The sequence below is a fragment of the Bos javanicus genome, chromosome 6, assembly GCF_032452875.1.
Source record: "Bos javanicus breed banteng chromosome 6, ARS-OSU_banteng_1.0, whole genome shotgun sequence".
Classification (NCBI taxonomy): Eukaryota; Metazoa; Chordata; class Mammalia; order Artiodactyla; family Bovidae; genus Bos; species Bos javanicus.
This window is the reverse complement of record NC_083873.1, coordinates 57927805-57999893: the sequence shown is the minus strand read 5'-3', so window position 1 is coordinate 57999893 and position 72089 is coordinate 57927805. Positions and strand designations below refer to the sequence as shown.

The following is a 72089-nucleotide window of genomic DNA, read 5'->3' as shown; positions in this document are numbered from 1 at the left end:
AAGTTAGGGCTGGGCAGGGGGTTTTAGTAACAGTGGCTCTAGACCTTATACTTGGACTCTCTTCAATGTTTGAGGGAACTGTTAATGAAGATCAGTGATTCTATTTAGACTGGGTTTATTTAAGTGTTACATCACTCTGGTCCCCCAAAGCATGTATTATTACATGCAAGCACGTAGTATCATGACCTCTCTCCACCCCAGCATGATCTCTTCCAGCTGTCCTCACAAAATGCCACAAATTAGGTGGCTTAAAACAACACAAATGTACTATTCCACAGTTCTGGAAGCTAAAGTCCAAAAGCAAAATGTCAGCAGGGTCCTGATCCCCCTGAAACCTACAACAGAATTCTTCCTTGCATCTTCCTAGCTTCTGGTGTTTGTTGGATATCCTTGGCATTTCTTGGCTTGCAAACACATCACTCCATTCACTGCCTCTATTATCACTTGTATTCTCTCTGTGTGTGTATATGTGTCCTCTGTGTCATCTCCTCATTATAAGGACACCAGCCATGTCAATTTAGTCAGTACTAGCCCCATAGGACCTCACCTTAGCTAATTACATCTGCAAAAACCCTGTTTCCAAATAAGAGCACATTCTGAGGTTCTGGGTGAACATGAGTTTTTTTGGGGGGTGGGGGGAGCATTATTCAACTCAGAACAGATAAAACATAAAGAAACACACACATACACAAAGCTACTAACCAATTAAATTTAGTTTTCATACTCTAATGTGTTGTTTTAGAAACAAAGTCAGCGGTGTTCTGCTTGGGGAAGGAATTGTTCTGAAACCTTCAAGTTTTTATTTATCTGAAATCTTCCACAGGAAGGTGGAAAGGGTAAGAGACATTGGGATTATGCACCAGAAGATGACTTCCAACCCCCTTAGCTGAGTCTTTCTTACAAGAACCTCATTCACCGAATGCCAGAAGATGCCTAGGACCATATTTTCATCAAATCAGGGAGCCTGTAAGATTCAGGACAGGTAAAATCCAGTCTCAGACTTGTCCCAGGCTCAGGTGTCCAAAAGAAAAAAGTAAGTTCTTAACTTTGTATAACTGACTGAATTGTCCTTAAGTGTCCCCTGACCCAGTGCCACTGACTGGTGAGAAGTGCTGGTGGAACTGAGTTGTAGTCCAACCTGGTAGACTCAGGCTATCCCAGGAAGCAGTCTTTTTGAGTGAGTCAGTTTTTCCAGTTTACATCACTCTCCCTGTTGCCTCTCCAAGACGGTATCTGGGCATGTGGGAAGCTCACAAATTTTGGGTCAGCTGGGGAGAGGGAGCCTTGCACTTCTCCATAGCCAGGAGCTAGCAAGTGTCTGCAGTGATGACTGATCTGCAATTAGCTCAGGCTGTTCAGAAGTCCACTGCTGAAGTGTGCATTTGGGGCCCTTGAGGTCTGGTCTCTCTGTTTGGACAAGGCTCAAGGTCCTCCCTGCTGACTCAGCCCCACCACAGTCCTCGTGGCACTCTAACGCACTGCTTCTCAAGACCTAGCTTGGCAGAGGGCCCTACCACATGCCCCAGCATGGCCACTGTTCCCCCCTAGGGCCAGGGCACAGGCACCAGGAGGCTCTCAAGAAGACAGAGGCGTATGGCCCCAATTGTCCCCTTCTGGGCCACTCCACCCATCTTTAATAATTCTCAGCTATATCCTCTGCACAGGACCAGGACTGCAGTGTGTGAATGACGTAAAAGAAATTATGTATTGCCACACTACCCTGGCTTGCCTCTGAACCATGGATGGGGGTTGGGGGTCAGAGACTAGAGGTGGAGTAAATGCTTGAACATAAACAGGAAGACAGCAAGAGCTTTAAGAGAAAGTCACAGTACTCCCAACCCAATCCCAATATTGCTGTGGGAAAATGCAGTCCATAATACTGGGGTGAGGGCAAAGTGTGGCACTGAAAAGACAAATCAGAAATGAAGCACTATGCCCTAGACCAGTGCTCTCCAATAGGATTTTCTGCAGAGATGGACATACTCTGTGTCTCTAATTGTCCCCTATGCAGTGGTTCCCCAACCTTTTTGGCATCAGGGACCAGTTTCATGGAAGACAATTTTTCTACAGACTGGGGTTGGGAGACGGTTTCAGGATGATTCAAGTGCATTACACTTATTATCCACTCTATTTCTGTTATTATTACATTAGCTCTGCCTCAGATCATCAGGCATTAGATCCTAGAGGTTGAGGACCCCTATACTATAGTAACCACTAGTCACATGTGGTTATTGAGCACTTTAAATGTGATTGGTGTCACTAAAGATATGAATTTTGAGCTTAGTTTATTTTTAATTAACTTAAAGCTAAATTTAGATAGCTTAAATCTTAACCTATATGTATCCCGAATCCCTTGGGTACTTTGGTGAAGCCCATGAACTCCTTCTTAAATTAATGTATAAAATACATAGGATTATGATGGAAACCAACTAATTTTACATTTATGTGTTATTAATCTTAAATTTCAGAGAAGGTGATGGCACCCCACTCCAGTACTCTTGCCTGGAAAATCCCATGGACGGAGGAGCCTGGTAGGCTGCTCCATGGGGTAGGAGTCCATGGGGGTCGCTAAGAGTTGGACACGACTGAGCGACTTCACTTTCACTTTTCCCTTTCATGCATTGGAGAAGGAAATGGCAACCCACTCCAGTGTTCTTGCCTGGAGAATCCCAGGGATGGGGGGATCTGGGGGGCTGCCGTCTATGGGGTTGCACAGAGTTGGACACGACTGAAGCAACTTAGCAGCAGCAGCAGCAGCAATCTTAAATTTAAAGTTATTTTTAAAAAGGTTGGTAATATAGTACTCTATTTTCTTCTTTATTCATGCATTAAATATCAATCTAGCAGTGAGCCTAATCATCGCAATTGTGAACTAGTGATGAACATAAACAGTATTTTGAGGTCATGTAATGTGATATGAAAATGTCTATGACTTACATAGGTGATAAAGTCACAGATACCGCTAATACTGTTGTGGTTTGGGTTCAGTTAGGAGTTAGGGGGAAAAAAAAACAAGTACAATTTTTTCTCATCAAAGTTTACAAACCTCCTGAATTCTCTTCACAGATCTGTTGAAGATACAGGAACGTATGCTAAAAATCCGTGCTCTAGACTTATGTAAACAAGACAGGTTGATGAGTTAGGTTGACACATTTGAAGAAATACTTATGGAATGCATTCTTTATGCCAGGTACCATTCTAGATGCTTGAGTTGCAGTTGTAAATAAGACAGACAAGTTGGAATTCTTGTGTGTTTTCAATAAGCTTATATTTCAGTAGAGAGGAAATATGATGAATCAATAATTCAATCATTTCAGATGGCAGGAAATGCTGTGAAGAGTACCTAACAGGTTGATCTGATAGAAAGTGACTCAGGGTGGCTATTTCAGATTGGGTGGTCAGCAAGGTCTCTAGAGAAACTGACATTTGAGTTGAGGCTTTAATGGAAGGATCCAGCCACATGAAATCTGGAGACAGCAGCTTTTGAGCCTGGGAACAGTGAATAGAAAGGCCCTAGAGCTAAAGGGAGTTGGTATGACGGGAGTAGCATAATCAACGAGAGAGAGCACCCTGGAATTGAGGTCAGAAACTTGGAGAGGGCCTGAGTCGGTGCTAGAATCTGTGAGTTGTCATCACATGTGGTAGGGAATTCAGATTTTATTCTAAGTCAACTCACAGTGAAAAATGGTTGCATGACCCTCTTGGTAAAGAATGGATGAAATGGGTAAGTGGAAGCAGGAAGTTCATGCAGGAGGCTGTTTAAGTCTTTCAAGTGCAAGGAGAAGGTAGCTGATGACTATGAAGTCACAATACAGAGAGAGAGGTGAACGTTTCCAAGTAGAGCTGATCAGCTACAGTTAGAGAGCACCAAGGAAAGAAAACATTTCCTGAGTGACTCAGGTAATGTGACTTACTGAGATGGAAGAATAGTGGGGGAAATTGATTTGGCACAGAATCAAGACATATTTTAGTTGTATTAATACCCTTTAGGTGTTGAAGTAAAGATGGTCGTATATATGAATTTGAAGCTCAGTGAAGAAGTTAAGACCATAAATGTTGGACTCACCATCATAGAGATGGTATTTTAGCCATGGATTGAGTGAGATCAAACAAGAACAGTGCTTATACAGAAAAGAATGGGTCTGATTTGAACCCTACGGAAAGCAAGTATTTAGAATTTTTAAAAATTATTTATTGTGCACCCTTTTTAGGTCTGTACTTTCAGGTTTTTGCATGTACCCTAAGGCACTTCCAACATTAGAGTGTATCTCTAACCCCAAACAGCCGCTCTGATAAATTATGTGGTAAAATGTGACCTCATAAGGCTTCTGAGAAAATGCAATTATCCTATTTACAAGGACCCATTCCCATACATCCCATAATAACATCACAATGACGCTTCCATGGGCTCTTGTCATTCTATTTTGGTGAGTCCAGCATCTTTGAATCTCCTCCCTGCATTGGAACAAGTCCCCACTTTGTGAGTTCTTCCTTCCTCTCTGGATTTCCCATAGTGCAGGCAGGTGACCTGGTTTCCACTCCAGACTTCCAGCAGGAAGCTAGAGGCATAAAGTTGCAGATTCTGACCCCCATCCATTCTGGAGAAGGTAGTTGCAGCCACATTCACTCTAGAGCCAGGAGTGACAGCTCTTAGTATTGTCAGTGATGCAGAATGTACAGGGGGAAGTAGAAGCATTTCCACTGGAGTTGTCTATGCAGTCATAGGGAATTTTTTTTTTAGCGCATTCTCCACGCTTGGTTTGCTGGCCTTCTTGGAAATTCTGTGATCCTTTTCTGCTAAACCAGTGTTGATATTTGGGTTTCCTAGGAAACAGACAGACAGAGATTTGTGTGCAGGAGGTTTTTGGGTGGAGCAGCCTCCAGGATCAACATCTGTGAAGGGTGAGGGATGCAGGATTGGGCAGTGGAAGAACTTGAATCGTCATCATCTGATCCTATGGGGAGCTCTAGACCTTGGGGGCTCTTCAGAGTTGCCCTGAATTGAGCTGAGGAGGCTAGAATTTTTTATCCCCATGACCTCCACTATCCAGTCACTGGACATAGGCTGTCCCAGGACGGGGCATATCCTTGGGTAAGGTGACTGTCAGGTTGAGAGCCATATCTAGCCAGAGATGCAGCAGAAACTGTCAGCCACCAGCACTTTCAATCTCCACAATGATCTTTACAGTTTGGAAAGCCATTATTCCCCCAAAATCTACTAATAATCTGCTGATTTTCTTCAAAGTTCGAATAAGAAATTGAGGCATAGAAATATTAAATGAACGATCGAAAGTGGTGGACATGAAACTCAAGCCTTAGTCTTCATAATTCCAAATCCTGTTACTTGGCCTGCACCATGTGGAATGATGCAGAGGAACAGACAAACCCTCAGGAACAGGCAAACTATCTAAGAACCAGAGTAAGGCCTGGTAGATTTAACATTTTGAGGCATATCACTTTGGAAGATTTTCTCAAGAACTCTCAGTCTAACCAGGATTTGGGACAATGGAGTCCAACTGGAACCTCCATTTGTAAAAGAGTCTTTCCCTATACTCCTGTGCAAAAAAAAAAAAAAGCAAACAGGACCACTAAACAGCAATCAAAGCCCCATGCTGGGTGTTATCTTTGATATGAAGCACCTATCCCTACTTTCACTTATGTTCCCTCCTAGGTTCCAAAATCACTGTGGATGGTGAATGCAGCCAAAAAATTAAAACATGCTTGTTCCTTGGAAGAAAAGTAGTGACAAAACCTAGACAGCATATTAAAAAGCAGAGACATTACTTTGCCTGCTGCTGCTGCTGCTAAGTCACTTCAGTCGTGTCTGACTCTGTGTGACCCCATAGACAGCAGCCCACCAGGCTCCGTCGTCTCCAGGCAAGAACACTGGAGTGGGTTGCCATTTCCTTCTCCAATGCATAAAAGTGAAAAAATAAAGTGAAGTCGCTCAGTCGTGTCCAACTCCTAGCGACCCCATGGACTGCAGCCCACCAGGCCCTTCCGTACTTTGCCTACAAACATCCATATGACCAAAGATATGGCTTTTCCAGTAGTCATGTATGGGGATGTGAGAGCTGGACAATAAACCGGCTGAGTGCTGAAGAACTGATGTCTTTGAACCATGGTGCTGGAGAAGACTCTTGAGAGTCCCTTGGACTGCAAGGAGATCAAACCAGACATTCCTAAAGGAAATCAACCCTGAAAGGACTGATGCTGAAGCTGAAGCTCCAATACTTTGGCCATCTGATGTGAAGAGCTGACTCATTGGAAAAGACCCTGATGCTAGGAAAGATTGAAGGCAGGAGGAGAAGGGGAGAGGATGAAATGGTTGGATGGCATCACCCAGTCAATGGACATGAGTTTGAGCAAGCTCTGGGAGATGGTGAAGAACAGGGAAGCCTGGCATGCTGCAGTCCATAGGGTCACAAAGTCGGACAGGACTGAGAGACTAAGCAACAATGGCTAGGTTTCTGGGTGAGAGTTAAGGTCTGCCAGGGAAATGTACTTTCATGACGTTTGGAAGGCAGAAGAGAGAAGGTGACCATTTTCCTATAAATGAGACAGTGGACAAAAGGAAGGAGCAGCATCCAGACTCCACATCTTCTGCCTGGTAATCGGTGGCAGGAACAGAGCTGGCATCAACAACAACCTTTTCCTGACCTACAGCTTATAGCTACAATTGTTGATTTTGAAGCCAAAGGGCCAGGAGATGTCCCCCGATTTCAACCTCTCCAGCCCTTCCAAGAATTTTGTTAGCACTTAATTTCCTATATTAAGCCAATGTCTCTTTCTGTTTGAAATATTTACTGTGGTTTTCTTTTTCCTGTGCAGAATCTCATCACACACCCCCAGGGTGAAGCCAGAGTCCCTGGCTTTGCTTCACACACCCACACAACTGACACAATTGGGGAAAGAAAGTTCTTACTGGAGAGAAACACAGAACAAACCAAGTCCCTAAATATGAGATGATTCTTCCAGGGAAACCAGTGACAATGGGTGGACTTGGAGCCTCGTCTTGCTGTCTGGATTATAATATTCAACCCTTCTGACCATGACACGTGGTGCCAGCATAGACCTATTCTTCGCCATGCAGCCACAGAGAGGTGAGGCATGAAATCCCACCAGGTGGTCAGGATACTTCCCAGCACACTGTGTTGATAAGATGCTTCTCTGATAAAGCAGATGTGCAGGCGCCCAAGACCACTGGCAATTAACCAAGTGTTGACGGCTCAAGTGGTAAAGAATGCAAGAGACCTGGGTTTGATTCCTGGGTTGGGAAGATGCCCTGGAGAAATGAATGGCTACCCACTCCAGTATTCTTGCCTGGAGCATTCCAGGTTGGTGGGCTACAGTCCATGGTCGTACATGGACTGAGCAAAGAGTCATACATGACTGAGCGACTTTCACTCACTCACTCACTCAGCTAAAGTTGTAGGCACCAAAAGCAATGAATGAAGAAGAACGCTTTACGGGCCTCAGGAATCCCATTCCCAAGAAATGGAGAAAAGTAATAAACTTTTAGAACTCAAAAATCACTTGGATTTGTAGCCATTAAAAGCCAAAAGACTTTTCAAATAAAGATGCCATTTTTAGAGGAGGACAGAGCCAAAGCTGCAAACAGTCTTTACAAATTCAAGCTTTAAACAAATATTCAAGGACTGACTGCACACAAATGCAGAACCTGGAAGACAGAAAGTGCTATGAAACTTGGTTGAATGATACACAATGAAAGAAAGGATTAAGGTAACGTGCAGGCACTCTTCCGTTTTTTAACAAGAATCACTGAAATATCCAGTTTCCACTTCATAAGGCTGTTGCTATGTTTCAGGCAACAGCTGGTCTCACTCTACTGCTGTGGGTACAATGAGTTCTAGTAAATCCTGTGTAATAGATGTATTCGTATGCTCCATCCTCTTAAAAATCTTAATTAGGGTGCTGTCTTTTAAGCAAAGCATTTATATAGTTACTTTATTGCGCTTGAATACAGTGTTAGCTTCAGTAGACTTAATATAATTGTATAGCATTGTTTTTTTTATCTCTTTACAATGAAGGGAATATTTTTTATCATCACTACAGAGTTATTCCCATGGATATTTAAGAACCATTGGTGCAAAGGTTTATGAATCTCTGTTGAGAAGGAAAAGTCTTAAAGATACAGTAGATGGTGATAGTTTGGCCAGTTATTAACTTCTACAAACCTCAACTTCTTTGAGGTTGGGGTCAACATCTTCCTTGCCTACCTCATGAAGTAATTGTGAACACCAAATAAAATACTATACATAAAAGGGCTTTATAAAGAGCTATGTGCATTTCAAGGGTTGTGTGTATTTCAAGAGCTATTACCATACCCACATAAGCTTCTGACCTTACACTCCACATGGAGATGATGCTGGTGCTGGAAATTTACAAGAATTAACGTAAAATTGGACTTTCAAGAGGCATGGGACTAGAGGGCAGAGAGAGCTTGGATTATTTAGAAAGATGATGGAGGATAAGCAGAGTCAAGATCCAAGGCATTTGGGGAACAAGGGACAAAAGACAAATGTGTGGTCAATTAGGCCTTAGCCAGGGTACACACTGATGTTCTGATACCACATCTGTGCCTCCTCTCCATGACGCCAAATTGTTTTTCGGGCCTCCACCCAACCAGCCTCACCCCAAACCTCATTCTTTCTTGCATCGGAGATCAAACAAACTATTCTTCATTTAAGCAAATGGATGTTCTGAAAAACCCTCTCCATGTACTCCTACAGCACCAGGATTCCAGTTATTGAGGTCGGATGTCCTATACCCTCTAACAATTGGATAAAATGGAACTTGGCTGACATCAGGTTTCAGTTGCCCATGCACACACAGATATATCCTCAGCAGTGTAATTTTCAAAATTAAATGACAAGGATTTATGAAGGAGGCTCTAATGTCTTTTCAATAACACTACATTACCAGTACTCCAGTATGATCTGTATCATTTTCTTTATCATTATACATCATAGAACCAAAGGAATATTAGTCATTTTTCAAATTATGGAGTGAAATTGACTGTGTTGTCCACAATATATCTAATAAGAAAATGCAACTATTTTAAGTCCAGCTGTTTTATCTACTTCTTTTAAGTATACCAAAGTTTCATGTATTTGAAGTGTTTAGGCACAGAGGCAGTTGTAAAGTAAAAAGATCACCATGTTTGAGGTCAAAAAATATAGTTTGAATATAATACCTATTAGTTGAGGAATTCTGAGCAAGTTACTCTATCCCCCTGGGCTGTAGTTTACCAAGCTCTTTTCATAAAATGGGGATGATAGCATTTACTTCACAGGGCAAGGATCAAATGAGATATTGTGGATGTAAGAGCTTTGAAAAATAATGTTCAGTTTGGTTCAGTCGCTTAGTCATGTCCCACTCTTTGCAACCCCATGGACTGAGGCACGCCAGCCTTCCCTGTCTATCACCAACTCCTGGAGCCTGCTCAAACTCATGTCCGTCAAGTTGGGATACCATCCAACCATCTCATCCTTTGTCATCTCCTTCTCCTCCTGCCTTCAATTTTGTCCAGCATCAGGGTGTTTTCCAGTGAGTTAGTTCTTCACATCAGGTGCCCAAAGTACTGGAGCTTCAGCTTCAGCATCAGTCCTTCCAGTGAATATTCAGGAATTATTTCCTTTAGAACTGACTGGTTTCATCTCCTTGCAGTCTAAGGGATTCTCAAGAGTCTTCTCCAACACCACAGTTCAAAAGCATCAATTCTTCTGTGCTCAGTTTTCTTTATGGTCCAACTCTAACATCCATATATGACTACTGGAAAACCATAGCTTTGACTAGAGGGACCTTTGTTGACAAAGTAATGTCTCTGCTTTTTAATATGCTGTCTAGGTTGGTCATAGCTTTTCTTCCAAGGAGCAAGCATCTTTTGATTTCATGGCTGCAGTCACCATCTGCAGTGATTCTGGAGCCCAAGAAAATAAAGTCTGTCACTGTTTCCATGGTTTCCCCATCTATTTGCCATGAAGTGATGGGACTGGATGCCATGATCTTCGTTTTTTGAATGTTGAGTTTTAAGCCAGCCTTTTTGCTCTCTTTCACTTTCATCAAGAGGCCCCTCAGTTCCTCTTCTCTTTGTGCCTTAAGAATGTTGTCATCTGCATATCTGAGGTTATTGATATTTCTCCCAGCAATCTTGATTCCAGCTTGTGCTTTATCCAGCCTGGTGTTTTCCATGATGTACTCTGCATGTAAGTTAAATAAGCAAATAATGTTAGGGCCTTTCCTTATTGATTGTGTGTTATAGTCACAGACAACTGTCCTATTTACAGATACAATTGTGATATTGGAAACTCTCAAATATGTCCTTACCACAAACACTAATTTCAAAGTTTTTAGCTGAAGATCAAAATTAAGATCTATCCTTTCCTTCTTGGCTTCCCTCTTCCTGTCTCAAGTTTCAATATTTAATTGTGGTCATGCCTTTCTTGGCTAACATCTCGTTGAAGATCAAAACCCAGAGTCTCACTGACAATTTTAGGCCCACCTAACTGCTAGCCAGTTAGAGAGCCTTTTATATACCTCAGTATGTTCCTAAGAATCTAAGTCACAGGAAGAGTAGAGGGAAATGTGGAACAGTCTTGAAGCTCTGAGTGAATGGAAAAGGAACTCACAAGGGTTATAGCAAAATGTAAAAGCCAAATGGTTCTCTGTACGTCAGTCTTACTGATTTCGAGGGTCCGTTTATCTATAAAAGCTCGAAATGGAATACCAAACTATTTCTTTTAATCCACTGGAGAGTAAAGGAAATGTTAATCCATTAATTAACCTGAAAGTTAAGTCGAAAAAAATATGAAAATATATTTTCTGGCAGATGAAACCTACTAAGAGTCTGTTGAGGTTTGTGGGGAACCAATAACTAGCTCGGCTTTTTCTTGTGCATGCTCTGAACCTAGAAGTCAAACAAGAGGTTAAGGCAGGCAGACAACCAAACCATCACCTTTATTATTGATAATATTAAATTTAAGAGCATGGCTAATCACTCTAAGTGGGCTTCCTAATTCTTTCTAACAGTTAAAAGCCTGCTTCATCTCTGCATGCCACTGGGCTTCCCTCACTGCTGACTTATTCTGTGTCTGAGAGCAATAATGACTTGTTCTCTCTACAAGTGGGCTTCTTCCCAAGAGAAAGGGAAGAGGAAGGAATTCAAGAATGTATGCTCAGCCCTCAAATTCACCCCGAGGAAGAATAAAGGATGGAAAGCAGAATGTAATGCCAGTGGAAGTCCTTCCACATGGATGGAAAGATCAACGCCAGGAAAGAAGCATTCCTCTATAATACATCGACCATCTTTTTCAGCCAAAAGTAAATTTCTGTAAGAGGCATTAACTCTGAAATCCAAAATATCACACAACTGTACTTCTTAAAGATGATGATTTGGATGAAATATCCATATTTTAAGAATACTTATATATTGCAAAATGTTTGGTTGCCACATGTTTTAAGTTTCTTCTTACAGGGCTTTCTCCTCTAGGTTGTCTACTCTGCTGATTATAAAATCATCCATCAACTCAAGTCTAGTAAGACAAGGGTTGAAGAGCAGTTGGAAATAGAGGGACTGAAGTGATGGCTGGTTTCCAGATCACAGAGTCGAGGCTATGAAACACTTTGCAAGATGGCACATTTTTTTTTTCTCCCTTAGCCTGGATTACTTCGTAGTGTTCCTGATTCTCCTGGCAGGAGTCCTGCTGAATTCAGGAAAACCATATGAAACCCATCCCGGGCATTGCCAAAATAAATTGTTAATCATATCAGATGTAGCACCAAAGAGTGTTCCATCGTAGGCAATTTTCTGTTCTGTAACTGTTCCCCTTGGCTTCATTCAGGATCTGCCAAGAGGAAAGGAAGCCCATATTGAACATGCCACATCTGGTTATCTGCCAGAGGAGAGAGAACAGCGGGGGATGCTCATGGGGTCAGAGCAAGGGTACTCTTAATACAAACGGGAGATGTTCATTACAGCCCAATTTCAAATATCCCTCTGGGGATATAAGAGTTTGGAATGCTCTACTCTATCTATTACAGCTTGAGAGTATGAGAATCTCATGAAAGTTCAGTTTTCACAGAGTAGGGATGACCATCAGCATCTGTGCCTGCATGTCTCAAAAATGGCTTCTTTAAATACAAAAGTTATTAAAAATTACTGCAATTGCTTCTGCTATCTGGTTTGATTAAATGGAAACAGGCTCACCTGAGCACTTAGTTATCTGGACTATCGTCTGTTTCTTCTCCATTATGGGATAAAGAAAGAAGTAAATGATAACCAGAAATTTTTTTTTTAATAGAGCGAAAGCAGAATGGATAAGCAGCATCCAAAATCTGTCCTAGGGAAGACCACATTGACACATCTAACCTCATGATAATAGACCCTTGGAAAACAGATTAATACTTTTAAATTGAATCTGTACCCCCTCTACATTTATAATTATGCTAGAGTTGTTGCAATGAGCAAGTAGAGGGGTTATGCAACTCTTGAATATTAATCATGGCATAGAACTTCTGTGTTTATCTAGGTGAGAAAAGTAACTGCTAGAGTTCAAACAAGAAGAGAATTTTGTCCAGGCCTCAGGTTCCCAACTAAACAAACTCAGTATCCCTCTTTAGGCCTTCATTTTACTGAAGTTCAGCTACTTCAGAAAATAAAACATGAAGGTTGTTACACTGCCCTTCTAAAAACTTGTCTGTTCTAGGGACTCCCATCATGCCTATTTTAGATATAAATTTTTATTTCAGCTTTAATAAAGTAGGTTCTCTTCACCAAGCTTCGTTTTTCCATGACTCATTTAAAGAGTGATTTATACATGCTGATTTGTTCCAAGTTAGGCATCTCCCTGCTTTTCTGAATTTGGAGAGGCTTCTTACCTGAACAGGGATCCTGAGTCCAAGTCTGAAGTAGAACTGTCGTGGCAGAAAATTGCTGACATTCCTAAAGTCAATCTAAACATGTTGTCAGACCCAAGGGTTGGATTAACACCTGGAGATGGTTAACTAGTGAGGGAGGAGGAATATATTTAACAGAGTCTAAGGGAAAATGCATCCCAGCAAAGCAGACTGGATACAATTTTGCTGTATTTTCAACATGAAACTTCCAAATTTGAAGTTTCAATCTACCAGTTCAAAGACTAGCAATGATTTTCCTGTGTGTGTGTGTGTGTGTGTGTGTGTGTGTGTGTGTGTGTGGTGGGGTGGGGGGATGTGCGGGGAGAAGGTGGACATTTTTGTGAAAAAATTCAGTTCAGTTCAATTCAGTCATTCAGTCGTGTCTGACTCTTTACGACCCCATGGACTTCAGCACGCCAGGCTTCCCTGTCCATCACCAACTCCAGAAGCCTACTCGAACTCATGCCCATTGCATCAGTGTGCCATCCAACCATCTGACCCTCTGTCATCCCCTTCTCCTCCTGCTTTCAATCTTTCCCAGCATGAGGATCTTTTCCAATGAGTCAGTTCTTCACATCAGGTGGCCAAAGTATTGGACTTTCAGCATCAGTCCTTCCAATGAATATTCAGGACTGATTTCCTTTAGGATTGACAGGTTGGATCTCCTTGCAGTCCATGGGACTCTCAACTGTGGTCTTCTCCAACACCACAGTTCAAAAGCATCAATTCTTCGGTGCTCAGTTTTCTTTAAAGTCCAACTCTCACATCCATACCTACTACTGGGAAAACCATAGCTTTGACTAGATTGACCTTTGTTGGCAAAGTAATGTCTCTGCTTTTTAATATACTGTCTAGCTTGGTCATAGCTTTTCTTCCAAGGAACAAGTGTCTTTTAATTTCATGACTACAGTCATCATCTGCAGTGATTTTGGAGCCCAAGAAAATAGTCTGTCACTGTTTCCACTGTTTCCCCATCTATTTGCCATGAAGTGATGGAACCAGATGCCATGATCTTAGTTTTCTGAATGTTGAGTTTTAAGCCAACTTTTTCACTCTCCTCTTTTACTTTCATCAAGAGGCTATTTAGTTCTTCGCTTTTGGCCATAAGGGTGTTGTCATCTGCATCTGAAGTTATTGATATTTCTCCTGGCAATCTTGATTCCAGCTTGTGCTTCATCCAGCCAAGCATTTCTCATGATGTACTCTGCATATAAGTTAAATAGGCAGGGTGACAATATACAGCCTTGATGTACTCCTTTCCCAATTTGGAACCAGTCTGTTGTTTCATGTCTAGTTCTAACTGTTGCTTCTTGACCTGCATACAGATTTCTCAGGAGGCAGGTAAAGTGGTCTGGTATTCCCATCACTTTAAGAATTTTCCACAGTTTGTTGTGATCCACGTAGTCAAAGGCTTTGGTGTAGTCAATAAAGCATAAGTAGATATTTTTCTGCAACTCTCTTGCTTTTTTGATGATCCAGTGGATGTTGGCAATTTGATCTCTGGATCGTATGCCTTTTCTAAATCCAGCTTGAACATCTGGAAGTTCATGGTTCCCGTACTATTGAAGCCTGGCTTGGAGAAGTTTGAACTTTACTTTCTTAGCATGTGAGATGAGTGCAATTGCGTGGTAGTTTGAACGTTCTTTGGCATTGCCTTTCTTTGGGATTGGAATGAAAACTGAACCTATTCCAGTCCTGTGGCCACTGCTGAGTTTTCCAAATTTGCTGGCATATTGAGTACAGCACTTTCACAGCATCACCCAACTTCTAGGATTTAAAATAGCTCAACTAGAATTCCGTCACCTCCACTAGCTTTATTCTTAGTGATGCTTTCTGAGACTCATTTGACTTCGCATTCCAGGATGTCTGGCTCTAGGTGAGTGATCACACCATCGTGATTATCTGGGTCATGAAGACCTTTTTTTTTATAGTTCTTCTGTGTATTCTTGCCATCTCTTCTTAATATTTTCTGCTTCTGTTACGTCCATACCATTTCTGTCCTTTAAAGAACAAAAATAAAGGCAATTAAGAGATGACATGTTTGTTTTCTTATTGTTACTATGTGCTGAACCATTCTCAACAATGTTAGAGATAAAACTCCTTTACTCAAAAAAAAAAAAAATCTTTTATTAATCTAAGTTCTAAACATGTGCTATTGTTACTGTTGAGTTTAATAATACATAGATAAGCCTCAAATTGGAACACTGTTACTTATCCTTTAAAAAAAATTGTATGGGACTTCTCAGGTGGAGGGGTGGTAAGGCATCTGTCTGCCAGGGCAGGAGAAGCAAGAGACAGTGGTTCAGTCCCTGGGTCAGCAAGATCCCCCAGAGGAGGAAATAGCCCACTCCAATATTCTTGCCTGGAGAATCCCACGGACAGAGGAGAGCCTGGTGGGCTACAGTATATGGGGTCGCAAAGAGACATGACTGAGCCACTGAACACTAAAGACACTAAAAAAACTGAAACACTGCATTCCCCAGGAAGTTAGGTTGTAGAACTTCCAGTGATACAGCTACTCTTGACACGCTGGACACAGCTTACGGACAACATTCGTCTCAATGTAAGTTTATGGCTCAGAGTTATTGCCACTCCCTTTGGATACAGTTCTTTCTCTAGTACCTGTGATACAAAGTTCATCAGAGGAAAAATTTCACCGTGTTTTCTTCTGGCTATTATTGTCATTCATTTCATTTCATGATTATTCCTGAAAAAAATTTTCTCATTTGGGGAAGAAGTGTCTTGGAAGATGACCTGCTCTAAGCATCAAATATACCAAGTACACCACTTGGTTCTAAACCAAATACACAAGAGTGTTTCTACTCTGAAAAAGTACAAAAGTGATCAAAGGAAAATAATGATTTATTTGTGGATGGATACATATTGATAAATGAACAAATCTTGTTTGTTATACAAAGATTTGATGTAGGGTCTTTTTTTTTTTAAATGCCTACAATAAAATAGCAAAATGCAAACAAATCATTTAAAAATTAGGATGAGGATCCCTTAATAAAATTACTTCACAAGTACTAGTCTCAGTTCTTTAAAGGTAAAAATTATTTGACTTGTCATGGAACCCATACCACCTCAGGAAAGACAATTTCATGGCAGAACACATAGAAAGGTTTCAAGGAAGAGTTAACTGTGTACTCGATCTGTCTTAGGTAATGAAGTGCTTGGCATTGACTTTCCAGGCAGAGCAGATTTTAGTGCATGTGCTACTGTTACTGTTGAGTTTAATAATACATAGATAAGCCTCAAATTGGAACACTATGTTACTTATCCTTTAAAAAAAATTGTATGGGACTTCTCAGGTCGTGCAGTGGTAAGGTATCTGTCTGCCAGGGCAGGAGAAGCAAGAGACACTGGTTCAACCCCTGGGTCAGCAAGATCCCCCAGAGGAGGAAATAGCCCACTCCAGTATTTGCTCCAACAATAGCAAATGTTCCAATATTCTAATAAAGAGCAAATCACTCCCCACACTTAGTTGAGACAAGTTCCAGGCAACTGGGTTAAGGATGAGTCAGGAGTGAGGAGAGTAGCTGAGACATTTTTATTTACTTAAAAGAATCATTTCACATGGCATCCCTGTGTTCATGAGGCATGTAGCATAGTGGTCCAGAGCATGGCTCTGAAGTCAGCTTCTGCATCAAAGCCTGGCTATGGCCACATAGCTTAATTTCCTCATGTGTCAAAGAGGGATAATAATACTAAGACCAACCTTATAATAATGTTGTTGTGAAGGTGATTGAATTATGCTGTTGTTATCACTCAGTAGTCGTGTACAGATGTGAGAGCTGGGTTGAGTGCCAAAGGCTGAGTGCCAAAGACTTGATGCTTTTGAATTGTGGTGCTGGAGAAGACTCCTGAGAGTCCCTTGGACTGCAAGGAGATCAAACTGGTCAATTCTAAAGGAAATCAACCCTGAATATTCATTGGAAGGACTGAAGCTGAAGCTGATCTCCAATAATTTGGTCACCTGATGAGAGGAGCCAACTCACTGGAAAAGACTCTGAAGCTGGGAAAGAAGGAGGGCAGGAGAAGGGGGTGACAGAGAATGAGATGTTTGGATGGCATCACTAACTCAATGGACATGAGTTTGAGCAAACTCCAGGAGGTACGGAAGGACAGGAAAGCCTGGCGTGCTGCAGTCCATGAGGTCGCAAAGAGTCAGACATGACTGAACAAGGACAACAAGCACTTAAATACTCCTCATTCCCATTACTAGAAGCATTAAGATGGAGTTGAATCCTGACTCTCGACATGGAGTTACATTACACTACTTTACATGTTAACTCACCACATTACACACACATTTGAAAGTAAAATGAGAGATTCTGTTATGTTCCAGCTACTTGGTAAATTTAGAAATAAGGAAGTGGCCACTGCTCTCTTCTGTACTCTTGCCCCCTGCCTTGAGAATAAGGGAGAAAACGGATACTCGAAAATAAATGATTAATATGTTTTGATCCAAGACCCAGTTCCAAGTATTTGGTAGTTATTACATTAGTTTCTGAGGGATGCCATAAAAATTACCACACACTAAGTGGGTTAAAACAATAAAAATGCTTTAGCTTGCAGGTCAGGAGGCTAGAAGTCTGAAACCAAGGTTTCTGTTGGGTCTTATACCCTCCAGGAAAGAAGGTTCTACAGGAGAGACCCTCCTTGTTTCTTCCAGTTTGGGGTGGCTCCCAGCTATCCTTGGAGCTCTTTCTTTGGCTCGTAGCTGCCTTACTCCAATCTCTCCCTGTGTCATCACATGACCTTCTTCGCTCTGTGTGTGTGTCTGTGTCTTGACATGGCCGGTGACTGGATTTAGGGTCGATCTGGACCCATGTGACCTCATCTTGCTGCTGCTGCTGCTAAGTCGCTTCAGCCGTGTCCGACTGTGCGACCCCACGAATTGCATATGCAAAGACCCTGCTTCCAGACAAGTTCGTGTGGCGAGCTTCACGTCCAATACTGTGGACACGAATTTCGGGAGACACTATCTAACCCAGCATAGCTATTTATGGTCACACTTTCCCAACTGTAGCTTCAGGTCATCACTATCTTTTATGTCCTAGTCTTCTGACTTTGGCACCCTCTCTGCTCCTCTCACTGTTAACTGTGCCTTGAGGCATAGCTACCTCACAAGGGAATGCTTTAGAAGCCCACTTCTGCACTGTTTTTACCTCTTTTTTGGCAAAGCAAAGCAGGAGTGAATAAATCTTCGCCTTGGAGCTGTGCTTTGCCACTTGGAACACTCTCCATTGGAAAAGGCAATATTTTCTCTTAGAAAATACATTTCAAGTTGCAAACAGTCAATTTAGAAACTATTTTTAGAAACGCTGTCAGCTCCACGTTGGGGGCTGCCTGTATTGTTAATGAGACATCATGCAGGGTTTTGGACTGTCATCAGAACCACAGCGGGAATCCAGCTTCAGTGTAATCGCTTCAGATAACTCTGTCTTTGATTTTTAAGAAATGAGTATCTTCATCAAATATAAAAATTTTATTCTGGGGAGACTCATAAAAATCAGTTCATTTATTAGATAAGATTCTAACCTGCATGCTAAGAATTCAAATATGATATTATTTAGTATGGGTTCTTCTAAAATCAGAGCCTGGGAGGTCTTACATCCAGGTGGTTAATTTGGGAGATGATCCTGGGAAGTAGGAGTGCGGGAACAAGGAGAGCAAGAGATAGGCAAAAGGAAAAGACAAAATGAAGTGCATGATCAAGGTCATTCCTGTGTGTGAGAGAAGCTTGGTTGCCCAGGACTCTGGAGAACTGTAGAGAACACCTGCCCAAAATCATCCTCTCAAAAGACCAGAGGCTGGAGTACTTTCACAGGCCCTTCTCACCATCAAACGAGTTCTGCCTCTGGGCATCCTTCACACTTCTGATCTGTACCTGCCTGGGAGAAGGTGCTGGCAGTACATGACAAGGCTTCACTTCCACGTAACTGTGCACCAGGGCTGAGGATTCCCGTCAGAAGGGGGCCAGGGGAAGATTGCACAGGGACCAAAAGCATCTGCTGTATTGGAATTCCTTCTTTTCATCAAGGATGTTATCTTCACTCTGGTCATCACCTAAAAGCTAGCCACTCTATGAATTAGAAATGGCATACAGCATATTTCTTTTACAAGTAAAAGGCAATTAAAGTATTTTTAGATAGTATCGCATCAGCTCAGATGTGCTCAGCAGCAGTACAAGAAGATCCAAATCGGGATGGTGTGAAGAGAGGAACAGAGGCTGGTATGGCATTCTGTGCTGTGAGATAGCAACACTTTTAGCCTCAGGCAGATAGCTGGGATCCTTCTGCAGGCTCACTTCTGCTGTGAGAAGCCTCATCAGGGACTCCTGGCAGGCTGGCCTGAGGGGGTGGGTTCCACAGCACCATTATAACTTGCTGAATTTAGCCAAGGAGGTGCTCCACCACTGAATGGAGACTTCTCCAGTGAAACTGCTGGAATGTTCACGTTCTTGGTACCCAGAGAGAATAGCCTGAAGAGTCTGAGCTTTGAGGAGGGGCAGCAAGGTAAAGTAAGGTCTCCTAGTAGCACAGCTCCAAGTGGTGGCCCAAACATTTGTCTTTATATGTACGAGATGCTTCTGTGCATGTGTAGCTACTGTAACCACCTAATGGCATCTGAGCTAGCTGTAGCATCTCTACTTTAACAGTGTATCTATAAATTATAGCTCCACATGGTTTTGAAATATTTTATGTGAATTTGTTTTGTTAGATGAGAAATCCATTTCTTATTAATCCAAAAAATTTTAGCACTAAATTGTCAATGACAAAAAAAAAAAAAAATGAGCTGTGGAACTTACCAATACAATTTCAACTATTGTATTTTTAAATAGTCTTTTTTAATGATTTAACATTTCTTCAACTACTTTCACAAAATTTCTAGTCGACAGTCACATTCAAGTATTTGAAGATATCATTATTACAGATTATGGTCAGTAATTTCCATAAAGCATAAATCTCTGATTAAAATAAATTATGTTCACAAAAGCAAGTCTGAATTCCTCATTAAAATGTTTGAAATGCTATTATTTGGAAATTTTACATAAATTCTATATTCAATATATTCCCTCCTCAATGCATTTTATTTTCCATATAGTATAAGCTCTCATAGAACATCTATGCCAGCATATTATACAAACATTATCATTTTCTATGTGTACCATCTCATTAAAAAGAAGCAAGCATTTTGAAACAGGGCTATTTATTATCTCACATAAGAAGTTTGGAAGAAGTACAATTCTTGGTTTAATTTCATTAGATGCATAATGACATTAAGTGCCCACAGTTCTGTCTTGACCCTGCCATCCTCTGTAGCTTAGCTTCTGTTCCATTATATCCCTTCATGGTTGCATGCTGGCTGTAGCAATCTTGAGCATTATACCCTTATGCAATAATATCAGAATGTTGGAAGGAAGAGTGTCCTTTCTTCAGGCCCATCCTCAGGGCAAGAAAAGCTCTCATAGAAATTTCCTTGCAAACTTTCCATCACATCTCAATGATCAGAATTTATTCATGCCACTTCCCAGAAAATGAATTACCACATAAATCAGAATGTTCCATTGTAGGCCTCAGAAGTTGATCCTGGCTGATACCGAAGGAGAGGAAGTTTATAAAGGATATTGGTTTTGACTCACTAATAATCTTAGCACCATTAAAAGGAGGACCAGCCAAAGTGCACCTTACAATGAGGTGATACAAGTAACCAGCACATTCTGTGAAGTGTCCTTGCAAAATCATGAAATTGAACCTGAATATTATCAAGTCTCTAGGTCCAACTGGAGAAGGAGATGGCATCCCACTCCAGTGTTCTTGCCTGGAGAATCCCAGGGACAGGGGAGCCTGGTGGGCTGCTGTCTATGGGGTCGCACAGAGTCGGACACGACTGAAGCCACTTAGCAGCAGCAGCAGGTCCAACTACCAGTTTAAAGGAAACACTGGAGCTACAGGAACTAGCTAAACAGCACCACAAGGGGAAAATCAGCTGAATCTAGGATATAGGCCATTATTTGGGGCAAATGATTCACGTTTTCCAAGAAACCAATTGCATGGGGGGAAAAATGGAGGGAGGGAGACTGTTAGAATAAGAGACTTAGAAGACATGACAATCAAACTCAATAATGTGAACATTTTTGGATCCTGATTCAAGGAAGCTGACCATGAAATGACATATTTGAGACAACAAGGGAAATTCAGATAAACTGGATATTAGATGATATAAAGGACATTAGACAGTCTTCCCTGGTAGCTCAGACAGTGAAGAATCTCCCTACAGTGCAGGAGACCTGGGTTCAATCCCTGGGTTGGGAAGATCCTCTAGAGAAAGGAATGATAATCCACTCCAGTATTCTTGCCTGGAGAATTCCGTGGACAGAGGAGCCTAGTGGGCTATAGTCCATGGGGTTGCAAAGAGTCGAACATGACTGAGCAACTAACACTTGCTTTTGTCTAGCTTTTGATCTTTCTATAATACATTACAAAATGTTGAACAAATACTGGGTAGCTCATTGTATTTGGAGGAAGACCTAAGAGCTAGGCTTTAAGGTTATCCCTAACAACCAGTTCCCCAGACTATGTCTCAGAACTGGCGTGATAGGAGACAGCCTCAGTCACTCCACCCTCACTGAGCACCAGAGGAAACTGTTGCCTCTTCCAAACCAGGAACTGTCTTTAAAACTGGTACTTTTGACACTAAAAGACAGACATCTCAATTCCTCCTCAGAGTCAGCAAAAGACGGAAACATCACACATAGCCTGTTTCCTCATATTGCTCACTTTTGAATTGAAGTTTTATACAAGCACATCTGATGGGTGGAGTCTCTGCTGTGTCCTAGCTTCAAGGGAGTCTGAATTTAAGCCCTGACTGATACATGAGCAAGGCAGAATATGTAATACCAACATGTAGCATATCCCAATCTTCCTCAAATGTAGAAAGGCTATCCAAAAGATGATGGGTTCCCATGCCTAGTGCAGATGTCCACTATATCCTACACAATAATCACCATAGATTAAGATTCATCTTTCAGGCTGGAGAGAGACTCAGTCATCCCTGGTTTCAGAGGGCTTTCCAGCCCTCTGAATGGTACTAATGGTAAAGACCCTGACTGCCAAAGCAGGAGACCTAAGAGACACAGGTTTGATCCCTGGGTTGGGCAAATCCCCTGGAGGAGGAAATGGCAACCCATTTCAGCATTCTTGCCTAGAGAATCCCAGGGACAGAGGAGCCTGGTAAGCTACAGTCCATGGGGCCACAAAGAGTCACACGTGACTGCAGAGACTAAACACCAACACCTGACTAATACAGGGTTCTAATGGCAAGGAAGAAATGGGTTGGGATAGGGAGAGCCATGCAGGAGGTGGCTGCTGGGATGGTAACCCATAGTGATTGCTACAGATGTTAAAGAGTCAGTGTGATAGTTACCTTTGAAAGTGACCTGATCTGGAAATCAGATTTGTATGCTATCTGTATAGTCTTGGGGGCTTCCTCGGTGACTCACTGGTAAAGAATCTGCCTACAATGCAGGAGCTTCAGGAGACGCAGGTTTGACCCCCGGGTTGGGAAAATCCCCTGGAGGAGGGCATGGCAACCCACTCCAGTATTTTTGCCTGGAGAATTCCATGGACAGAGGAGCCTGGCAAGCTATAGTCCATGGGGTCGCAAAGAATCGGACACGACAGCGATTTAGCACAAAGGCATATGCATAGTCTTGGATTAGTTGCTTAGCCATTCTGCCTTTGAATCAAATGAGCAAGTTCGCTTAGCTCAGTGATATTCCCCTCTCCTCTCCACCTCTCACCCTCCCTTCCTCCTTCTCTCCATCTCTGAGGAATCCTAGGGAGCACTACACACTTTAAAAAATTACTTGACTAACTGATTTTTCAGTGAGTCCCCCTTCCCCCAACTCTAGTATTTTATTATTCAGTGATTCCTCTTTGGACCAATTTCTATTTCGTACTTTGCTTACATTAATAGAGCAAAGTTTTCTATGAAAAGAGTCAAATAGACTAGGGGCCACAGTAGCTCGGTTTCCTAACACTCCTCGGTGAATCATTTGTCTGTCCCTCGGTGTTCCAGGCAGTCAGACATTCAGGTGCTGAGATTGCCAGGATGTAGATTGAATACTTGCTGTGTTCATGCTTTCGTGTTATAAACTGCCTAGGGAAGAGGCTCTGTCTAATTTCTCTTCATGTCTGTCAATCTCCCACAATGCCCTACACAGAGAAGGTGCCCAGGAACTGTTGGTAGATGATTTGTTGATATACGAACACAGTTTTAATGTTCTGAGCACTTTACACCTTATAAATCACTAGTACAATGGAGAGTGACTAGGGAATGGATTCCTTAGGGCTTCAGGAGAGGGAGGGGCCCCTTTGAGGCGATGAACACACAGAAGACACTCCAGAGGTGGCAAGTAAAGCTACATCTCTTACCATCTTCTCCACCTCCTACTCTGTGCCTTGGATCACTGGTTTTAAAACTCTTCCATTTATTTTCAAGAACCTTTATCCTTCCACCTCACCCATCTTCCATGAGCAGTCTAGCATGTGTCCTAGTTAGAATCAGGGCAAAAATACATGGATGAAATTCAAGACCAGTGTTGATGTAACTTGCATTTTTTCTTACAAGAATCAGACCTACCGGAAGACATTATGATGCCGTGAGATCTCTTTGATAATCTTGCTCATCATGAAGAAGAGAAAGAAGGAAGCAAAGGTTAAAAAAACTATTTAACATTCTGCAGTGGGTGGTCCTTTCAAATACAATTAGATTGACACAGTCTTCATCTCTTCTTCTATTTGCAAAAAGACTAATGTCCTCTAAGTTCATCGTGTCTGTCCTCTGCCTTTCAAACCACATTGAGGGTTTTATCAGGAAAGGAACGGATCCTCACTCCCTCCTGTAAATTATATAATTGGAAAGCAATAAATTTAAAGATCTAAAAGAACCACCATAGTGAAACAATAACTTGCTCTAATTAATAACCATTTATGTCTCCCATTTGGTGAAGTGCTTTGGAAATGTAATCACCTTTTAGTTTAAAGCATATGCATTTTGTGAGTAGAAAATTATTTCATTTGTGAGAATGAGAATTAAATATGGCTTTTAATCAGCCTGGAGCTATTTAGGGCTAGAGGGACTTTAAAAATATTAGCAGTACTATGAATTTGCTACACTTGTTTAAAAATCTTATCTTACCATAGATGACAATTTTTCCTTCTTTCTAATCAAGAGCAAATTAAACTTAAAGGATAAAAGTATGTACAATTATATAGTATTAAAGCAATTAGTGTTAAAATTCTCAAATGTTAGCATTATTTTTGAAAGTCTTGTCTTTATTCATGACTTGATGTTTTATGATTTATCATTTTAGGCAACATGTTGCTGTATTTAGAACTAGCCATCCAGGTACTGAGCTCCAACTATAGAAAATTTCTAAAGATATTGCTACCACTGATAAATTCACATTAATGACACTAATTGTTCGGTATCTGTCCTGCCAAGAACAAATGTCATTTTCTGAAAAGTTTAGAGATTGTCTTTTTCCTAACTTCAGACTACCTTGTAGAAATCTTTGTTTAAAATTTGCTTTTAATAAATGTGTGCTGTATCGGAGTTGGGAAGACATGGTGGTCTGCACACTGGGACAATAATATGTGGAAAGTTCTTTGTAAGCTTTTATTGGATTCTCACTATTAGTGTGGTCCAACCAGAATAGTAGTCTTTTTCTCTCCAATATTTTATTACAAAAAAATTCAACATACAGAGTAAGTTATACAGTTCTACAGTAAATCCCTCCATATCCCTCTCTAAACTCTATGATTAGTATTTTGCTATATTTGCAAAAAATAGTTATCACATAACTATTCATCTAGTCGTCCCTCTATCCATCCATCAAGCTACTTTTTAAAATGAAAATCAGATTAAGTTACAAATAATAGTATACTCTCTTATAAATACTTCACTGTGCATATAATAGCTGGAGTTCTCTATTTTGTTATGGAATTTTTGAAAAATATATGTATATCAAAATATGTAAATCTTCAGTACTTCATTTGATAAGTTTTGAGAAGTGCCTGTCTGTGTATCTGAATAGTTATTAAAATATAGAACATTATCATCACTGCAGAAAATTCTCTCTTGTCCTGTTCTAGTCAATCCCCTGCTGCTACTTCCCCACTCCGATTTAATCACTATTTGGATTTTTTTTCACCATGGAATAGCTTCTCCAGTTTTAGAACTTTGTATAAACGGAATCATCTATACATACTAAATGTATAAGGTTTCTGTTACTGAGCATAATTCTTTTGAGATTCATCCATTTCATAGCCTATTTAGTAGTTTGCTTCCTTTGTATTATGCTGTAGTATTTCTTTGTGTGAATTTATCAACTTTATCTCTTCTTCTGTTGGTGGTCATTTAGATTGTTTCCAGTCTGGGATTCTTGAATTAAGCTGCCTGTATAAAATTTTTGTTTTTCTTGTAGATCTATACTTCCATTTCTTCTAGTCCCTTAATGCCTCCAGAAAGGAACGTAGCTTTGATTTTCAACACCTTAATTTTAAATTTGGGTGCTTTAAGCCACTAAATTCCAAGTGATTTGTTATATGTGTGTGTGCTCGGTTGCTCAGTTGTGTCCAACTCTTTGCGACCCCATGGACTGTAGCCCAACAGACTCCTTTGCCCATGGGATTTTCTAGGCAAGAACACTGGAGTGGCTTGCCATTTCCTACTCCAGGGGGTCTTCCGGACCCAGGAATCAAACTTGTGTCTCTTGCACCTCCAGCGCTGGCAGGTGGATTCTTTACCAGTGTGCCACCTGGGAAGCATCATAGAAAACTAATACAGACTTTGGTACTAGGAAGTGAGGGTATTGTATCACAAATACCCTAAATTATAAAAGTGGCTTTGGAATTGGGCAATGGGCAGAGGCTGGAAGAACTTTTGAGGTGCAGGATTAGAAAGCATAGATTACTTTGAACAGATGGTTAGTAAAAATATGAGTGTTAAAGACTCTGCCACTGAGGGCTCAGAGGAAGTGGAGACTATGGTAGAGAAAACATGAATTGCCTTGAGAATGCCCAAATAGTTGTAAACAAATGATTAGCAGAAACAATGGGCTTTAAAGGCACTATTGATGAGTGGTCTGGAAGAATACATTATTGGGAACGAGAGAAAAGGAGGTCCTTATTATACAAGGCAGAAGTTCTGTCGACGTTCACCTGAACAACAGAAATTGTAAATGATAAAATTGTATTATTTTCCCAGAGGAGCTGTCTAAGCAGAATGTAAATGTGAAACTTGGTTTCTTCTTGATGCTAGTAGAGAACTATGAGAAGAAAGAGATAAACTATGAGAAGAAAGTAAAAACTATTAAAAAGAAAATTAAAGGGAATCATAACTTGGAGATTTGGTAAATTATCAGCTGATTCAAATTGCAAAAAATGCTAGAAAATAAAAGATCCACTATCAAGAAGACATGTTCTAAAGATAAGAAGGGGGTGGCAAAGCAAGCTTTGCAAATGCTCCGTAAACATGTGAATCATTACCTATAATAAATCTCTTTTATATTCAATATATCTATAAATATTTCATTGGTTCTATTTCTCTGGAGAACCCAGAATTATATATAGTCATAATGTATTATTATTTTTTTATATATTACTGAATTAACTTTATAAACATTTTGTTAGAATGTCATGAAGGATATTGGTCAATAATTTTATTTCTAATGTCTTTATCTGGCTTAGGTTTCAAGGTAGGCTAGCTTCATAAAACAAATTTTTGGAAAGAGTTTATCTAAGATCAGTTATTTATTTATTATTTAGTTCTTAAAAAATTGACCAAGTTCAGTAGCAAAATAATCTGACCCTGGAGTTTTCTTTGTGTAAAGATTTTAGAGAAAAATTCAGCTTTTCTAATGGAAATAGAGCTATTCATTTTTTCTATTTTCTCTTGTGTCAGTTTGGGAAAGTTGTATCTCAAGAAAAAATTTTTTGCTCTAAATTATCAAATTTATTGTGAATTGTGTCTAAAGCATCTCTTTTATTCTATTCATGTCTACAGGCTGTCTACTGCTATTCCGCCTTTAGTTCCTGATATTCATAATTTGCATTCTTTCTCCTTTATTCTTGATCAGTTTACAATGGTTTTACCAATTGTAGAAGGTTGAGGAAATAAAAATGATGCATAATTCAGAGAGCTTAGGTTTACTTGTGTACTAAGAACTGACATGTATTATTTCCCAATTTCTACTACTGTTAAGTCATTTCAGTTGTGTCCGACTCTGTGCGACCCCATAGATGGCAGCCCACCAGGCTCCCCCATCCCTGGGATTCTCCAGGCAAGAACACTGGAGTGGGTTGCCATTTCCTTCTCCAATGCATGAAAGTGAAAAAATAAAGTGAAGTCGCTCAGTCGTGTCCAACTCCTAGCGACCCCATGGACTGCAGCCTACCAGGCTCCTCTGTCCACGGAATTTTCCAGGCAAGAGTACTGGAGTGGGGTGCCATTGCCTTCTCCTAATTTCTACTAAAGGATCATATAATAAAATATTTATTGCATGTAAAATCATACAACTATTTTCCTATTTCTCAGCCTTTCTCCATTTACTAATCTACAGAAAATAATGCAAGAGCAGATGAGTTATATGGAAAAAAAGCCATTGAGTTTGACCAAAACCTATCATTACAGCATCAAGATTAGGCAACATATCCTAGTGGTTAAGAGCTAAGCTTCTGGAAATCAGACAGACTTGTGTTTATATATTGGCTCTAGTGCCTGCTAGCTGAGGACTTTAAACAATTTACCTTATTCTTCCAAGCTCATAATGTTCCTAGGATTAAATAAAATAATACATGTAAAGCATTAAGTATAATTATTGACCCAATGTGTTCAAAGTATTTTAGGCTCTTATTTCTATCACTTTTTTGTTGTTGTCGTTCAGTTGCTAAGTTGTGTCTGACTCTTTGTGAACCCTTGGACTGCAGCACGCCAGGCTCCTCTGTCCTTCACTATCTCCCAGAGTTTGCTCAAATTCATGTCCACTGAGTCAGTGATGCTATCTAACCATCTCATACTCTACCACCCCTTTCTCCTATTGCCTTCAATCTTTCCCAGCATCAAGGTCTTTTCCAATGAGTCGGACCTTGATTCATGGACCTAACCTTCCAAGTTCCTATGCAATATCATTCTTTACAGCATTGGACTTTACTTTCACCACCAGACACATCCACAACTGAGCATCATTTCCACTTTGGCCCAGCTGCTTCATTCCTTCTGGAGCTATTAGTAATTGCCCTCTGCTCTTCCCCAGTAGCATATTGGACACCTTCCAATTTGGGGGGACTCATCTCCTGGTGTCATATCTTTCTGTCTTTTCGTACTGTTCATAAGGTTCTCATGGAAAGAATACTGGAGTGGTTTACCATTTCCTCCTCCAGTGGACCAGGTTTTGTCAGAACTCTTCACTATGACCCGTCGGTCCTGGGTGGCCCTGCATGGTGTGGCTCACTGAGTTACACAAGCCCTTCCCCACGACAAGTGTGTGATGATGAAGGGGTTTCTATCACTACCATCTCTATCACTAACCCAGTCGGATTTAATCTTAGATAACAGAGTTTAGCTTATTTTGTGTGTTTTTTTCCCCTCCTGTTATTCATTGTCTAAAGAATTTTTACTTCCTGTCCTAAAGTTTGTGAAATGCTGCTCAGCATTATTTTACTAGTACATGGTTGTAAATTATCTTGAGAGAAATTTTGACATCAAGTGGAATGTTGTCCTTGATAGATTGAAGAGATTTCTGTACCATTTCATTTGCATAGTTCTTTGGGGAAGAAGAGGGTATGACCAAGACTTTTTCCACGTGTTCTTGAAAATTATCTAAATAAGAACAAAAAGGACATTAAAATATAGCCCCAAGCAAACAGGAAACTGACTTTTTCTTTCGGGAACTTAGTCAAAAGCCAACTTTTTGTGGTTTCTGTGAAGGTTCCTCCCACAAAGTTCAGATATTCGTCTTACATTTTCAGTCTCTCTTTCCCTCATCTTCCAGGCTACCTGCAAAGACCTCAGCCCTTCATTCACCTCCCAGAAATTGCCTCCAAAGATGCCTGCACAGATTTTTTTTTTTATTCTTTATTTTTCTTACAAAACAGAATTTTTTCTTCTGTCTAAGATGAAGACAATCTCATAGAAATACCAGACAGCCACGCTGGCTTCAGGCAACTATAAATAATTTCCCTATCCACAACCAAATACAAGTATCTGGCATGCTGTTTATATAGCCCATTAATCATTATTTAGTCAAAGGAAGTGTCAAGCAATGGACAAGCCTGGACAGAAGATGCGTCTTTTGTGGAGAAACTCTTTTGCCTTGTTATACAACTACAGATATTTTATAGCCATCATGATTTAGGATAAGACTGTTACGTTATCCTCAAACTCATGGCAAGCTTTTGACTTTAAAAAAGTGACAGAGCTGGGTCAATTTATTTGGAGAAAAAAAAAAAGAGAACTTGAGGGGCACATACTGTTTGCTTTCCTCATTGCAAGTTCTTTTTTCTTTAAAAATGTATATTCAACATGTTTTCATGTAATGTGAACCTGAGTGTGTAGATTGTTTTGTGATCTATTTTTTCACTTCTTTCCATTTTCTATACATAATAATACAGATTATATCAGTCCATTCTAAAGGTGATCAGTTCTGGGTGTTCATTGGAAGGACTGATGCTGAAGCTGAAACTCCAATACTTTGGCCACCTCATGCGAAGAGTTGACTCATTGGAAAAGACTCTGATGCTGGGAGGGATTGGGGGCAGGAGGAGAAGGGGACAACAGAGGATGAGACAGAGGATGAGATGGCTGGATGGCATCACCGACTCGATGGACATGAGTTTGAGTAAACTCTGGGAGTTGGTGATGGACAGGGAGGCCTGGCATGCTGCAATTCCTGGGGTCGAAAAGAGTTGGACACGACTGAGCGACTGAACTGAACTGAACTGAACTGAACAGATTATATATTTGTCATCATTGACTAAGGAGCAGTAAATCAGGTTACAATAACTTAGTGTGCTTAGCTATTCTCCTATTGGTGAGAATTTGAATCGTTTCTAATTTGCTAGCTACTATAACAGATATTGGACAAATAACAACTTCGTTAGGCTTCTTTGGTGGCTCAGACAGTAAAATCTGCCTGCAATGCAGGAGACTTGGGTTTGATCCCTGGGTCAGGAAGATCCCCTGGAGAACAGAATGGCAACCCATTCCAGTATTCTTTCCTGGAGAATCCCATGGACAGAGGAAACTTGTGGGCTACAATTCATGGAGTCACAGAGTCTGACACGACTGAGCGACTAACACTAACACTTACTTAAGGACTTCATTATCTTAATTATCCTCTCTCTTTTGGGGTTATTTTCTTTGTATATACTACCAACAGCTCTGTATATCATATTAAAACTTTCTTTTGGGGGGATGATCTGAAGGAAAGCTTTATTTTAAATTAATTCTTTGTAATCAGATTTTACTTCAAATATTTGAGCACTGGTTTATTTTTTACAACCACATTCCTTACTTTTATTCGACCTATGAGACATTCCAGAATCATAGAGTCAAAATAAGAACTTTGGAAATAGCTTATTCAACTATTACTATTGTACCTTACGTATTATACTAATCCCAATCCTCCCCCCTTTTTATAAATGAGGAAAGTGAGACCTGGAACAGAAACTCTGAGAGTGAAATGCTAGTACTTTCGTCTTGTATTTGAATATGACATTTTGCATTTTGAAAGTTTTACCTTGAACTATTACCTATAATTACCCCATTATATTGTCTCAATGGTCCCATGAAATTAAAAAGACAAACTTGTTGCCTTTTTAAAATTTTACTTTGATTTTTGGAGGAGACATTAAAACCTTAAAGTCACAGAGTTAACTTTTTTTTTAACTTTTTATTTTGTATTGGGGTATAGCCAATTAACAAACAATGTTGTGACAGTTTCAGATGAACAGCAAAGGGACTCAGCCATACATATACATTCTCCCCCAAACTCCCCTTCCATCCAGGCTGCCACATAACATTCAGCAGAGGTTCTCTGTGCTATACAGGAGGTCCTTGTTTGTTATCCATCACACAGTTAAGCCAGAATACAAACTCATTTTAGTGACTTCTTTTCCATGATTCTGTCCTCAAGACTACAAATATTCCAAAATTAGAAACATAAATTAATTCACATGTGTGGGAATGTTAACTTGCTACTTTTTATAACTGTTATAAAACTGTAGACTTTCCAACACTGGATTTTATCATTTCAAATATCTGATCATTAAAAACATCATTCTGATTAGATAAGTGGGCAGTTTATAATTTAGAAATTAATTTTGTAAAGTATTTATTGGGTGCCTTCTATATGTCAGACACTCTCCTCAGAACTAGGGATTCAGAAATAAGCAAAATAGACACAATCCTTGCCCTTATGGTTAATATACATTGAATTAAAATGTTCAACCTTACTAACAATCAAATGTGCACATATAGAAATGCAGCAAAACCATGAACTTTTAATTATTATTGTGTCATATTAGCTCTTTAAAACAAAAAGAGAAAATGCTCAAGACTTCCAAGTGTGTACGAAACTGATATCTCATACACTAGATAAGAGGAACTCCAAGATAGAACCCTCTGCTGGGAAAGAAATTTTGCAATAGAAGCAGAGCCTATGAAATGCCTATAGGTTTTGGTTCAGAAGTCTCACTCCTTGGAATCTTAACAGAAAATACTAGATGCACAAAGATATTCTTTTCAGAGATCTTCATAATAGTTTAACATTTTTTTAAAAGGAAGGATGATGATAAGAACAAGGAAGAAAAACATGAGGTATCCACACGATAGACTTAAATATCAACTTTCAGATAAGACATTTTAAATACTTTGTATAGGGGGAAAAAAAAAAAGACTATGTAAAATGGCATAGTCAGTATGAATATGCCTCTCCTGGAAGGAGAAATATCAGAATGATAATATTATGGGTAGTTTATTTTTTTACCTCCTGTTACATTTTTTGGTACTTTTTAGAGTTCAACAGCAAGATTTTATTACTCTTATCAACAGGAGAAAACTTTAGCTCTCCATCCCTCACCCCCCTCCCCATACCCTCCCACTCGTACTCACTGTATTCCCACTGCCATCAAATAATGTCTTAGCCACAGCTGTATTTGTCTTTGTGGAGTTGCAGCACTGAAAATACTAATGGGAAGAAAAGGGTACCAGAGGATGTGTGAGAACTGTGTTTTCTTTTTCTCAATTGTCATCTTATATTTAACTCTGAATAATTCTTTTCCCCTCTTTTATCATATTTGTGCCGGACTTACATATAACAGAGGTCCCCAAAGAGAATTTAAACATTAATGTTAGGTTAAAACTTCATCCTACTGCCTTTATACACTGGATCAGAGCCCACACGTATCATAAATGTACCTGAAGTTTCATTCAAACAGTTTTGCGCAACTAAAATTAATCTCTTACTGGGTAAGCGCCCTGTGTCCCTGATCCCATATTATCCTCCAGCCCTAGTCATCCAGAAAAGGTGGAAATGAATCCTAGCAAAAGGCTCAAAAAAACCTGCCAGATGCACAGGAGGAAATGTCTTTATTCAGCTTTGTCCACAGCTTTTCCATGAACTGCTGTGGGTTTATCTGGATGGAATGTTCCGTGCTGGCAATGGCAAGGTCAACTCAAGAGTTAAACCTGACCAGGTCAGAAATGTGCTAGGGAGTGGTCTGAGGAACTGGAGGGCGTGGAGGTGGTGGAGGGGGTGGGGGCTGGCAGGCACTCAGGGGGTTTGTGATCCTGTCCATCTGTTCTCAGGGCCTTGAGAGACTTCCGATGACCTGCCCCTCCTCTCCTCCAGTCGCTTCTGCTTGTCTTGATGCCAGATGCCATGGAGCTGTTAGGATCACTGATCTAAATGCAATGAAACAGTAGAACGAGTTTTGGTTACCGATGGAATTTCCACCCAGTAGCAATTTGTTGTTGATGCCTTCTGAATCCTTAAAGAAAAATCCTTAATAAGCTTATGTTTAATATTGCACTCAATTGGAAATATTAGCTAGGAAAGCCTAGCTCTGAAGGATTTAGATTATATATGTTTATTTCTTTTATTACTAATGCATATTTATATGTGTGCATTATTTAACAAATAGATTCAGAACAAAATATTATTATACTATATCATGTTGTATTATTGAGTGCATGCATGTTCAGTCACTTCAGTTGTGTCTGACTCTTTGTGACCCTATGGACCATAGCTCACCAGGCTCCTCTGTCCATGGGATTCTCCAGGCAAGAATACTGGAGTGGGTTGCCATGCCTTCCTCCTGTTGTATTATTATGTTATACTAAATAAAACCTTTAAGATGAAACTAATTCTCAATGCCCAATAGTTTCCAAAAGAAAATATTTAATATAAATCAACTTGGAACTCTGACAATGCACCTTGTATTGAGTAAGTTCTACTGAAATATTTGTATTCGACTGAAAAACATGCTAGAAAGAGAAGCAAGGAGTCAGGACGCTGTGTGAAAACTCTGGTCTGGCTAACCAGCTGCAGAATTTGGGGAAGAGTTTACTCTCCACCTTTGAGCCTCAGTTTCTGTATGTGTAAAATGAGATCATTGTAAAACAAGGACCTCAAAGTCTTCATCCAGCATTCTGACACAGAGCTGATGGGCTGGGCTCTCAGGAGTCTATGTGTCATCCATGGTGGTTACTAAGGAAAGGAATTCCAGGGTCCACACTCTTGACTGCCTCTACTACATCTAAGCATGTGCTATTGATGATGCAAGAGTGTGTGTCCATGACTTCAGGCAAACATACATGTTCCAAAGACTAATAATAGTGAGACACAAGGAGGGACAGGAACCAGAGAGAAAAAGATGGTTCTGGGGTTGTGGGCAGGGCCAAACATCATTGAATAGAAGCACAGCATTGAGAGAAGCTAGCCTGAGCACCAGTCCCCATAGCGAGACCCGATCTCCTCTGCCATCCCTTAGAAAGGACCACTATAATCCGCCCTCACCAAGAGTAAACAATTCCTTTATCCTCCATGATTTTGAGGTTGGGGCTTCCCTGGTAGCTCAGCTGGTAAAGAATTTGCTTGCAATGCAGCAGACCCTGGTTTGATTTCTGGGTCAGGAAGATCCCCTGGAGAAGGGATAGACTACCCACTCCAGTATTCTTGGGCTTCCCTGATGGCTCAAATGGTAAAGAATCTGCTTGCAGACCTCGATTTGATCCTTGGCTTGGGAAGATCCCCTGAAGGAGGGCATGGCAACACATTCCAGTATCCTTGCCTGGAGAATCCCATGGACAGAGAAGCCTGGCAGGTTAAAGTCCATGCAATTGCAAAGAGTCGGTCAAGACTGAGCAACTAAGCATGATACAGCACAAGATAAGAATCCCCCCCAACCCTCCTCCCCAGGGTTCATAACTGGCCCTTGAAATTCCAGCAGCAAAATACATATAGGCTTATGATGGTTTATTACAGTAGAATTATTCGTTTATTTCACCAGCTCTTGCTGGGCATCTTTTTATTGCCAGAAAGCTGTGGAGACTGGAGGCATAAAGAGGGTATAGTCCCTACCCTCAAGGATAGCAAAGACTTGCACATAACCATTAACTCCTTCTCAGTTCTATGGGATTTACAACGTGCAGTAGAGTCATCAGAGACATGATCATATGGTACCTACAGTGATGTCTTCTTACATCCATATACTATCTCCTGGGCCAGTTATGAAGTTGCTGACTTTCAGTGTGAAGTGCCCCCTTCTCTGCTCTGCAGCTGGGTTCCTGCAGACTGCAGCTCTGCTCTGCCAGCGGGCTCTGTGCTAGTTTCTGCCGTCATAGCTGCGAGGCTGAAAGAGGAAGAGCCTCGCTTTGTCTTGTCTGCCTCCTGGTCCTGGGAGTGTCACTCCAGCCAGGCTTCTTCACTCCAGAAGTGACAGTGCCTTCCCAGAGCAATAACTGAATCCAGTTTGCAGTTTTCCCAACACTTAGAATCCGCTTTGTGGAGTGGGTCGCCAGGACCACAGCTGGCAGTAGGCTTCGCCGAGTCTGGGTCCCACAGTCCTGGGAGCTCAGAGACACCAGCACCAGCAAGTAGCATCCACTCTTCAGAGGTCCAAGTTTCAGTTCCATGGGGCCTGCCCTCGTGATTTCTAAGTTTTAATCATGTAACCTCTTCCCTTTGTTTCCTCAGCCCTGGGGGCGGTAGCTACTTCCTGCAGTGACAACCTCCATGGTATCTGAAGACTTCCCTTTTCATCTTTCACTTACCTGTGAACATCTCCAAATAAGGGATTTGGTTTCTGTCTCCTGATAAGACTCTAATGGATGAGACTCCTTAGATAAATTGAGAGTCAGGAGAGAGAAGAGTGAACATCATGAGTTTTGGAGTCACCCAGACCTAGATTTGAATTATGGTTCTGATCTTCCTGACCCAGGCGTGGAACCCGTGTCTCTTATATTTCATGCACTGGCAGGAGGGTTCTTTACCACTAGCGCCACCTGGGAATCCTTCTTATACTTTTAACAGCTACCTAATTCCTTCCAGCCTTGATTAGCTGCTAACAAAGATGGGGTTTCCAGCTGTCGTGAGGCTAGCTGAAGGTCTTGGCACAAATGGCCTGCTCAGTGATAGCAGCCATAACCATTACCAGATTGTTAGCTTCTAAGGCCAAAGCCAAGGTCTTGTACATCTTACCATTCCCAACAGGATGTATCATAAATCTATTTATGTGAGATATACTTAATAAGGTGATACTGAATGAAAAAAGTACTTAAGCTATTCATGGATGAAGTGAAGTACTTAACTTGCACAGATCTAACATGAAACCCTTTGTGGTGGTCAGGTTTTATCTTGAAGTTATGGTTTAGAACATCTTTTTAAATTGCTATTTTAAAATAAAGAGTAGTGAATTGACCTGGATGATAAGAAAAGAAAATCTGTGTCATTCATTCTTCTATCAGCCTGGCAAGTTGTCTCAGAGCCTGACGAATAGGATGTCAGAATGTACCATAACTTCTAGAAAGAAGCCAAATTGGGTCGGCGAGTGACACATTTGGGGCTCTTCCCAGCTACAAAGCAGACACTAGTTTTGTTTTTTGTTTCATGGAATACGTCATAAAGAGAAAGATTTTGACAACTCATATAATCAGTGATATCTCTTCTGAGTGTTGAGTTCAAGACTCTAATGTAAACCCTGAAAATGAACGAGGTCCCAAAGGAGTGTCCGGGGCCTTCGCAAGTCACTGTGGATAAAAGTCGTTCCAATGCCAGAGGGGAGAACAAAGCATCTATTCTTTTCAGTACAACAGATAGATAGACACCCAATCTGGGTAACGGCTGTGTACACAGGAGAAGGAGGAAGTCCGCAGTGCTTTCTTGTTTCACATTTAGGGTTGTGTGGGGTGGGGCCTGATAAAGGTATTTGCGTCTAAGTGTGGAAGGCTTCCCCAGTCCTGAAGGCCTGGATGGGGATGTGGAAGAACTCAGTTCATTCCAGAACATTGCCTTCCCACAAAAGCCTACAACATCTATAAAGAGAAAAACAGCTGCCCCAAGATCCTAAATCATTCGTTTCTCAAATAAGCCATGAATCTTAGCTAACCAGGGGTGCAGGTTTGAAAGAACCATAGTTTGCTATCCTCTTGAATGGCTTTCCTAGCCTTGAAGTAGCTTTTGATTTCTTTGTGAAACAGTGTGACCCTAAACACAGGAAAAGAGACTGCAGCGTGCAGGAAGAACCGGAGAGCTAGTCATTCTGTTTCCAGAAGACTTTTCCTGTTTCCATCCATTTATTTGGGGGTTGGCCAAGGCCGTGTCCTCCAGAAAGCCTTTTCTGAGCATGCACCCTTCTCTTAGAGCAGGTGGGCACTGCAATGAACACAGAATCCCACCTGGACTGTGAGCCAGACACTGTGTTTGCTCTCTGACAGTCACACACACACAACACACACACACACTGCACAAAAGAGAGAGAGAAAGAAAGAGGAAGGAAGGAAGAAAGGAGGGAAGAGAGGGAAAGAAAGGAAGAGAGAAGGAAGGACAGAGACAGAGGGAGGGAAGCAGGAAGGAAGGGAGACAGGAGAAAGGAAAAGGAGGCAGATGGGAGAGAGGCAGGAAGAGAGAAAGAGAAAATTAAGAGAGACAGAATCATTCAGAAACAAAGTGTTCTCAGGCTGTGTGAGAAACAGCCGTTTGTAGAGATCATTGCTACTACACAGACGGAGATTATCTTTTCTTGGATTAATCATTGCCCAGGCTGGAGGTGGAGCACCTGAACCATCTGCACAGAGCACCTGGGGAAATAAGTCTGGGTAACCTGTGAGGGTGAAGCGCTCTGACTGTGTCTTGGACGTTCATTAGGGTGTGGAGTCACCTTCGCTGCATTAATACGCTGCAAGCTAGGGCTTTACCCCTTGGTTTGGACACATGGCTGGTGGTGGTCCACCAGGACGCCAGGTTTACAAACAGAGACAGCAACTTTCAGCAAAATGGGGCCAGGGCAGAGATGGCAGTGAGGGGAAGATTACCAGATTAGATCAAAGCCAGAGGGGACCTCTAGCTGATGACTATGCTTCAGGCATGTTCAATGACAGCAGCTTGAAGGCCAGGCAAGGCACAGAGACCTGTGTACCCTTTAAGCTGAACCTGCACGTCGTCCGTGCCGCTGCTGCCAGTCCTCAGCTGGCTCTCAGTTATCTCAGGACACCAAATCTGTGCGTCTCTGCCCCGCCATGCCCAGCCATTTCATTACCTTGTGGTTTCTTTTCCTCTTTGGTTTCCTAGCTACACTTCTTTCGAAAACTGTTAACTTTCTTAGTTAAATTAAAGTATAAAGGGAATGCTTACATCTTAGCTAGGTAATATAAAAAGAAAAAAAAGCACTCATACGTAGACTAGGCATAAGTGAACATACAATCGTATGTCTGTACAGGCTTGGGAGCAGTGGAATGCTGTTCAGTCCCAAGTCTTTAACTAACAGCCTTAGACAGGAACTTCCCTGGTGATCCAGTGATTCCATGAAGGACGTGCAGGTTCGATCCCTGGTTGGGGAGCTAAGATCCCACTCACATGTCTTGCTGCCAAAACCCATAAAACAGAAGCAATATTGTAACAAACTCAATAAAGACTTTAAAAATGGTCCATATTAAAAAAAAAAAAAAAAACCCAAAATCAAAAAAAAAAAATAGCTTCAGACAAGTTAACCTCTCTGAGCCTTGATTTCCCTGTCTATTAAATGAGGGTGATAAACATACCCATTTCACAAGACTGTGATAATAAAGATCAAATAAGTTAACAGGATTGTGGTAGAGGCTGCTCCACGTCCATCTGTAATATCTATTCCCTCCTTTTTTCTAGTAATGAAGTTTTACCTGGATTCATGGCCATCTGAAGGAAAAATTACATCTCTGAGTGTCCCTGCAGTTAGTAATTCCATTTGACTCAGTTCTAACCAATGAGTTACACATGGGGGCATGGTGGTCAACTTTTAGGAAATGTCCTTAAGCTGGAAAAGAAATGCCTTCACATCTTCTTCTTTTCTTGCTCATTAGAATGTGGAAGTGATGGCTAGAGCTTGAGCAGCCTTCTTAGTCCAGTAGACAGTGCACTAACCATGGTGGAAGAGGCATCCTCAATATGAGGATTAGGAGAATATGTTGCCTCACCAATTTAGGGACAACGCCCTTTGTCAGCTCGGAAGCAGTTATGGAACGAGAACGACACCCCTTTTCCCTAGGCAACATAATTCTCCTAAAAGAAAAGGGGGGAATGAGAGAGTCATTTCCTAGGCAGGTTGATAAGGAGTCTAGGGGTCCCCAAGGAGAGAGGGGTCTGGAATTCTCAAGGAGGAAGAAAGGACAAACTTTTTTCCTTCTATATCCCTTAGGATTATATAACAATAATGTATCCTGCCTGAGGACAGTCTCTGGATTAAACCTTCTGGTTAATTCTGTTACCTTAAAATGTAGATTATGGGAGTAGGTCTGGTGAGGTCTTTACAACCTCCAGACATTCTTTGGGTTCATTGGAGAGTATATAACTTCATTGCCTACACTAGCAAGTGGGTACTCTTTCTGCCCCCTTCTGATGCCTATGTCAGAAGCTTTCTTTATCTCCTTTATACTTTAATAAAACTTTATTACACACACACACACACACAAAAAAAAAAAGAATAAAGAAGACTGGATTCCTGTAAAGTTTGAGGGTGCCATTATACAGCCCTTAAGTGCCTACTTTGGGATTCATTACAAAAGAGTAATGAACTAACTTTTGAAAAAAAAAAAAACATTTTGAGAGAGTCCTCAGGTACCATTACACTACAATCTAACTAGGGCTATAGAGTATGCAGAGTGATTAGAATAGGAGAGATCTTATTGTCATTTTTTCTGATTTTTAGGAAATACATATCAAAGTTCTCAAAATTACAGACATGAAGCAGATGGGTCAAGAGGGCCAAAGAGGGAGTATTGCTCTACCCCTCCATGACCTTGGCACCATTCCCAAGGCTATATGGATAGGACAAGAAATACAGTCTTTACCAGGCAGAGGCTATGGGCCCCCAGCCAGAAGGGAGCACTCAGCCTCCTGGCCTCACTTTATCCCCACTGCTAATCCTCTTCTGCAAGCAGCAGTATGACCTGGAAAGGGGGAAAGGACAGAAAGTGCCCCCATGAACCACACAAACTTCGGACATCAGTAGACCTGAGTTTGTGCCCTGGCACCTCCATCCACTTGCTGTGTGACTTTGGGCTAGTTTCGAACCTCTCTGAGCTCCAGTCTCTTCACATCAAAATGGATCATGGGATATTACTAGCTCCATGGCGTTGCTGTAAGACTTAAACAAAATGTCAAGTTTTGAACATAGTGCCTGACACATTATAAGTATTTGGTAAATGTTTAGATGTGAAACCTGAACTTCATCTCACCATTCCCAACCACAGCCACAGGCTTCATCCAGAACCATTTGACTCTCTGCAGCAAGGACTCTTTCCCCAGCTGTGCCTTTTGCTCACTACTCTCTACACATAGCTCCATTGCTTCTTTCTGTCTCTCCTTATCTTCCACAGATTTTCCAGGCACCTTTAAGTCCTCCTTGACTTTCAGCCCGGGGCAGTCTCTCTCTCTTTTTCCTGGACGGTGCCAGCATTTGATGTCCAACCACTCATTAACATTTACTGCCTCAGATTGGTATTGAATTTCAAAGTGCGTGTCTCATCTTGCCAGCCTTACCTTATGCTCTACACGGGTGTGGCTCATGCCTGTTGCACCTTCTATCCCCTCAGCCCTTAACTCAATGAACACTTGCTGAGCAAGGAAACCAAACCCAATTATCCAGAGCCCTCTAACTAATTTCTCTTTTGGAGTCCTTTTTGAACCTACATGCCTATTGGGCGGGCTTCCCAGGTGGCACTAGTGGTAAAGAACTCACCTGACGTGGATTCTCTCTGGGTTGGAAAGATCCCCTGGAGGAGGGCATGGCAACCCACTCCAGTATCCTTGCCTGGAGAATCCCATGGACAGCAGAGCCTGAAGGCTACAGTTCATGTGGTCACAAAGAGTCAGACAGGAGTGAAGCAACTCAACATGCATGCATGCCTATCGGGCATCAGTGTTCCTCAGAGTTCAAAGCACATGGACAGTGGTGCCTTCCTGTGACATCATCAGGGGTTCAGTGTCCTTTGCTCCTGAGCATCCAACTCAGGACCAATAGCACAGATTGCTTGGCTGACCCTGGTCAGTCATGGGGAATAAGAGGAAAGGTGAGAGAGGATTTCACTTAGAAGAAACTCATTACTCCAAACAAGTAAAATGATGTAGAGAAATGTTTTAGGGGTGGTAAGTCAATACTAATATTTGGAGTTTGGGAGCACATGGGATTTGTCTTTTGAAAGAAGAATACTGCGATGGAAGCCATCACTATTGTTTTGAATACGAGAATGCTTTTGTCTTTTAAAAATCTATTTATTCTTGACCGCACTGGGTCTGTGTTGCTGCCTGAGGCCTTTCTCTAGCTGTGGCAAGCCAGGGCTTCTCTCTTCTTGCCGAGCACGGGCTCTAGCATGCACGGGCTTCAGTAGTTGCTGCATGTGTGATCAGCTGCTCCCTAGCATATGGGATCTCAGCTCCGGGTGCTAAGTCGCTCCAGTTGTGTCTGACTCTATGTGACACCATGAGCCTGCCAGGCTCCTCTGTTCATGGGATTCTCCAGGCAAGAATACTGGAGTGGGTTGCTATGTCCTCCTCCAGGGGATTTTCTTGACCCAGGGACCGAACCTGCATCTCTTACACCTCCTGCAATGGCAGGCGGGTTCTCTACCACTAGCACTAGCTTGGATCAAACCTGTGTCCCTGCACTGGCAGACAGATTCTTAACCACTGGCCCATCAGGGAAGTCCCTGCATTTGTCTTTTTAAACAGGTATGCTGGACTTGTTTCGTGTGCACGCTGTCTCCAGTGCCTTAAGGGAATGAACAGAATGGCAAGAGCGCTGAGCTGGTCACTCTGGAACAGGGTTCCTCCCCGGGACCGGAGGCACTGCCTTCCTCCAAGGAAGCTGGAAAGATCCACAGGACTGTTAGGTCATCCCAGCTGCATGGTGGGACAGAAATATTACAAAAGGAATTCTCCCGCCATCACTATCGCTTTTCAGGTAATTGAGGACTCATTAGGGATGCTTGTTAACAATACAAATTCCCTCGTTTCTAACTCCAGCCTACCCACCCCCAGGGACTCAACAGGGCTATGGTACGACTCAGGAATCTGCATTTCCACCCAAAATTCAAGTGCTCTCGATGCAGGGCATGGCTCACAGACTACACTTTGAGAAACACTGCTTTAAAAGAAAGACCTTTCACTCTGAACAGGAGCCACTACTGCCTTCCCTCTTGCACCCCTTCCACCTTAGATGTGGCAATAATAAAGCAATGAGTTAATCATCTCAGTTAAAATGCAGACGGAGCAGTAATTTGAGTACAGTTTTGGACTAGAGACACTCCAGTTCTGGAGGTGTGTGGGTGGTTGGCCCTTTCAAGGCAACTTGCTCTGAAGGGTGGGTCAAAATGTTTTGGTGGGGGGGGGGGGTGAAGGGCATGTCCTGGAAGTGCTCCCTAACTGTGGACAAGAGAAGGACATTGGCCACCAGCTGCTGTGGGAAGGTGACTCATCAGCCTATGTGGCAGTAACCACTGGCTGGCGGAATGACTCCCTTGGCCGTGGGGGGCCGTGGGGGAGGTGATGGCTGTGACTGGAGAGAGCAGTGCATTCCAGAGGAGAACCAGACCTCCTGCAAGGATGCCGATCTGTGCTTTCAGTCACCTTGGCAGCAACGGAGGAGGGAGAGGGAGGGGTAGATGAGCGGTCTCAGCAAGATGGCAGAGGCACCATTTAGTCATTGGTGTGAACAGCCTTATGTTCACTACCCCGGACTCACCCTGCCTCCTTCTCTCCCCCATCTCTAAATCCAATGACTAAATCTGGTCCATTCTACACTTTAACGTCTTCCAGGTGCCCCCTCTACCACTACCTTTGTGTCACTGCTGTCATATACCACCCATCTTTCTCTTTCTGTGTATCCCCACCATTATGACCCAGGCTTGAGTCCTGTCATTGCTCACTTGGACTCCTGTCCCTGCCTCCTGCCTCCCTATCTCTAATCCATCCTTCCTACAGCCACCAATGTGTTCTCTCCAAAAGTGAAAATCCAAGCATAGCATTCCCTTACTTAAAATTCACAGCTAGAAGGGGAAAAAAAAATCCTCAGCTTACCACGGCTCAGTGGTTCTTGAACTTCACTGTGCCTCGGAATCGGAATCACCTGGGGGCTTGTTAAAACACAGCATGGGGCCCTAGCTGGAATGTTCTTCACTCTTCCACATCTTCCTCCTTTACCCACTGAATTCCTGACCCTATAATCTCTGTGAGGCCTTCTCCATCTCTTTGCCTTCATCCTCACTCCACCTCCCCCACCATCATCATCATCACCACCCACACATGTTGAGTGCTTGCTATGGTGCATTCCGTTGAATCATCACGGGAAAAAAAAAAAATCCATGATGTGGGTCCCATTATTCTTCTCATATAATAAAGGTGTTGAAACTGGGGCTCAGATAGGTTCAGAAACTTGGCCCAGTCAGACGACTAGAAAGCAGTGAAGTCAGAATTCAGTGCCTGGGCTCAGGACCCCAGCAAATATCAACTCATCCAGATGGAATTAAACCTTTCTTCCTCAATGCTCTCAGAACACTCTTCCTGTCACACATCTAAATCCACACACAACCAGGCTGAGTTATTTGAGGGTGGGTCTTCACCGTTGTTTCCCATGCCTAGCCCATAGAGCGAACTCCATGCTGAGTGAATTATGCGCACTGGAGTGCTGGTAAACGTAAATTTTTTGATGGGCCGGAAGAAATGAGAAATATTCCAGATTACTTAAATTCCTTATAATACGCAAACTCAACATATAACATGCCAACACGTACCGTTTCATATTGGGGATACACAAGTATCACTCTATATTAGGGGAAACCCTGAGACAAATGAAAATACAAAGAACATGATTGCCATTAAGTCGTCATTTTGACCTTTCCATCTTTTAGACATATTCAAAGTACATGGAGGTTTCTCTCTGGAATAGCATGATGGCAGAAGTGTTAATTTTACAGGAAAGTTTGGTTAAGTCTTTTCTACTGATGCAGAAAAATAACTTGAGAAGTCAGCATATTAAGCAAAAAAAAAAAAAAAAAATTTACAGGAGTATGTGTTTAAGAGTGAAATTTCACATGTATTTGGAACCAAGGCTGAAACAATGCTTTCTGTAAATGAGCACCATTCACTAGAAAATACAATTTATCTTCCACATACAAATCCAAAGTATAAGCAAATGGCAACTTTTTGCTTCTCTCTTTTACTAGGAAGGAAATTGTTGCCAGCTAGCCCCCAGGGCATCTCTCCCCTGCTGCATCTTTGCTTTCCTGGGTTAAGACATTAGATTTTTGGTTAAGAAAGGGGAAAAAAATGAGAGAGTAAAAGTGACCTGTCAGCACTGATTTTCCAGAGCTAGGGCCTGCCTCATGGCTCCTCCCCATCTCACTCTGGGCTTGGGGCCATGCAGTGCCAAAGGTAGTGCTCCTTTTCCATCTGACTTCAAAGCCTTTGTCAAAACGAACCATAAGTTAACAGGCTCTGTCAACATGGATGCCTCTTTGAAGGCACGTTAAGGCCAAGCGTCAAAGGCAGCTTGGAAGGCAGTGAAACAAGAGGAAAAGCCGCACCTCTCCCCTCCTGCAGTGTGCATTCTAACTCTCTTGCTACCAACTGTACAAAACCCTGTTCTCTCTAGGTTTTGGACCCAGAGTAGCTCACTGTCTGGGCCTCTGTGTCTTCTCCCTCCACTTAGAAGCAAAGCTTTCAGGCCTTCTGGGACCTGCTGAGGCCCGGAGCTGGGGCTCCTCCTTGGTGGCAATGGGGAAGCTTGGAGTTCCTTTCACCCAGTGGGCATAGAGGTGACTTCATTCTGCAACTCCCTGAGTCTGGTTTTCCCTTCCCTACAAGTCAGTAAGCACAAATCTGTGCAGAAAAGCCTGGAGTTCTAAGCATTCGCTCAGCAGAAGGGGAAAAAAAAAAACACAACATACCACTTTTCCAACCCAGCCCTGTTAAGGACATGGTCTCAGACATTTCCTGCCTGAGCCTCAGCGGCTTCCCTCCTCTTGCACACGTGCTCCCCCTACTGCCTGCTGCTGGCAACGCAACCCTGGCTCCAGGAGACCCAGGAACGCCCCAGCCTGGCCCTGGAATAGCCATGTTGTAAGGCTGCAGTGGGACTGCCAAAAAATGAAACAGAAGATCCTTAAGAATTCTTCCATGGCTTCGGTGAAGGGCCCAGGCTAAGTCTTTACATTTCAAGAGTAAACTCTGTAATGAAGACTGAATAAACAAATCTTCCCTGAATAGAATTTTGCCAAGTAAATTAAATGTAGGCTTCCCTCTAAGAGTTAAATAAGTGAAAAGAGCTTTGGACTTGGATTGAGAATAGAGGACTCAGATTCAGGTTATGCTCCTTTTTTAAAAATGAGTGACCTTGGACTTAACCATTTTCAGTCTGTTTCTTCATCCATTATTTGGGCATATGGCTCATCTCTTAGTGTTGTGAAAAGTAAATGAAAGAATGTGAATGTGTGAGAAAAGTGTTTTATAACATAAAAATTTAATATGAGCTATTATTTTTTCCCTTCCAATGCAACACACACACACACACACCTCCCTCTTTCATACATTTCAGTGGAAATGGTAGGGGGAGGCAATTTAAACCCCCAAAAGGAAGTAGGACAAGGAAGCTCAGTCACAAACAGGAAGTAACAGAAATGCCATCAGAAAAAATTGGCTCAAGCAAAAGAAAAAAAAGTCATAGGTTATGTTTTAAAGATCAAGTTAGACTTAGTTCATGATTTGGGGTGTTGCACAGCCCCCTAAGTTAGGGGGTTTTCAGAGATGATTAGGTAACTCTTTTGACCTTGATTTGACCTCACAAATGGGAATTCTCCGGGGCGTTTTTTGGATCTCTGTAGTTGGTAGGTTCCTGCCTTTTTAAATGTAGGTCTCTCCTCCTTTTCCCCTGCGGCCCTGGGAGGGGCCCAGCGCCCTGAGCTGGGGCCCCGCCCTCGCCCGCGCCCCGGAGCCGCCCTGCCTCCTCTCGGATTACTCCTCCCTTCCTGGCCTCACAAACTTGCCACATTGTAGGTTGGCTTCTGCAGGAAAAGTAAGAAAAGCAGTGCAGTGCCGGCGCACAAAGAAGTTTTACAGTGCTAGGGTTCAGGTCCAACTTTCCTTCCAAATTTTTGTTAAGAAGAGACAAAATCTTGGATATTTTCCTAGGAGGAAAACAAAAAACAACCTAAAGGGAAACAAAATAACATGTCAGGACACATTGTGCTATTTATTTTCTTGTTTTTCCTCTCATTCTTGAAACTTCCCTTCAAAAATCTTACCACCTTTCTTGCCTCTTCCTTAATCTTGTGTGTTTTTAGCGTAGGGACAGAGAGGATTTGAAGCCTAAGGATTTTAAGCCAGAACCAAGGAGGAGGGCATGGCAACCCACTCTAGAATTTTGCCTGGAGAATCCCCCTGGACAGGGCAGCCTGCTGGGCTACAGTCCATGTGGTCGCAAAGAGTCGGACATGACTGAGGGACTAAGCACAGTATATGTCAAGCATTCCTAAATCTCGTCATCTGTTTGCAAAATCAGGGTTCCTTTTCTGGCCCAAATGAAGAGACTGGTTTCTGCCTTCTTTCCCCAGGCTTTTTAAATTAAACTACTCTTAAGCAAATTGCTTGAGGAAGGTGAGATTTGGAAAGTAAGGAGATCCATGTCCGTCTAAGTGATTCAAGTTTAAGGATAGTGGCATCAGTTCAGTCGCTCAACAGCGTCCGACTCTTTGCCACCCCCATGGACTGCAGCACGCCAGGCCTCCCTGTCCATCACCAACTCCCGGATTTTACTCAAACTCATGTCCATTGAGTTGGTGATGCCATCCAACCATCTCATCCTCTGTCATCCCCTTCTCCTCCCGCTCCTGCCTTCAATCTTTTCCAGAATCAGGGTCTCTTCGAATCAGGTGGCCAAAGTATTGGAGTGTCAGCTTCAGCGTCAGTCCTTCCAATGAATATTCTGGACTGATCTTCTTCAGGATGGACTGGTTGGATCTCCTGGCAGTCCAAGGGACTCTCGGGAGTCTTCTCCAACACCACAGTTCAAAAGCATCAATTCTTTAGAGTCAGCTTTCTTTAGAGTCCAACTCTCGCATCCATACATGACCACTGGAAAAACCAAAGACGGACCTTTGTTGGCAAAGTAATGTCTCTGCTTTTTAATAGAAGGATAGTGCTGTAGAGACACATATTCTAAAGACTGTCCCCTGTCTTGTTGCAAGTTTCGTGTACTTTGTGGCGGCCTCCGACTGTGTCTTGGTCTCCAGCTGTAGGTGTACATTTGGCAACTGTACTGTCAGGATGCTGATAATGATATTTTCAAAGTGTTTTCACACTTGTGCTTCATAACAACCCCAGGAGCATGGTGAAGGGATGGAATTTGCTGCTGTTACAGACGAGGAAGTGAGGAGAAGGAGGGAAAAGTGATTTGTCCAAGGCCACTCAATTGGTTCCCTACAAAACCCAAACTAAGAGGTCAAGATCTTCCAAATATTACACTGGTATTTAATGCCCGGTTTGGAAATGATTACCAACAGGCTCTACAGGCTCTTGTTTATGCCAAAACAAACTGTCTTCATTTTTAAACTAGGGTAGCATGAACATTTAAATTAACTTTTTACAAATTATGTAGAGTGTGTATCATTAGCAAAGGGACTTAGAGGCCCTTTTCAATAGACAGTATTTTTTTTAATTAAAACTTCATTTTTAATAAATTTAGGGAGGGTATAATTCACTTACATGACTGAAAATTCACAGTCCTAAAGCCTAGTACACTTGGGAAATCTTGTTGCCACCTCCTCCCCCTTCATCTCTTTTCTCCACTTCTTCTCTCCCTCACTGGTAGGTATTTTTATTATCTTGAATCCTACCCCTGTTTCTTTAGGAAAATACAGATAAGTACAAATACATATTCCTATTCTTATGTATTTACAGTCTTAAAAAAGGAACACTTTGAATTGGTTTTCTGGTCGTGGTGGTGGACTTTGCTAAACCATCTCTCTTTCCCCTGGGAAGCTCAGGGATCTGCAGACAATTCTAGTGTGACTGAGAATCTAGAGGCTTCAGCTGGCTGTAGAGGTTTCAATTGGGTAGCTTTACCTGGTAAACCTAGGTCTTGCCCTCAACCAGAACCAGATGCAACTGCTGCAACCCTGGGCTTCGATAACATACTACTACAGGACAACTAGTTGTTTCACAAGGAGAAAGTCATCTAGATGCCTGAGTGAAACCCACATGATATGATAGGGGCAATGTTTTAAGCAGTAATTGTCTGTTACTGTTGCTGGAAGGATGGTTAGTGACGAGTGCCATCACTATGGGACTCATTCTACTATGTCCCACTGTGACAAGGTCATAGTGCCTGACAGACAGAGGGGCCATCTCCAGTACACTCTCCAAGTAGGATTCTTCCACCAAAGGAGCTTTCGCATCCTTCCTGTCATCAGTGGCACTGAAAGAAAAATCAAAGATCAAACTCAGGCTATGGCAAGGAGGAAGATCAGGGGCTCCTGAGAGCAGGAAATCCAGGCCAAGAGCTAAGCAATGGAAGGACCAGTGTAGGTCAGAGCACCTGGGCCATCACTGCTCTAGACTCAGGAAAAAAAAAAGGCACAGACCAGACCAGCAAGTGCAGAGACTGGCCAGGAGTTTACAGCAGCTCCTTCTGAGGAGGGATGGGCATGCAATGGGGCCCCTCCAGGTTCTCTGTACCATTGACGGGACAGATGCTGAGGAGAGGGCTGACAGACATGCCATAGAATCAGCTGCTGTCCCTTGTGTTCGTTTACTAGGGCTGCCACGACAAAGTGCCACAACCTGGGTGACTTAAATTTCCGAGATGTATTGTCCTGCCGTAATGGAGGCTAGAAATTCAGGACCAAGATGTCTGCGGGGCTGGTTTCTCCTAAGGGTTAAGGGAGGAATCTGTTCTGGGACCCTCTCCTTGGCTTGCGGATGATCGTCTCTTCCTGTGTGTCTTCTCATCATCTTTCCTCTGTGCGTCTAAATGTGCCCCTTTTTATAAGGACACCAGTCACACTAGGTTAGAGCCCATCCTAAGAACCATTGTCTTAACTTGGCTACCTTTGGAAAGATCCTGTCTGTAAATAAGGTCACATTCTGAGGTACTGGGAGTTAGGACCCCAACATATTTCTTAGCTTTTAGGTTTTTAAAGAATTTATTTAAATTAAAACTTATAGCTTACTGTCAGCATTAATAGTAACATACAGTTAATAGTTTTCACCCTTTTAACTGGAAATACCAAAACTCAAGAGTTTCTAGAGTTGTTGGTGTAATTATTATTATTGTCATCATTATTATTTTATATGGTGCAATTACTATTAATAAAGATTTTTGATGTTGAATGTGAGAAATTTGAAAGCCCATATTCTATATTTTCTATTCCCATGGTATTTCTCTGGGACCATAAATTTCAGAGAAAACTGTTTTCTCCGTTTATTTTATTGTGGTGGAATAGACTTATACATTTTGCCATCATAACCATTTATAAGTGTACGTTTCAATGCCATTAAATACGTTCATATTGTTGTGCACAGTCACCACCTTCCATTTCCAGAACTCTTCATTTTGGAAAACTCAAGCTTTAGACCCATTAAGTAATAACTCCCCATTCCTCCCATCCACCAGCCCCTGGCAATCACCACACTACTTTCTGTCACTGTGGTTTGGACTACTCTAAGTACCTCACATAAGTGGAATCATGCAGTATTTCTATTTATGTGACTAGCTTATTTCACTTAGTATAATGTCCTCAAGATTCATCTGTGTTGTAGCATACTGCAGAATTTTTTTCCTTTTTAAGGCTGAATAATATTCCATTGTTTGTATATATATATCACCTTTTATTTATGCATATCTTCATGTTTTAACTACTGTGAATAATGCTGTGATGAACATGGGTGGACAAATTTCTAAGACTCTGCTTTTAATCTGTTTGAATACATATCCAGAAGTAGAATTGCTAGATCATATGGTAATTCTATTTTTAAACATTTTAATTACTGTAAGTGATGCTCTGATGAACACGGGTGGACAAATCTCTCTTCAAAACTCTGTTTTAATTCATTTGGATGTATACCAAGTATTAGTAGAATTGCTAGAACACGTGGTAATTCTGTTTTTAATTTTTTGAAGAACACCCTACTGTTTTCCCAGCAGCTGTACCATTTTACATTCTCACCACCAGTGCACAGTGATTCCATTTTCTCCGCATCCTGGCCAATGCTTATTTTCTTTTTGATAGTAGCCATCTCAACAGGTGTGAGGTGGTATCTCATTGAATTTTGGTTTGCTTTTCCCTGATGATGGTGATGAGCATCTTTTCACTCTTTTTCAGATCCACAAGAGTCCTCTCTATTTTCAGAGGTGTTGGCCTCACACCCCCATTTCAATATTGAGAACAAAGCTGTACAGTCTGTGGAAGTGGTGAATTAATTGGGCGTATTATGGTAAGTAGGAGGCAGTTTGAAACCCCTCTGCTTTCTCACTGGTTGCATATACACCAAGTCTAACATGATCTCATTGTGAAGAGTGGGTCCTGTCATTTTCAACAAATCCTTTCTTTGTTTTTATAAAGTCCAAAGCAGAAAAAAAAAAGAGAGGAAATCCCTCCAACGTTTATGCTATAAACCACGCTCCTTCACCACTCTCACCCCTCAGGACATACACCTCACCACTGGTGTTGAGATCCTGATGCCCAGATTGTACAAAATTGCATGCTCCTTTTACTCAGAAGAATGTTCTTTGCCTACAGTTTTTAAGACATACTAAGCTAAAATGTGCATATCACTCTATCTAGAGTTGGGCTTTTGGTGATGTGGTGTGGTTATTAACCACTTTACTCTTGTTTCTGTTAAACCTGGCCCGACATCTCGCTGAGACGCTGTGACAAACACTTTGGGTCCATGACTCGGCAGGACCAGGTGTGGCCGGGCCCACCCCTTGTCAGGCAGGCGAAGGCAGCCAAGCTCGCTCAGTTCAAACATGCTCGAGGGATTCGGCACCTGGAAATCCCCACAAAGCTAGTTCCATTCCAGATCTTTCTCAACACCCAGAGGAGGGAACACAAGGACTGATTGTCCTCACAAGATTTTCTGCCTGCAGTTCCATAGTCTAGGGGTTTGTGTGGGCCGAGGGGTGGCTAGACACATTTACTTATTAGTGTAGGGGCTCAAGTCAGAAAGATGCCCTAGAGCTCAATGACCAAATGTTGCACCCTGGGATTCTGTGGGGTGATATTTAGAACAACGTGATCCCCAGCCTGTGGGTGCCAATGTCAAGCCCCTCCCCCAGGCTCAGCCCGATGGCCTATTTTCCATAGGACTTTGTGATTCTGGTTTCTTGTTGCTTCCTGTCGTTCTTGTTTTCCACATTTCTTGGGCTCCATCCAATGCTGAGTAATGATTCATAGCCAGAAGGCCCGAGGCGAGAAGCTGCCACTCCAAAGAGGGAGTAACTAACAGCTCCAGGCACCAACGGCGGGCCCCTCACCCGGCCCACAGGCTCCTGGCCTCTACGCGCCTACAGGAGGAGTTGGTGCAGGGTGGGGTGATTTGTTTTCTCTGGTGGGGCTGGGGAGAAGCGGGGGTGTGCCCAGCTGAACCTCCATCTCTGGTCTTCCCAGGAGAGGTCCCTTTATACTTCACACACAAAATGTGATGTGCAACAGTCTCTCACTTCCCTTCCTTTCTCCTTCCCTGTCCCACCCACGCCAGGTTCTTCTTTGGAAGGATTTTACTCCAACATTGCCTTGGGGGGAAGGAAAGAAAGATCTGAAATCAGGGAGGGGGAACACAGTGACTTTCCTCATGTGCCCTGAGTCTGTGACATCCACTGGTCTCTGAGCTGGCCCCAACTCCTGGGGGGTGGACCCCCAGGGCTGGTATGGGAGTTCAGTGGGGCTGACAGAAGGCCTCAGGGAGGTGCCAGCCTTGAGAGTGAGCTCCCAATAGGCACTGTACGAGATTATGGCAAAGGTGAAGGCAGTACCGACAGCCAAAGTTCACTGAGTGCCTTCTGTGCGCCAGGTGATGTTCAATTTAACACTCCCAACAACCCTACGAGGTCCATGTAATCGCTGTTTCCATTTTGCCAGTGAAGACACTGAGTCACAGAGAGGTCAGGATCGCACAGTGAACACAAGGCAGAGCTGGGGAGCTGTAGCCCTGGAAGTCCAGCTCTTGAGTTGACTCTCAGTCACAGCTCTATATTAACCAAGACATGGTATCCTTGTTCCTGTGTTACAAATGAGAAGACTGGGGAGTGGTGTGCTCTGTCCCACACTGCTAGGGGACACAGATGCCAGGCGCCTCCCGTCCAGTCCTGCCCACTCCTTTGTTGGGCGGGGAGGAGTTGAGGAGGGGTGGAGTCAGGATGTGACTGCTTCCTACTCGCCCTTCTCCACCCCAAGTTTCCACCTTCCTCCTGAAGCTTTGTGCTCTTGTTTCAGATGACAGGAAGCTACCAGAAAGAGAGCCAGATAGTGAGAAGCAGATGAGGAAATCAGAAACCTGCATTTGTCAATCTAGGAATCGGTCCAACATGTCTTATGGAACTGAAAGCTGGCTGCCCAGGTAAAGTGTCCAGATGCCCCAGGCAAAGGGAGGTGAACATTAGAGGAAGTTAGAGTTTCCAGAATGGTGAATGTTGGGTAGTAGAGAAAATAGAGAAGGCTAAGGTGTGACAGAAATGGGCTAGAATTAGATGCCCCAGATCTCTATGGTGGGAAGAGCCAGAGAGATTAATGAGTCCAACCTCTTATACACTATTATTAGTGAGAACTAACATTGCTTGGGCACTCCTGTGCCAGGCATTGTGCTAAGTGCTTTCCATGTGCCTATAACAATCCTATGATGCAGGTGCTATATTTGTCTTCACTAAGAAACTGAATCAAAAGTTAATTGGCCCAGTAAAAGGTAGATCAAGGCAGTCTCCCTCTCTCCAAAGCCCACATACTTTTGTACTCTTTAACATTTTATGATGAACCATTTTAAACATATACAAAATAGAGAGAATATTATAATGAAGCTCCATAATTTCACTGACCAGTTGCAATAATCATCAACACAAGACAGATCTTATTTCATCATTCATCCCTCATCTACCCTTCCAGTACTAGATTATTTTGAATCTCATACATATTATTTCTTATTGTATCATCCTATTGGTATCAGTGTATATTCTAATTGGTATCTCCAAGAAAAAAAGACTTTCTTAATGTAGCCATAATACCATTGTTGTAGCTAAAAAAATAACAAAAATTTCTTAATACCATCAAATATCCAAACATTGTTCAGATATCTCAGACTGTCCCCAGATGTTTTTTTAATAGTTGATTTATTTGAACTGGGATTAATAGTCTCTATATTAAAAATAGAAATACCATATTATCTGGCAATTCCAGTCCTGGGTATCTATCTGAAGAGAACAAAAACACTAACTCAGAAAGACACATGCACCCCGATGTTCATACCAGCATTAGTTACAATTGCTAAGATATGGAATCAACCTAAGTGTCCATCAACAGATGAATGGATAAAGAAGATGTATGTATATATGTATGTATATATGTACAATGTATACACACACACACACACAATGGAATACTACTAAATTATAAAAAAGAATTTCATAATTTGCAACAAGAATGGACTTGGGGAGTATTATGTTTACTGAAATAAGTCAGAGGGAGAAAGACAAATACTGTATGCATCACTTACATGTGGAATCTAAAAAATAAAGCTAGCGAATATAACAAAGAAGAAACAGACTCACGGATAGAGAGAACAACCAGGGGTTACCAGTGTGGAGAGGAAAGTGGGAAGGGCAAGACAGAGGCAGGGGATTAAGAGATACAAACTACAATTCATATGTATAAAATAAATCAGATACAAAGATATATTGTGCAACATAGGGAGTCTAGCCAATATTTTATATTAGCTATAAACAACTTTTAAAAATTGTGAATCACTATGAAGGAATGATGCTGAAGCTGAAACTCCAGTACTTTGGCCACCTCATGCGAAGAGTTGACTCATTGCAAAAGACTCTGATGCTGGGAGGGATTGGGGGCAAGAGGAGAAGGGGACGACAGAGGATGAGATGGCTGGATGGCATCACTGACTCGATGGACATGAGTCTGGGTGAACTCCAGGAGTTGGTGATGGACAGGGAGGCCTGGCGTGATTCATGGAGTTGCAAAGAGTCGGACACGACTGAGCGACTGATCTGATCTGATGGTATACACTTTACACTTACATAATTTGTAGGTCAATTGTACCTCAATTAAAAAAAAAAAGTCCCAACATTTGGTTGATACGTAAAGTCCCCTCCCTGCTGCCATTGTTGAAGAGACAGAGTCACTGGCCTTGTAAACTTTCTCACATTTTGGATTTTGCTGATTATATCCATTTGGTGTCATTTAACATGTTCCTCCATCCTCTGTACTTCCTGTAAACTGATAGTTAGATCTAGTGGTTTGATTAGATTCACATTTAATTGTTTGGCAAAGCCACTTCATAGGCAGTACATAGTCGCAGCCCTTATACTTACACCTACTTTTCTCCGGAAGACAAAAGGTCAAATCTAACTCAGGGTAGAGTCAGAAAAAAGCCAGAACCAGGATTGGAACTCAGTCTTCCAGCCCCCTGCCCTTCCACTCATCACTGGACTTGACTCTAGAATATTCTCTTTTACTAGGTGGACAGTTTGGCTGTCATTTAATCCTCTACCTCCTTCTCTAAGAGAAGCCAATAGAGGAGCAGTGGGAAAGTTCAAACCTTTCTCTGGCACATGGTACTAGCTTAATTTTAAACATGATGGGAGGGAGGGGTCTCCTCAAGGCTGGATGGGGCTGCGTACCTTCTGCTTTTGCTGGAGGACTGGAAGCATTTCAGCCAGAAGTCTGGCATGGAAAGGAGATAGAGCTCCTTTCAAATATTGAGAACTAATTTACTTGAGTACTGATAGGAACATTTCATCTTTTTGACTTATCCATTTTCCTTGATAGAAAAGAAGTAAGTGAACACTCAGTGCTGGAGGCCTAATGAGGCACACAGAATTCCACTTGGGGGAAAAGGAAAGGAAGAGCTAGTGAAGATGGCAACCCTTCTGTGCATTTCAGCACAGGGAGCACTTTTCTTTTTTTTTCCTATTCCTGCTACACTGAGTATACAAATGTCAGAACCAAGATTGATTCAGATAACCAGAACTCTTCCCATTGCAATGGGAAGAAACCACCCTATACCAAAGATTGGACCAGGGAGAGGGGTTGGGGAGGAAAGATGACCTGAAGGCACAATTACAGTGAGCATTCACATTCATTGGACACTTAAAACACACTGGGAAGATTATTTGCAGTATCTCACTGGGGCTTCCCTGGTGGCTCAGACAGTAAAGCGTCTGCCTGCAATGCGGGAGACTGGGGTTTGATCCCTGGGTTGGGAAGATCCCCTGAAGAAGGAAATGGCAACCCACTCCAGTACTCTTGCCTGGGAAATTTCATGGACAGAGGAGCCTTGTGGGCTATAGTCCATGGGGTCGCAAAGAGTCGGACACGACTGAGAGACTTCACTCACTCACTCACTCACTTAATCATCACAACAGCCCTGCAAGGTAAAACAGAGGTGCTTTAATCGAATCTGCAGGTGAGGAGGGATGGGAAATCTCACAGATACTATCAATGAGGCAGAATTCAAATCTCTGTCTTTCTCATATAGTGTCTGTAGCTTAACCATTAGGTTACAAGGTCAGCCAAATGAAGATGGTGATTTGAGAGGGGCTAGAAATCCAGAGGGCTTCCCTGGTGACTCAGATGGTAAAAGAATCTGCCTGCATTGCAGGAGACCCAGGTTTAATTCCTGGGTTGGGAAGATCCCCTGGGGAAGGGAATGACTACCAATGCCAGTATTCTTGCCTGGAGAATTCAATGGACGGAGGATACAGTCCATGGGGTTGCAGAGTCAGACAGGACTAAGCAACTAACACTTTCACACTTTTTTCTGGGAATCTAGACAGGAGCTTCTATAGGGTTCAGGAATGGCTTGGATAAGGAACACAGGGGCCCCTAGCCTTGGGGGACAAGTCATCTGATATTTTAACACAGGTCTCTGAAGTTCATGAATCGAATTTTATGGACAGAGGGATGGGAAGCCTCCACAAGTAGTTGCCATAGAGAAATGATAGGCACTCTCCTGCTCCCTCTCTGTCAAGTTTAAGGCTCCTAACTGGAAAGGATTATTGGGGTCACATCTGACACATGTAAAGCCTTGTGTAAATTTGAAAGTGACACCTCTTGAAGGGAGATAAATTGCAAAAGCTGCCCCTCTGGGAGGCCCCTTCTGCAAGAGTGCTATCTGTACAGGGCCCACTGCTTGGGCCAACGGTGGGTCGGATTTCAGCCCCCTTCATGGTCTCAGCCAAGCCGTAGAGTATGCAGCAGTCTCTCAAAGAGCCAAGCTGGTTTTCCACCCAACATGCTGTGTGTACACTTGTCAAGGCCAAGTGACCCTTGCTGAGCTGTTATCATCTTTTGGTGGTTGTTTCATGTGACTGTGGTCTCAAGTCAGCTCAGAAGAGGGCAGAACCCAATTACTAGATTACTCACGCTGCTGATTTTCTTTCTTTCTTTCTTTTTTAACCACATCCACAGCTGTGGCACATTCAATGCTGTGGCAGTCAAATTTCCCCCGTCTAACTCAAGAGGCCAGGTTCCCCCACCAAAGCCTCCAAGGGCCGCATGGTTCCCAGGCCTGAACCCTGCCTCCAACAAGGCCTCTTCTGGTCATCAGGTCCAGGTAGGCTAAGTGCAACCCTTCTCCAAAGCCTCCTCTGACTGTGCCAGCCCCTGCAGATATGCCTGTGAAAGCCTAACCGGCCTGCAGGGACACCTGTACTCCAGGCTAGCTTCAGGAGCAAATACTGGTGAAAGGAACACACACAGAGATGGGCTGACACGGCAGCTCCAGAGACCTACTTAGAGATCTTGGAGGGCCTCCTAGGGAGGTAGGGAGTGGAGGTAGCTCACCTTGTGGGCAAGGACACAGTGGAGGCACCAGGGAATTTTGTTTGTTTGCTGTTTTGTTTTGTTGCTGCTATTGTTTCATTTATTTTACCTTTTCTAATATATTTTTAAATTTTTCTAACTTTGTTTTTTACTTTTTGTTATTATTCTACTCTTTTCTGTTTGTGTCTTTTGTTTTTTGTTGTTGCTGCTTTTTTCTTTTGATATTTGTGTGTTGTTTTGTTTCATTTTGGTTTTTACTTCATTAAATTTTTATCTTTAAAAAATTTTTGTTTTTGCTTTTGTCATTTTTGGGTATTTGTCTTTTGTTCTCTTAGCTTTTCTTTTAGTTTTTTGTTTGTTGTTCAATTTTTGTTTTATGTTTAGGTTAGTTTTGTTTTTATTATTGGTTTTGGACTCTCATTTGTTTAGATGTCTTATTTTTTGCTTTCCCTTTTTTTTTTTGGTGTTGTTGGTTTGTTTTTTGTTTGCTTGGATTTGTTTTTATTATTTATCTATGGTTTTATTTCTATTTTCCTTTCTTTTTTTGTTTCTGTGTTTGTTTTTGTTTGGTTGGCTTGGTTTTTATTATTTGCCTTGGGCTTTGTTTGTCTGCTATCTTTTATCCGCCCCCCCCCCCCCCGCCCCGCCCCGATGCTGCACATCTTGCAGGTCTTGATTCCCAGGCCCGGAATCAAGCTTGAGCCCCTGTAATGGGAGCACCAAGCTGCTGGACTACCAGAGAAGTTCAGGCCCCAGGGAATATTAATTGGTGTGAGTTCTCCCTGAGGTCCTCATCTCAGCACCAAGATAGGGCTTGACCCAACTACCTGCAAGGTCCAATTCTAGATGCCTCTGGCCAAACAATCAACAAGACAGGAACACAGCCCTACCTATCAACAAAAATGAGGTGATAGAGAAATATGTTACACATGAAGGAGCAAGGTAAAAACCTACAAGACCAAATAAATGAAGAGGAAATACCTGCCATCTACCTGAAAAAGAATTCAGTGTAATGATAGTAAAGATAATCCAAAATCTCAGAAACAGAATGGAAGCACAGATCAAGAAAATACAAGAAATGTTTAACAAGGACCTAGAGGAACTAAAGAACAAACAAATAGTGATGAATAGCACAATAACTGAAATGAAAAATATACTAGAAGGAGTCAATAGTAGAATAACTGAGGCAGAAGAACAAGTAGGTTAGCTAGAAAATAGAATGGTGAAAATAACTGCTGAGGAACAGGATAAAGAAAAAAGAATTTTAAAAATGAGAACTGTCTCAGAAACCTCAGGACAGCATTAAACACACCAACATTCAAATTAGTGGGGTCCCAGAAGAAGAAGAGAAAGGGTCTGAAAAAATATTTGAAGAGATTATAGTCCAAAACTTCCCTAAAATTGGAAAGAAAATAGTCACCCAAGTCCAGGAAGCACAAATAGTCTATACAGGATAAATCTAAGGAGAAACATGCTGAGACACATATTAATAAAACTAACAAAAATTAAATTTGAAGGAAAAATGTTAAAAGCAACAAGGGAAAAGCAACAAATAACATACATACAAGGGAATCCTCATAATATTATAAGCTGATTTCTCAGTAGAAACTCTGCAGGCCAGAGTAGCAGGAGTAGCAGGCTATATTTAAAGTGATAAAAGGGAAAAACCTATAACCAAGATTATTCTACCTAGCAAGGATATCATTCAGATTCTATAGAGAAATCAAAAGGTTTACAGACAAGCAAAAGCTAAGAGAATTCAGCACCATGCAACCAGCTTTACAACATATAGTAAAAGAACTTCTCTAGACGGGAAACACAAGGGAAGAAAAAGACCTACAAAAAAACAAACCCCCCAAAATTAAAAAAATGGTAATAGGGACATACCTATCAAAACATTACCTTAAATTTAAAAGGATTAAATTCTCTAACCAAAATACACAGACTGGCTGAATAGACACAGAAACAAGAGCTGTATATATGCTATCTACAAGAGGTCCACTTCAGACCTATGGACATGTACAGACAGAAAGTGAGAGGATGGAAAAAGATATTCCATGCAAATGGAAATCAAAAGAAAGCTGGAGAAACAGTACTCATATCAGACAAAATAGACTTTAAAGATTGTTACAAGAGACAGGGAAGGACACCACATAATGATCAGGGGGTCAATCCAAGGAGAAAATATAAAAACTTACAAATATTTATGTACCCAACACAGGTGCACCTCAATACATAAAGTGAATGTAATAGCCATAAAAGGGGAAATCAACAGTCACAGAATAATAGTGACTTTAACATCCTACTTGTACTAATGGACAGATCATCCAGACAGAAAATTAATAAGGAAACACAAACTTTCAATGACACACTAGACCAGATAGACTTAATTCATGGTTATAGGACATTTCATCTGAAAGTAGCACAATACACTTTCTTCTCAAGCGTACATGAGACATTCTTCAGGATAGTCCCATCTTGTGTCACATATCAAGCCTCATTAAAGTTAAGAAAATTGAAATCATACTAAGCATTTTTTCTGACCATAGCCTATGAGATTAAAAATCAATTACAGGGAAGAAAAACCTGTAAAAAACACGAACACATAGAAGCTGAACTTCTGCTACTGCTGCTGCTACTAAGTCGCTTCAGTCGTGTCCGACTCTGTGCGACCCCATAGACTGGCAGCCCAACAGGCTCCACCGTCCCTGGGATTCCCAGGCAAGAATACTGGAGTGCCATTTCCTTCTCCAATGCATGAAAGTGAAAAGTGAAAAGTGAAAGTGAAGTCGCTCAGTCGTGTCTGACTCTTCACGACCCCATGGACTGCAGCCCACCAGGCTCCTCCATCCATGGGATTCTCCAGGCAAGAGTACTGGAGTGGGGTGCCATTTTCCTTCTCCAGGGGATCTTCCCATCCCAGTGATCAAACCCTGGTGTCCCACATTCCTGGCAGACGCTTTAACCTCTGAGAAGAAATCAAAGACAACAAAAAAAGATGGAGTGATATACCATGTTCTTAGATTGAAAAAAATTCAATATTGTGAAAATGACAGTGATACCCAAAGGAAACTACAGATTCAATGCAATCCTTATCAAATTATGCAATCCTTAGCAAATCCTTATAAAAAAGTCCTTATCAATGGCATTTGTCACAGAATTAGGACCAAAAGTTCTACAATTTGTGTGGAAACCCAGAAGACCCTGAAGAGGAAAAGCCATCTTGAGAAAGAAAAATGAAGCAGGAGGGATCAGGCTCCCTGACTTCAGACTAGTCTATAGTAATTAAGACAGAAGGGTACTAGCGCAGAGTCACAGATGGACCTATCATATAGAGTGAAGGATTAGCCTATCATAGAGACTATCATATAGAGTGAAGTAAGTAAAAAGAGAACAAATATCATATATTAACATTATATATGAAATCTAGAAAAATGGTACAGATGAGCCTATTGGCAAAGCAGAAATAGAGACACAGGCATAAAGAACAAATATATGGACACCAAGGGGAAAGGTTTACTGAGCATGGCCCGCCCATCAAACAAGACCCACTTTCCCGCACAGTCAGTCTTTCCCATCAGGAACCTTTCATAAGCCTCTTTTCCTTGGAGGGAAGACAGAATGAAAACCACAATCACAGAAAACTAATCAAAACAGTCACATGGAACACAGCCTTGTCTAACTCAATGAAACTATGAGCCATGCCATGTAGGGCCACTCAAGATGGACAGGTCATGGTGGAGAGTTCTGACAACACGTGGCCCACTGGAGAAGGGAATGGCAAACCACTTCAGTATTCTTGCCTTGAGAACCCCATGAACAGTATGAAAAGGCAAAAAGATAGGACAATGAAAGATGAACTCCCCAGGTTGGTAGGTACCCAATATGCTACTGAAGAAGAGTGGAGAAATAACTCCAGAAAGAACAAAGAGATGAAAACAACGCCCAGTTGTGGATGTGACTGGTGATGAAAGTAAAGTCTGATGCTGTAAAGAACAATGTTACATAGGAACCTGAAATGTTAGGTCCATGAATCAAGGTAAATTGGAAGTGGTCAAACAGGAGATGGCAAGAGTGAACATAGACATTTTAGGAATCAGTGACAATACATATGGACATCACCGGGTAGTCAATACCAAAATCAGATTGATTATATTCTTTGAAGCTAAAGATGGAGAAGCTCTATACAGTCAGGTAAAACAAGACTGGGAGCTGACTATGGCTCAGATCATGAACTCCTTATTGCCAAATTCAGACTTAAATTGAAGAAAGTAGGAAAAACCACTAGACCATTTAGGTATAGCCTAAATCAAATCCCTTACAATTATACAGTGGAAGTGACAAATAGATTCAAGGGATTAGATCTGATAGACAGAGTGCCTGATGAACTGTGGATGGAGGTTCGTGACATTGTACAGGAGACACGGATCAAGATCATCCCCAAGAAACATGCAAAAAGGCAAAATGGTTGTCTGACGAGGCCTTACAAATAACTGAGAAAAGAAGAGAAACTAAAGGCAAAGGAGAAAAGGAAAGGTATACCATTTGAATGCAGAGTTCCAAAGAATAGCAAGGAGAGATAAGAAAGCCTTCCTCAGTGATCAATGCAAAGAAATAGAGGAAAATAATAGAATGAGAAAGACTCGAGATCTTTTCAAGAAAATTAGAGATACCAATGTACCAAGGGAATATTTCATGCAAAGGTGGGCATGATAAAGGACAGAAATGGTATGGACCTAACAGAAGCAGAAGATGTTAAGAAGAGGTGGCAAAATACACAGTAGAACTATACAAAAAAGATCTTCATGACCCAGATAACCACCATGGTGTAATCACCCACCTAGAGTCAGACATGCTGGAATGTGAAGTCAAGTGGGCCTTAGAAACCATCACTATGAACAAAGCTAGTGGAGGTGATGAAATTCCAGTTGAGCTATTTCAAATCCTAAAAGATGATGCTGTGAGTGCTGCACTCAATATGTCAGCAAATTTGGAAAACTCAGTAGTGGCCACAGGACTGGAAAAGGTCAGTTTTCATTCCAATCCCAAAGAAAGGCAATGCCAAAGAATGCTCAAACTACCGCACAATTGCACTCATCTCACACGTTAGTAAAGTAATGCTCAAAATTCTCCAAGCCAGGCTCCAACAGTACATGAACTGTGAACTTCCAGATGTTCAAGCTGGTTTTAGAAAAGGCAGAGGAACCAGAGATCAAATTGCCAACATCGGTTGGATCATCAAAAAAGCAAGAGAGTTCCAGAAAAACATCTGCTTCAGCTTTATTGACTATGCCAAAGCCTTTGACTGTGTGGATCACAACAAGCTGTGGAAAATTCTGAAAGAGATGGGAATACCAGACCACCTGACCTGCCTCCTGAGAAATCTGTATGCAGGCCAAGAAGCAACCAGTTAGAACTGGACATGGAACAACATACTGGTTTCAAATCAGGGAAGTAGTATGTCAAGGCTGTATTTTCTCACCCTGCTTATTAAACTTATATGCAGAGGACATCATGTGAAATGCCGGGCTGGATGAAGCTGGAATCAAGATTGCTGGGAGAAATATCAATAACCTCAGATATGCAGATGACACCACCCATATGGTGGAAAGCAAAGAGGAACTAAAGAGCCTCTTGATGAAAGTAAAAGAGGAGAGTGAAAAGTTGGCTTAAAACTCAACATTCAGGAAACTAAGATCTTGGCATCTGGTCCCATCACTTCATGGGAAATAGATGGGGAAACAATGGAAACAGTGAGAGACTTTATTTTTGAGGGGATTCCAAAATCACTGCAGATGGTGACTGCAGCTGTGAAATTTTTAAAAGACACTCGCTCCTTGGAAGAAAAGCTATGACCACACTAGACAGTATATTAAAAAGCAGAGACATTACTTTGCCGACAAAGATCCGTCTAGTCAAGGCTATGGTTTTTCCAGTAGTTATGTATGGATGTGAGAGTTGGACTATAAAGTTGAGTACCAAAGCATTGATGCTTTTGAACTGTGGTGTTGGAGAAGACTCTTGAGAGTCCCTTGGACTGTAAGGAGATCCAACCTGTCAATACTAAAGGAAATCAGTCCTGAATATTCATTGGAAGGATTGATGCTGAAGCTGAAACTCCATTACTTTGGCCACCTAATGCAAAGAACTGATTCATTGGAAAATACTCTGATGCTGGGAAAGATTGAAGGCAGGAGGAGAAGGGGAAGACAGAGGATAAGATGGTTGAATGGCATCACCGACTTGATGGACATGAGTTTGAGCAAGCTCTGGGAGCTGGTGATGGATAGGGAATCTTGGCATGCTGCAGTCCATGGGATCTCAAATAGGACATGACTGAGCAACTTAACTGAACTGAAGAGGAAAGGGAGGATGAGATGAATTGGGAGATTTGGATTGACATGTATGTACTTCTACATATAACATATTTAACCAGTGAGAACCTACCATAACACAGGGAACTCTAGTCAATGCTCTGTGGTAACCTAAATCGAAAGGAAATTTTAAAAAGAGGGGATATATAAATATTTATGGGGTTTCCCTGGTGGCTCAGAATGTAAATCTGCCTGAAATGCAGGAGACCTGTGTTGGCAAGATCTGGAGAAGGGAATGACTACCCACTCCAGTATTCTTCCCTGGAGAATTCTGTGAACAGGGGAGTCTGATGGGCTACAGTCCAGGGGGTCTCAAAGAGTGGAACCCAAATGACTAACACTTTCACTTTCATGTATACTTAAGCTGATTCACTTTGCTGTACAGCAGAAAATAACACCACATTGTAAAGATACTATACTCCCCCTAATTTTTTAAAAATGCACAGAGTATTATAGTTACATTGCTTGAAAATAAAAAGTAGAGATGAAGTGAGTGTGATAGTCATTCAGTCATGTCTGACTCTTTGTGACCCCATGGACTGTAGCCTGCCAGGCTCCTCTGTCCATGGAATTCTCCAGGCAAGAATACTGGAGAGGGTTGCCATTTTCTTCTCCAGGGAGAGATGAAGGCTTAAATACAAAGAAAAAAAAAAAAAAAAGAGGCCAGGCTGACAGTACTGTATATGTGACCATATTAATCTTTATTTTTAATAGAGCTGATTAAGCTAAATGGCATATTTATATCATTGGATTTTGTAAAAGAACATGAAAAACAACTGGCTTTTTATAAACATTTTTTTTTAATCATGCGAAAAGCTCAAGGTAAATATGAATCTGTACAAACTGTCAGGAAATAAATTTGGTTGTGACTTGGATATGGTCATTCCACTTTTGGAAATTAATAGTCAAGAAATTCTAAACAGAAAAGAAAAACAAAAAACTTCTTTTTATAAGATATTCACTGCTGTATTATTTATAATAGGGAACAAATAGAAATCAGCTGTTCTTTATGGTGAATTATGATATGTATTATGTAACAGTTTTACATAGTTTTTAGAACTTGTGCTTGTTAAATGACATAGATGCCTATCTTATTGCACGGGGAAAATATCAGGAAACATGTAAATATAAAGTATGGTCACAACTATGCCAGGCTTGCTTAAAAGACTTCAGAAAGATATACTAAAAGCTGTCTTATTAGACTAATGATAATAACGAACATTATCATATTTTTATTATGTACTGGGTATTGTTCGAAGTGACTTACATATATTAACTCAGTTTATCTGTGCAGCAACACCTTGAGGTAAGTACAACTATTATGATTCCATTTTACAGATGAAGGAACTGGGGCAGAGCATTAAGCAAGCTACCCAAGTCTCCTAGTGTGAACAAGGTCAAAGCTGAAAGAGAAATCCAGGAAGCCTCAATGGCCATGTCTCTTAGCTGTCAATCAGTTCATGGAAAAATAGAAAAAGGATAATGTGGAAAGATATCATTAAAAATGTTACATGCAACAGGGTGAGCCTGGGACATTTTGTCATAATAGAAAGCAAGGAAGCTGCAAAAGATTCGAGGGCTATCGTCAAGAGCACTCAAGAGCTAAATGGAAGAGGTTCCCCTCGCCTAAAGAAAATACTCCTGGGAATCAATAACGGTGGTGCATTGAAACACATCAATATTTTGAAACATATAGGTTTAATTATGCAGGAAGAAAAAGACCTGCATTGGTCCCTTTAGAGGAGCTAGGAAATAACTCATTATTTTGAAAACTGGTAAATAGAGGAAAAGTATTTGTACTGTACAGAACCTAGGGTTACTAAATTGTTGATGAGGGCAAATTTTTATTTATGGAAATATTCCAGATAATTCTGAGGAATTGAGGAATGAAGCAGAAATAGTAATTAGCACAATTTTTAACCCCCAATAAAATAATGGATTAGGCAGTAGATGCTAATGTTACAGAAAAAGACATAGCCAGAGTGCGTACTTATTTATGGAATTATCACATCACCATCTATGAAGTATTCAAGCTACACAAACAAAACGTGAATCAGTTGCATCTCTAGATGTGACTCTCAATTTATAAGAAATGCAGGAGACAGAGAAGTGCTTTAAATGACATGATGGGGAATGAAATTAGCAAAATCTAGTCTGGGAAAATTTATAGAACAGGATTGCAAGAAAAAAAGATGGAGAGTGGGGCCTTAGATATTAAAAGAGACTAATTGCAACAATCTCATCTGCATCCTATTTGGAGGAAAAATTCCTTAAAACATTTTTGAGACAATCAGAGAAATTCGAATACTGCTTGGATGTTTTATTGAATTAAGGGATTATTGATGCTTTTGAACTGTGGTGTTTGAGAAGACTCTTGAGAGTCCCTTGGACTGTAAGGAGATCCAACCTGTCAATACTAAAGGAAATCAGTCCTGAATATTCACTGGAAGGACTGATGCTGAAGCTGAAACTCCAATACTTTGGCCACTTGATGCAAAGAACTGACTCATTGGAAAAGACCCTGATGCTGGGAAAGATTGAAGGCAGGAGGAGAAGGTGATGACAGAGGATGAGATGGTTGGATGGCATCACAGACTCAATGGACATGAGTTTGAGCAAGATCCGAGAGTTAGTGATGGATAAGGAATCCTGGCATGCTGCAGTCTACGGGGATCACAAAGAGTCATACACGACTGAACTGAAGGGATTATTGTTCATTTTTTAAGTGTGATGATGATACTGTGTTATACTTTTTAAAAGAAGTCTTGTCTTTTAGAGATGTATTATTAAATATCTGTGGATGAAAATATATTATTTCTAGAATTCACTTTAATATGTTTCAATAGCAAGGGGGAAATGAATAAGGGATGGATGCAATAAAGATTGGCTGATCATACTCTTCTTTCTACTTTTATACAGGCTTTAATATCTCCGTAGTAAAATATTTTTAATGATACAAACATATCTTAAATTTGATCTTATATAAAGTATTTAAATATTTTACTGTAGAATTGAGGGCTAGTAGTAGGCAGTGAATGAAGGCATGGACTAAGGACCAGACTGCCTGGTTTGACCTTCAGTGCTATCACTTACCAGCTGTAAAATCTAGAGTAAGAAACTTGATATCACTCTATCTCAGGTTCCTCATTTGTAAAATGGGATTAACAATGCCACCTACTTAATACTTCATTGATTTAATATGACCAAAAAATGAGTAGAATTTCTCCAGTGTCTAAAACAGTTCATGGCACATACTGAGCAGGATATGAATTTAATATTTTTATTGAATTTCTTTTCTTTTTTGTCTATGGACATAAGAATCCTGAAAAATGTCTTCACTCATTTTGCATTTTATAAATATGACTCTGATCCCACTTCTGATCACCAACTCCAATTCTAACACCAACTAATGATCCTGGTACCAATTCCAGTATGTGGGAGTTCTCCCCACATATCCAAGCAATTACTGTTCAGATTCTATTCAACTCAGTTCTTACACTATTTGGGGAGAGCATATGAACCTGCAGGTTAAGGACTCAGTCCCATGAGATTGCCCACACACCCTCAACTTTAGATGCCAGTCATAAGTTCAGGCATGTTTCTGACCCACTGGCTATACGCTGATGTTTCCAACAACTCCCTCCTTGGGTTCAATGAATTTGCTAGAGTGACTTACAGAACTCAAGAGAAACATTCTACTTAGTAGACCACCAGTTCACTATAAAAGAATATAACTCAGGAATGGGCAGATGGAAGAGATGCATAGCTGGGGAGGTATGGGGAGAAGGCCCAGAGCTTTCATACCCTCCCCAGCTATGCACTCTCCCCAAGTGTCCATGTGTTCCCTGCCAGGAAGCTCTCCAAACGCCCTCCTTTTGGAGCTTCATTGCATAGGCATCATTGATTAAGTCATTGGCCATCGATGATTGAACTCAACCTCCAATCCTTCTCTCTTCCAGGAGGTCTTGGTGTGGGAGTAGAAGATTCTACCCTCTAATCACTTGGTTGATTGTCCCAACCAACCTCCATCCTTAGGCTACACAGGTGCTTCCCAAAAGTTTCCTCATTAATGTAACAAAAGGCACCTTTTCTACTCTCATCACTTAGCAAATTCCGAGGGTGCTAGGAGCTCTGTGCCAGAAATGTATTAATATTTCTCATTACTAATTTCAGTATAAATAACAATATTCACCTATTCAATCACTCACCCTAAATGTATCAGCTGCAATTTTCCAGTTTCTTTAAAATGGAGCAAGAATTCAAAGATACTGAGGGCAAATCCTGCTAGATTTTAATGTTACTTTCAGTCTTTTATAGTTGCTTGTCTACACCTAATCTGACAGTATTTTTTTTTATCATGCCTCACTTTTATCAAGCCTTTCAAAGAAACTTGATTTTCTTAAGACTGTTCTTTCTGCATTGTATTTTTATTATTTACCTGATTCCTAATTACATTACAAATTTCTATTGCAACCATTTCAAATATGTCTGGGAACAAAGAAACTGGCTCTTGGTAAACAGACAACGCAACTGGTGGCAGACGTGCTCAGATGTTTTCTGAGAATGCCACTCGAACGTGTTAAGCGGGCTGAGGGCATCAGAAAAGTGCTTTACAGGTAGAGTGGAGGCTGCATCAGTCAATCTGGTGGGTTTATTAAGTGGAAATCAGTTAGGGAAACCTGGTATATGCATGCCAACAGTGGCTGTGTTTGGGTAGCCCAGTCTTCCTTCTATTCCAATCTGTTTTAATGATTATGTGTGATAATTCCACAAAAATTAAAAAAAAAATCAGCACTTCAAGTTCTTGGTGGGGGGAAATACATATATAGTTAGCAAATCTATCCACAGAGGACTAGAATGCAAACACAAAGAAAATGTGCAGTGAATATTGGTCATCCAGACACTCTTGCATGCAAACAACAAGTGGCTGAATTCTACGAGCTTCCCGTAACTGATTTCCACCGTTCTTGTGAGAAGTGACAGTGAGGACCGCTGATGCTCAGACCCTAGGACAGTGTGTATATCAAACACTGCTGTTGCATGATGCCAATTCCTGAATGCTACAGCAGTCCAACTTCATACTCAGACAGTTCACACACTCTAATATTCACATTCTAGTTTCATTTTGACTTTAAAGTTACACAGAAACCAAATGATCAAAACTGCATTTCTTTCTAAATCTACATGCAAATTGTGAGGCAGGGATTCCCCTTGTCACTGGCATTCCTTTACAGAAAGGATGCTGGGCAACCTCAAGCACCGAAGATGTGAGCTGCCTGAATACCAATCCAATTTTGCTAAATTAGACATATCCTGTGTTTGCCCAAATTTCACAAAGCTCACTCTAGTCTGCTTCTCTGTGATATATGATGTTACTATGCTTTTTGATCAACTGTTAATTCTCACAGTCCTCCTTGATCAGGAGAGGAAGTGAGAGAGGTGTGTAGCTACTGCTGTATTCATTCTCATCACTTGACAGAGGGGGAAGCCAGAGTTACAAGTCAGATCTGTTTTTATCACCCTGGGGCATTCCGCATCTCTCCTCTGACTTGGAGACTTGATCGTAGGGGCACTTCATGAGAGGTGCTCACAAGAGAAATATTTGAACCAAACTCACCTCATTAACAGTGGCAGTGACAATGACCAACTTTGGAGCATTTAAAAATACAGGTGCAAGATACTGAATTTCGTTTTCTGTGCTGTACAGTAGGTCCTTGTTATTGATCTATCTTATGTATGGTAGTATGTATCTGTTAATCCCAAGTTTTGAATTTTGATAACCTATAATGAAAATGTATACATGCATAAATATATTTATGTATAATTGTACATCTGAAATATTGTAAGTCAAATATATTTCAATTAAAAAGAAGGTACAAATACAATATAACATATACATATATATATATATATATATAGAGAGAGAGAGAGAGAGAGAGAGACTGAGAGAGGGTTTCCCTGGTGGCTCAGATGGTAAAGAGTCTGCCTGCAATGCAGGAGACACAGGTTCAAACCCTGGGTTGGGAAGATCTCCTGGAGATGGGAATGACTATCCACTCCAGTATTCTTGGCTGGGGAATTCCATGGACAGAGGAGCCTAGTGGGCTACTGTCCATGGGGTCACATAAAGTTGTAGCCAGAACACACCAGTTCCCAGTCCTCATCACTTCACTACATGTTTCTAGAAGTCTGAGCCTGAAGTACTGTTCAGAGAGTCCTATTGCCTAACGAATTGTGCAGACCAAGTAGCCAACCTTGTCCCCAATCTCCTTAAGTGTAATGATGTCATTCACAGACAGTACATTCATATTTACATTTCATCAGGGGAATGTATTTCCTTGTTATCACAACGTTCCCTATGATAGCAAAGTCAAACAGAAAAATACACGGCAACTCCCTCTGAAGAAACCCCCTGCAGCTAACATTTCCCGCAACTTGCTCCACCTTACTCTGTTTTTCTTCTAATTGCCAGCAGATCATTCTTTCATATACTGAAAATTTGCTGGCATTATTCAAAATAACTCCAAACCACAAATATTTATTGGATTCATTCATTCACTTAAACAATTATTGGAGAATCACCAATAATTTATACAAGATGCATGAGAGCTAGGCTTGGAAAAGAAAGATTAGCATAGCAGTGCCATTTCTGAAGTCAAGGAAAAATGGTATCTGATTATGCAATCAGATACTTTTGAAATTATTGTTATTCTCATAGGACTCTATGCATATAATTATTGTGAGAATGTGAGAGTTTCTGCAATACAGAAATCCAGCTAAAGGCAGTCTAAAGCAATAACAGCACAGAGTGTCACTATGGTTTCTTTGGAGTCCACAGGCAAGAAAGAATCCTAGAGAATTCCAAAAATGTAAGTTGCTTTAAGCCAAAGTCTAGAAAAAGAGGAACATTTATCAAAAATATATTCCTCCAATGCTATCTAAACTAAGCCCAGCTATTTGGTTTTCAATTTATTATTTCTCTCAGTCTAAAAAATAAAAATCTAATGAAATATAGATCAGAAGATGAAAATGAGGTCAGTGCTGCTTCTAGAAGATTGTTCTCAATAATTTCTCTTTGCACAGCATCTGTGCAGGGTAACTTTGCTGCTGTTATAGTTAAGAGGTGTTATGTATTTTCCCCTCCTTTAATCTGGGCCAGCTTTGCAAGCTGCTTTGGACTAATAGGGCTTCCCTGGTGCTCATCTGGTAATGAATCCACCTGCAATGAGGAGGACCTGAGTTGGGAAGATTCCCCTGGTGGAGGGCATGGCAACCCATTCCAGTATTCTTGCTTGGAGAATCCCCATGAACAGAGGAGCCTGGTAGGCTACAGTCCGTGGAGTCGCAAAGACTTGGACAGGACTGAGCGACTAATCACACACCACAATATAATAGAATGTGATGGAAGTGATGCTGTGTGAGTTCCAGGTCAGGGCGTCACCAAGCCTTGTAGCTTTCTTAGAACACTCCCCTGAGACTTCCATGTATGAAAAACAGCTTAGATTATGGATGTTTAAGAAGCCACAAGGAGAAGCACTGCTAGGCCTGTGAGTGAGGCTGGCTGGACTTCCTAATCCACCTTCTGAGCTTCCAGCTGGTTGCAAACATATAGATAAGCCCAGGTGAAACCAATAGAAGAAAAGCTCAGGATGATTTATAAATTACTGTTGTTTTGAACCATATAAGTTAAAAAAAAAATATATATATATAATAATTTTTGCCATTCTAACCATTTTAAAATATACAATTCAGTTGTATTTAGTATACTCACAGTGCTGGGCAACCATCGCTATCATCTAGATCAATAATATTTTCATCACCCCACAGGCAACCTGTACCCATTAAGCAGTCGCTCTCCATCAGCCCCTCCCTCCAGCCCCTGAAAACAACTCATCTGTTTTCTATCTCCATGGATTTCCCTATTCTAGGTATTTCATATTCATATATGGCTTTTTGTGTCTGGCTTCTCATTTAGCATGATGTTTTCAAGTTTCATCCATATATTTTATGGCATATATCAGTAGTTCACAACTTTTTACAGTCAAATAATATTTCATTGTATGGACATACCAATTTGGTTTATCCATTCATGGATTAATGGACTTTTAGGTTATTTCTACTCTTTAGCTATTATAACTAATGCTGCTATGAATATTTGTATGTAAATTTTTGCTAGAATAACTGTTTTTCAAATGTCTTCAATTCTTCTGAGTTTATACCTAGGACTGGAATTGCTGGATACTATGGTAATTCTATATTTAATTTATTGAGGAATCACCAAATGAGTTTCCACAGCAGCAGGTTTCCATTTCGCATTTCCACTGGTAAATAGGAGGGTTCCAACTTCTCCACATCCTCTCTCCATAGCCTCAGCACCACCTGTTATTCTCTCTGTCTCTCGTACAGTCATCCAAGTGCATTGGAAATAGTATCTTACTATGCTTTCATTTTCATTTCCCTGATGACTACTGATGTTGTGCATCTTTTCATTTGTTTGTTGGCCATTTGTGTATCTTTGGAAAAACAGCTGTGTCTACTCAAGCGCTTCATTTTTTAAATTGGGTTTCTTTTCTTTCTATTGTTGTGTTGTGAAAGTCTTTTACAAAGTCTGGGTGTTGTTCTGTCGCTCAGTCCTGTCCAGCTCTTTGTGACCCCATGGACTGCAGCACACCAGGCTTCTCTGTCCTTCACCATCTCTAAGTCTGGATACTAGACCCTTATCAGATATATGACTTTAAAATATTTTCTCCCATTTTGTGGGTTGTATTTTAACTTTCTTGATAGTGTCTTTTTTGATGCACAAAAATTCTTAACTGTGGTGAAGTTCATTATTTTTTTCTTGTGTTATTTGTAATTTGGTGTTATATTGAAGAAACTGATATCAAATTCAAGATCCTGAAGTTTTACCCCTATGTTTTCTTTTAAGACTTATGATTTTAGCTCTTATATTTAGGTCTTTGATCAATTTTGCATTAATTTTGTATATGATGT

General features: G+C 41.4%; 2 long non-coding RNA genes across 2 annotated transcripts; one reads left to right on the top strand and one right to left on the bottom strand.

Annotated features, from left to right (window-relative positions):
- Positions 1–32563: 32563 nt before the first annotated feature.
- Positions 32564–35207, bottom strand: LOC133249452 (uncharacterized). The gene is made up of 2 exons (XR_009736964.1): positions 34680–35207; positions 32564–32895 (listed from the first exon to the last, which is right to left on the bottom strand). It is a non-coding gene; the product is annotated as an uncharacterized LOC133249452 (long non-coding RNA).
- Positions 35208–50057: 14850 nt separating this feature from the next.
- Positions 50058–65980, top strand: LOC133249451 (uncharacterized). Its single transcript, XR_009736963.1, has 3 exons — positions 50058–50170; positions 52171–52294; positions 64437–65980. It is a non-coding gene; the product is annotated as an uncharacterized LOC133249451 (long non-coding RNA).
- The last annotated feature ends 6109 nt before the right edge of the window (positions 65981–72089 follow it).